We start from the raw sequence: 69681 nt of genomic DNA, 5'->3' as shown, positions 1-69681 counted from the left end.
GGAGCCAACAATCAGTTGCCCAAGGGATTGATCTTTTCCCTACATGTGATCAAAACCAGGCTCAGCCTAGGCCTTCAGATGAACTAGCTTTTCATGTTATCTTGTCTAGGTTTGCAAAATGGGAAAGGTAGGGGAACACTGAGTAAAGGAAGTGATTTCACTATTTCTTATTTCTGAATAAACCTTCTTATTGGTTTACACCCAAAGTAATTTTATGAACCTGCAGAAGGAGCTTACTACCATCAGCACAACAGATGGAAGACCAGTCCCAAGCATGCCTGAGAGTCAGAAGGAACTGGAGTACAGGATAAAGGTCTTGCAGGAAGCCAGCTAGGCCTGGCAAGAGGGTCACTGCTGCGGTTTGTGTTCTATTATTGCTACCAGCGTTACCAAGCAAACCAAGCCATCAAGTGGATCAGCTTTGGACTATAAACAGCAAGTCCCTTTTTTGGACCAGGGCAAGAACATCACCTGCTCAAACCACTTTCCCAAGTATTTAGAGCTTGTTTAGAGTCAAGCTTTCAGTAATGACTTTGCTTAGCTTGTTTCTGTACTCGCACAAAGTCCAAGCTCTATTATATTTCACTTATATAGTAGTAAGTTGTGTGATTCCACGTGCATTCTGATTTACTTGCTTGCACATGCACCGATCTATCTACACAGGAGCTGAGGGCTCTGAGCTGCTCCAACTATGACAGCAGCATAACACTGCCCCGATAAAGCCAGATGTAGTCAAGATTTCCTCCTGTAGACTTTGCATTCAGCCTTACTGTTCCAAAGCTAACAGGCACAATGACTCACCACTCCACCCCACTGTTGAGGAGGATGCTAGGGTTTGTGGTCTGTGCTTCATATCCGGCACAGGCAGAAGAAATCTGTTGCTGGACTGGGATGCCAACGCTTTACCTGCAGTGCCAGAGAGCAGTTTCCTAGAGAAGGAAGAACCCCCAAGAATTGTTTCAGAGCAGAGACTGGCTCTTGATTCTTTAAGTCAGTTGTGCCAACAGGAGACAGGACAACTGGATGGAAAGAGATTAAAATTCAGACTAGTTCCCCACCTGCTTCTGCTACTCATGTTGAAAAGCCAACAGGGCTTTTGGACGTGGTGATAGGGCAGACTTGCTTGTTGCATCTGAGTCACTCCCTCTAGCCAGCCAGATTATTTTTAGCTCCAAACTGTCAATCTTAAGTTTCCAGGCTGGAAAAAGTGAACAGCATTGCTCTGGAAAGAAATCAGTTTCATCTGTGCTCCTTCGCAGCAGAAGGAGGGTGACTCATGACTGGACCACACTAGTGCCTGGTTTATATATGTACTACTGGACATATGAGATTCTTAAAGTAGTTGTCACCTCCACATCACAGCTAGGGTGGAGCAGAAATGGCCAAACTTACTCAGACAGCTGACAGCAACCAATTTTTTGTTCCCAAAAATCTATGGACAAGATAATCCTGGAAGCAACAAAGGGCTAGGCAGAGCTCCACTCCACGTTTTCCATGTGTCTGGTAACTACTCTCAAAGCTTTATCTTCCCTACTCTTCCCTCTACTCTCATTACAACTTCAGAAACCGGTAGTGAAGAGCAATCCCTCCATCTTTATAAGGAAAAGACTGAAAACAACTCTGCTTTACACTTCTTTCTGGTAGTACACGGTTCTGTATAACTGACTGGCTGTAAGGGATGTGAAGGAAGGAAAAAAAAAAAAAGAATGCATTCAAAATATCCCAGTTTCCTGGGGAAAGTTATTTGAATTACATGTTTTCTGAAGTGGGCTGCATTCCAATGTGTAAAAGGAAACAGTGAACATAAGTATCAAATGAAGTCATTCAGAGCCACACAAAAACAGATGGGGATAGCAGTTGCCACTAAAAAATGGTATTCAAATTATCAGCCATGTGTCCACAGACACAACTATCCACACTGTTGATTACAGTACTGGATAGGGTGTCATATGCCAAGCTCCCCTTTATTGCTTGACTCACCCACAGCATAATTCACAGAACTATCTAAGGTTCTCCTAGAAATTTGTATGTAGAAACTTCTCCAGCAATGGCATTTTTTGGGAAGGCAGACCTCCATTATCCAGTTTCGCTCAGATCTGTTGGCATGCTGTTCTCGATAACACAATAGCTAAAGACTAAAAAGGAAAAAACATGGGTACGTTATTTTAGAACACCAGTGTCTGGGAAAGAGAGCACCGTATAACAGCCCTCAAACAACCAACATTGATATTGGCCTTATTTATATACAGATCAGAACACTATATGCCAAATTCATGCTCAGGCAAGAAGCCTGGAAGTCTTTCAAAGCTGCAGAGACAAGGTAAGTGACCAGCCATTCAGTATGTTACACGATACTTTCTAAATATAATTTCCTTTAGCAGGGATTTATGAGACCTCTCAAATACCTAAAAAATGTAATGCATGGAACTATTAGCATGGCAATGGTGTGGTAACTTGAGTTTACACTGCTCAGATAACTCAGGGGAAGAAAAACTCTTTTTGGGGTTGTAGAAGAAAACCACGAGCTTTCACAACCCTGAAAGGGGTCAGTATGGCAGGACTAAATAGCATCTGGGGGTGCTCAGCTCCCTAGCTGGATGATCTTCTGCATCACTTTCTGTGGTGAACAAGGTACAACCCTGGTAGGATGCTCTGACCTCCAGTACAGCTGGGACAAACTGGCAAGGAAAAGCTATCACCTAAGATTCAGTTTTAGCAGAGTTGCTGGGCAACTTGCAATTGCACTCCCGCTGCCCTTCAGAGACCATGTTTCCTTCAGCATCTGCTTTGATACAAAGTAAAGAGATGGGAAAAATAAATAAAATAAAAGAAACATCCTGCCTGGCTTCAGCCTGCAGGGACACAGGCATTGTCCTATGCTAAGCAGCACCGGGGGACACTTTGTATTTGTGGAAGTGGTATCAGAAGACAGCAGAGATGCAGCAGCTGGGGGTGCAGTTGTGTGGGAAGAAGTACTGGTAGTGAAGCAGCTACCTTTGGCCAGCAAAAACAGACTGAGATTTTTTTTTTTTTTTTACTGGATTCATATTTCTAGACTCTGCCCTTCATGCATCACAAGACAGGCTAGATTTCCCATATAGGTGCAGGAAAGGCTAGAGAGCTCTGCTTTCAGTGACTTACCACATCCCCTCTTCTTGACAGGTTATTTCATAGCTGCACGCTTGTGCACAGCCTTATAGCAAGGAGAGGTGAGCAGTTACTTGGAGAATATACAACTATAGCATAGGGAAAAAGAGCTAGTCAAGACGCATCCTTTGTGCAAGACAAGAAGCCTCCAGCAGCATGAGCCCAGAAATAGAACAGGCCATATAAAAAGCAAAAGCAAGCTAGCTCCATCCTTAAATCATCTCCATTTTAGATGACTGTCTCAGAGTGATTATTCAGCAGTTGCTGTCACATCTGTTTCTTTTGCATGTGACTAGGCAAGTCTGAACAAAGGCACCGAGTAGCAGACTTCCAGTCACCGAGAACAACACCTTTTTACTTTCGGCAACTCAGTTAGGCCATTACATCAAATAAGCATGAAAATTCCCTTTTAGAAGACCTTTTGCTCCATTGTGTTCCAAGCAGTGGGCAGGTTAGAGCACTTAAATACCTCCTTTCTCATTTGTACCAATTTAAACAACTTTACAGTTCTGCATCCTCTCTCCCCATACTTCTAGCTTCAATGAGGTCATATAACTGTAACTAGAGGGAGCACATAAAACTATATATGGCATGCTGTCCCAGGTGACAGCCCTCAGCATCCACAGATTTAGCAATGCTTCTTTACTTACCATTGATCACTTAGATTGCTTTGAGAACAGGAGGCAGATTCCTTTGGCAGAATTGCCAGACTTTTATGAAGTTATGTACTAATATTATTATGCAACATATGTTTTAAAGTGATGCGTTTTGCTCGCTCATTCTTAATCTTTCATTAGGCACTGGAGAAACTGAGCATTTTGCTGCTCTAGAGTCTTTGTTTTGGCAAGGGAATAGTTATAAGCACATCAGCTAAGGTAGGGATCTGGTAGAGAAAAAAAAAAAAGAAGAAAAAAGACACACACTCATTGATTGCTAGGGGTTGTGCAGAGGGACAGTAGGTGTTTTAGAGAAGAAGCGGCCAAGGAAAGAGACATCAAACCTCAGGCTGCAGAGAAGACATAATGCCAGAAGAGAATGAAGACTCTCTTAGATGCAGCACTCCGAAATCCAGTACACCTTTTAATACTGTCAGATTTAGAAACTAATTTTTAGCAAGTACATGGCAACAAGAGCCTAGAAGGAATTACATCAATTTAAGTAGTTAAGTTTGAACTGCAAGACAGAGAAGCTTTGTTGGAGAAGGTGAAAGCACAGACAAATTCCACTTATTAACCAGACTGATTGTTTGAGGGAGAGTTGCAAGCTGTTGTGGGAGGCACTAATTTTAATAAATATCTGTATAGCACTCACAATGACAGGGCCCTGGCTCAGGGTAAGAACAGGCAGTCCAGTTCCTACACAACTGGGAGAAAGGGCACAATCTGAGTTAGTAAAGATCTTGGTTTTTATCAGCAGTCTACTGCAACAGAATTGTAGGGGAAAAAAACCCCAAACCCAAACAGTACACAAGTCCAGATTAATTCTTAAATGAATTTGCAGGGCAGGGAGGGTAGAAGAGACAAGGCTGCTACCACCAGCCTGTATTAGTAGAGTGACACCAATTCAGTAGTTTTAGTTTCTTGTTCACGGATTTATTATTTTCTACCTAGTCCTGTAGGCTGAAAGCAAAATCTACGTTATTGCAAAGCACAGAAGATCATTTACATGCAACATTAGCTATCAGAGAAGGCAAATGGAGGGGTAAAGGCAGGGAAATGATGCAGTAGAGACCATTACAATTCCACTGTGCTCACGGTAAGGTTATTCCATAACTTGCAGAGAGATGGTAAAAGGCTGGAGAGGTCAACTTTGTTGTACGAGAGGCAGTAAACCGAAGCTGCGGCAGGTACTGTACTTCCAGTATGAAGAAAGCTCTAGGCTACAATTCCCATGTCAGCCCAGCACCACCACAGCTACCAAGTACTACAATAGCTGAAAATATCATCTCTGCATTATAAGTCTGTCTGTATAATTAGATGGTTTAAGAACAGGTAGAGTTGGTCATGGGCTAAGTTTAGTTTTGATCACAGGAAGACCACTACATTAGCAGTTCCAATAATCCTGCCCTCAGGCCTGTATACAGTCCTGGAGTTCCTAAAAAGCCATGATTCATCATTTATCACTCAGGGATTCCTGTCTATTACAGAATGAAGTGCAAGACAACAACTTAGTCATCAATTTTAATTTATCGGGAGAACTTTCTTTACCTTTCTCCCAAAGCCACAGTCTGGCCAAGTGAAAAAACCTCTTTAATAAAAGAAATGGATAGTTTTTCTCTACTGAAGTGTTATCCTGCTTTCTTTAGAGTTCTTATCCCATCCTCTTCAGTGTTAGAAGAATCAGATTAAGCATATACGAAAGGCTCTAAGACATGCAATAAAAAAATATTCAAGATCAAGATCCCACTGCAGGTGTTCCTCATCCTTAAGTTTTCAACTCAGAGGGTTACCACTCACTATTAAGATATTAGAATTGAAGTTCAGATATTAAACTCTATCTCCTGTCACTCTCTTCCTTCTCCACTTCTCACCCCAACAAAATAGTGGGAACTAAGCAGGAGATATATCACCCTTGATCTGAAGAAAAGAAATCAGAGTTGAAAAGGAGGAAGATATTTAGGAGACTGAGTAAAAGCTGCTGCCATCCCAGTTTTCCAACCAGAGATATCAAAACCATTTACATTTTTTTCCCCACCTTCTTGGGGTAAAGAGCTGTCCCCCTGCTTTCCAGGACCACTCTGATTTAGCTACTCATTGAGAGCTGGCTACAGCATCGCACTACTAAACAAGGGTAGATGAACACAGAAGTTTAGACCAAGGTGGTATAAGAACAGCAAGACCATGGAAATCTCATTTTATCAGTCTAGTAGTCTACTGAGCTCACTGCAACTTATTCCCACCAAAATTAAGAAGAAAGCCTACGCCACTATGCCATACCTTTAACCATCATATGCATCAAGAAGAAAAAACAGGTTTCTCAGCCTGTCATTTCACAGAGCACAGGCCAAAACTCCCTGCAACCCAGAGAATCCTCACCAACTCACATGCTGGGTCAACAGCTTCAGAAGCCCTAACAAGATGCAGATTGCTTAACACACACCAAAAAAAAAAAAAAAAAATTTAGGGGAAGAATTTTAAGCCTCTGCAACATACAAGATAAGATACGCTTCAGCCAAAACCACTCTGGCCTAGTGGCTGGGCAATTCTCCAATTTAAGCATTTGCGCATTGTTTGTTGTGAAGAGTGGAGTATTCCAGTTTCCATATTAAAAGCTTAATCATCAGCCTCTGCTGCATGTCTTGCTTAAGAGCTTTCTGACCAAAGACCCTAGAGCAATACTTGAAGAAGAGTCACATAAGCTTTGACTCAAAAGATGATTATAAGGTTGTTTTCCAGTTCTCTTCAGGAAAGGTGGGCCTGCCTCAAAGGTCTCAATCCTGCCCACCACAATTAAACGAATGGGTACCTTATTTATTTTATATCAAAGGTTTTTCAGTATGAGCTAGCTCAGAAATAAGAAAGGCTTGGTCTGTCCCCTGGACATAAGCTTAGAACTGTAACAGAGAACAGAATTCTTTTTTTTTCTTTTGTAATTCAAAGTGAAGCTTATCTCAGCTTGAGCAGTCACACTGGACAGATTTAGCGAGGAAGCGCAGATCACTGCGCAGGATGCAGCTCAGTTTTTCAGAAAGCAGCGACATCCGGCACACAAACCCATCGCTGCTTTCTGCCAGGCGCAGGGTGGGTGCCTGGAGCCCTCTCCCTTGGGCAAAAGGGCTTGATGGGCAGAAGAGGAAGATAAGAGGGAGTCCCCAGATCTGTCAGACCCCCCCCCAATAAATAAATCCTGAACCCTACTCAGCACTCCCAACCTAACAAGCCCCGCCTCCACAAGGGAGGCTGTAATCAGGCCTTAATTTTTTAAGAATTATCATCAGCGACACCGGGTAAATCAGAGGTTTAAGGAGAGGCAGCTTCCCTGCCCCTGCACCCCCGACCCCCCCCCCCGGCAGCGCAGCGCCCGGGGCCGGCCCGGACCCTTTCCCGCGGCACCGGGCCGAGGCGCAGCACCGCCCGCCCCGGGAACGGGGCCACCCCCGGGCCCGCCGCCCCCCCGGAGCCCGCCGCCCCCCCGGAGGGCGAGCGAGGCCCGCGCACTGACCCCACGATGGAGACGACGGCGGCGGCCACCATCAGGTAGTTGGTCTGGTAGTAGAGCAGGTTGCTGACCACCCGGTTGTTCCATTTCGAGATGTCCTTGAAGTCGGGCCGGGCGAAGCGATCCGAGCCGGGGAAGAAATCGTCCCAGGCCCGCAGCGGCGCCACCTGCACCTCCATGGCTGCCGCCGCCCCCGCCCCGCCGCCGCGCAGGCCTAAGAGCGCCGCGGCACCGCCCCGGGGCGGCTCCCGCCCGGCGGCCCCCGCACCGCCGCCGCCCGGCCCCGGCGCGCCGCGAGGCGGGGAGGAGAGGCGGCAGCGGCGGGGAAGGGAGCAGCGGCAGCGGCGGCAGGCGAGTGTGGCACCGCGCTGCCCGCCGCACGGCCGGGACGGGCAGCCGGCAGGGGCGGAGGGCTGCCGCCGCTGCTGCCAGCGGTCGCTGTGCGTGCATTGTTCCTTCAGCAGAAGATGATGCGCATTTAATATTAGAATCGTAGAATCATAGAATCGTTTCGGTTGGAAAAAGCCTTTAGAATCATCCAGTCTGACCGTTAACCCAGCACTGCCGAGTCCACCACTAAACCATGTTCCTAAGCACCACGTCTACCCATCTCTTAAATACCTCCAGGGATGGGGACTCAACCACTTCCCTGGGCAGCCTGGTCCAGGGCCTGACCGCCCTTTCGGTGAAGAAGTTTTTCCTAACATCCAACCTAAACCTCCCCTGGTGCAACTTGACGCCGTTTCCTCTCGTCCTATGGCTTGTTACTTGGGAGAAGAGACCGACCCCCACCTCCCTACAGCCTCCTGTCAGGCAGCTGTAGAGAGCAATAAGGTCTCCCCTCAGCCTCCTCTTCTCCAGGCTGAACAACCCCAGCTCCCTCAGCCGCTCCTCATAAGCCTTGTGCTCCAGACCCTTCACCAGCTTCGATGCCCTTCTCTGGCCACGCTCCAGCACCTCGATGTCCTTCTTGTAGTGAGGGGCCCAAAACTGAACACAGCACTCGAGGGGCGGCCTCACCAGCACAGGGGGATGATCACTTCCCTGGTCCTGCTGGCCACACTATTCCTGATACAGGCCAGGATGCCATTGGCCTTCCTGGCCACCTGGGCACACTACTGGCTCATGTTCAGCCGGCTGTCGGTGGCTGATGCACATGGTAAATCCAATTTGCATCCTCTGTGAAACAGGGAGTCAGGGTCCAAGTGTGGAGGGGGCCATGAAGTGGCTGCCCCAGCCAAGGGGGAGCCATCGCAGGGAGACCCTGCTAATGGGGTGATTGCACCCCAAACCCCCAGCTCCGGAGGGGAAGGCCGGCGCCAGCAGCCACAGTGGTCCGAACCCCAGCAGCCCGTGTGAGAACAGTTGCTCCTTCAGTGCTTTCACGCTTCATCCCCTGCGGCTGGAGCCCCAGGCTGCTGCGCCGCCATGCCGGGCAACGAAGCCCTACCCAAAATGGAGGCCAGCAGTCAGCCGAGCGCCGTCGCCACACTGCAGGCTGGCAGCTGCTTCTCACAGCTCCATCTGCGAAAGGCTTTAGAGCCCTGAGGTTTAGGAACCTGAGGCCTGAAGCGCAACCCTCGCTACGCCCTGCTCGTCTGCTTCCTGCCCCGCGTTTGGACGCCGTCCCCTGCGTTTTGGGGAGCGAAGGCTGCCCGGGTGCGAGCTGGGCTATGTCTGGCCCCAGGACAGCCCGGGGGTGTGGGGGGGGGGGGGGGGGGGGTGCCCCGCCTTGTTGCCATGGAGATTATCTACCCCCCCCCCCCCCCAACTCTACAGGCCGGCAACCGTGGCGGCGTTCTGGCAAAGCACCGCCCACCGAGGCGCCGCGGTGCATTGTGGGAAGCAGAGGGAAATATGGCGGATGGTGAGGAACCGTAAGTGCCCTGTATGTGTGTGCTCGGCCGCCCCTTCCCCCGCTTCCCGGGGACGGGTGGGCCCCGGGGTCCCCTCTCCCTCCTCCCCGGTCTCTGTAGCGCGATACTGACCCTTCTTTTATTCTCTCTCTTTTAGGGAGAAGAAAAGAAGGAGGCTAGAGGAGCTGCTGGCGGATGGGTTAGTGCGGGGCTGCGGGCGAGCGGGCTCCCGGCCCGGGGCAGGGGCAGGCAGCGCTTGCTGAGGGGCGGCTGGTAGGTCAGGGCGAGCCGCAGCCCCGCAGGAGAGGTGTGGGCTGGGAGGAGGCTGCGGGTTAGCTGAGGGCTGCGGGGCCCGCTGGAGAGGCGCTGGAAGGGGCGACCGTGCGTGAGCGGCCCGGGGCCCGGCGGGCCGAGAGCGGGGGAGGGCGCAGGCCAGGGCCGGGGCGGGAGGAGGGAGCCGGAGGAAAGGTGTTAGGTGGGTCAGTGTGAGGAGGGGGAAGGCGAAAGGGCGCTTGAACAGCAAGGACTGGGGAAGAGGAATCTCCTGGGGGAGAGGACCAAGGGGCTCACCCGGCGTGGGGATGGGAGTTGCGGGCTTGGAGCTTGGCATGAGTAAAGGCTGGTGTGCTGGAGAGCTTTGTGACCGGGTGGAAAAGCTGCATTGCCGGTCAGGGACCTGGGGAGGGCTGCTAGGCTAGAAGCAGGTGACTAAATTTTGGCTGAAAATTAAAAATTCAGGCTACAGAACAGTTGCCTCTGCTTATTAAAACCCTAAATTCTATGCATCTGTCTTAACGGCCTTGAAAACTAATGCTCAGAAATCTTGAACCTCATCTGCTTCCATCCCCTAACTATTCCCTTCCATCTGCTTGTGTTCCTCTTCCCAAAGATCACAGAGCAGACCTGCCTGCCCGAGCGGTGGACTCGCAGGCAGTGCATGTGTGTGTTGGGGTGAGGGTCACAAAAATCCTTGGGCATGTTGGATGGGGGGGAGATGCATGCCAAGTCCCTCAAAAGCATGGAGCTCTGGAGATGTAAAGGTGGTAGGGAAAAGTCCGGGCCTAAAGCAACATAAGGACTGTGGTGCTCTGATATTTTAAAAAAGATTTAAAATTGGAGTAATTCGATGAAATAAATAAGGATTTTGTTAAACTCTTAATAATGCAGATACCTAGTAATGCTGTGACAACACAAAAAAAAAAACCACTTAAAAAATGTCTCTGAAGTTAAACATAAACTCTCCGGTTGAGTTACTGATGTTTTTCAGATCTCCACAACGTCCAGCCCTGTAAAAACCAAACTGTAGTATAATCGCAAAAGTGAAACTACATCTTTCCATTTTATCAATTATAAAGGAAAATGCACATCTAAACAGAAAAGGAGTGCTGCTGCTTAATGGCTGTTTATATGGACCATATAAAAGGATAAAACCCGTTGTTCTTAATGTCACCAAGCATAGCTTCTGCACTTGTTTCCAGAAAAGTTAAAAATTATAATATAACCCATAGAAGCAATTATTGTGATGTATATTGACCCATTTTATTTGCTTAAGTCAGTGCTTAATGCACATCTGGAAAACTGGTATACAATAGATGAGCCCAGGGTTCAGTGGTGGGAGTGTTGTATTTATTTACACTACTTCACGTTGTGTGAGATATGTGTATTTTCACATTATTGTGAAAAGTGGGGGAGGTACAAAAGTGCAAGTCAGAGATCGGAAGACCTGTATGAATTAAAGTAATTTTTTTTAGATCTTATTTAACTGCTAATACAGTAAGTTAACTTACCTAAAGTCAACAGTTAACCAGGAATGAGTTCAGTCTGCAACCAAAATATAGCCAAATTATGATGTATTTATTCCTGCACTTTAGTAAAGTCTTTCCTTGTTATTGAAAATCTTTTGCGAAATTATTGCTTGTAAGTTAAAATTACTATGGACATACTGTGTTGTCCATCTTCTGAATTCTGTGAAGATAAAGGCATTCGCTGTCTAGATGTTTTCACTACATTTTCCTTTTATTTTGAGAGTAGTCAACAGGAAGTAATAATAAATTCTAAACATTACCCAACAACAGTTACTGATACGAGTGTTCTTCATATTACTTCATAGGAGGAAGCAAATAACACTCCTTATCAATGATGACACAATCTTTCATACTCAGGATTGGCACAGCTCTTTCATTAGAAGCTTAGTTTTGTATTAAGGTAGAACATAATCGTTCATATATATTGAGTGGAGCTCCTGTTTAAAAAGGGAAGTGCACTGTGTTAGGGAAGGGCTTGTTCTGTGTAGGCAGTGATCTTATGTTACAAAATTACTTCAGTGAGCCGATTTTGAACCATTACAGTAACTCTCTTAAGAGTTTAGATTTATAGTTATGTACTATTAAAAGTGACCTCCAGAGGGGGGAAAAAAAGGGTACTGGAGTACTTGATGTAAAATTCTGTTTCAAAAATTTAAAAGATGATAACTGCAAACATTCCTTTTTTCAAGTGACATTGCTACCACTGACAGGCTCAGGAGATGACTGAAAAATGAGGGTATTCTAAATTAAATAGCACCAATTGAGGGTGAAGAGCATTCCAGATTTGTATTTTTTAACACTTGTTTAAATAAACTAATATGCCGATTCAGAGGAGACAATGTTGGGGCATGCTACTGTTATTTATTCAGTGCCTCACAATTGCAGTTACGTGCTGATAATTTTAGATACGATTTATGAGCTTAAAAAGTCTGTCAAAAAAAGGATGCCAGACTTGACTCTGATGAAAAAAATGTCACCCTCAAAATCTAAAGGGACAACCTCTTTTTCTGTATCCTCTTTAAATATGAGGGAAATAAAAGCAAAAAGACCAGACCCTTTTTTCACTTCAGGTCAACTTTTACTAGTAACAGCTAAATCAGTGGGATTTATTGAAATACCTACGTTTTTTCCCATCTATGTGTATTTATGTTATCACTTTCTAGTTCCACAAATAAAACCCACTCATGCAAATGTTCATGCACATAACTTACATGCATAAAAAATATGCAAATGCATTTGTATGAATGGTCAATGATTTTAAGATATGTGAAGAAAAAATACATTTTAGAGGTGTGGCTTTTTCTCTATGATTTTGCAGCTGAATTTACTGTGTTCTGTGCAGAATGGCTGTTGATGGTGGGTGTGGGGACACTGGAGACTGGGAAGGTCGCTGGAACCATGTAAAGAAGTTCCTCGAGCGATCTGGACCATTCACACATCCCGATTTCGAGCCAGGCACTCAAGTGAGAAACACTTACTTTAAATAAAAAATCTGTAGCGTGTATTGCAAAGCAATGTAAACAGTTTCATTAATTGACTGCCAGCAGTGTATGAATACTAAAACTGCATGAAAAGCTTATATTTTAATCAGTTGAACATTATGTTGCTAGAAGAACATACTGTATTCTTTTTATAAGCTTGTATTTCTAAATTGTACACTGTCAACTACAAGCTTGCTGTCATCATATATAAAAATGTATAACAACACATGAATTATGCTCTGTCTTTGAGTTCCATGTGAAAAATAGCAGCATTTGTCTCTCTGTTCTTAAATAATTGGATACAGTAAGGAATTTCTTGTACTTATAGAAGGAATTAAGGTTAATATGAGTACTTAGAGAATTGGGAAAGATGTTTAGTAGGGAAAAGCAAAATTTAGACTTTTAATTATTTCCTCTGTTTTCCTTTTTTGGTACATTTTGTTTCAGAGCTTACAGTAGAATGTATTTTAGTGTTATCTTTTTAATGTATTGTTCCATTATTTACTAGTTTGAGGCTGAGGTCTAGTAGAACAGTTCACAGAAAGCAGTTATATAGTTAAAAAATTCAGTTCCTTTTGGTCAGCAATGTTTTCTGTCTGTTTAGATTTATTTTGTATTATGTAGCAGTAAAATTTTTGGAGGAAGAAAACATTATCTCCTTAAAGCAAATAACAACAAAGGTGGACCTTGCTTTTTTCATAGTCAAAATTAATATAAAGAGAATATTGATATCAACAAAGGTCTTGCTTTTCTGTGAGTTGGGATATAGGAACTGCATGAACTCAACAACTGATTAAAGTCCAGTATGTAATTACTCCTGCAAGCATAAACTGTTTTATTGATCTGAGTTGTTTTGTGTGAAACTTATTAGGCACTGAAAATTTATGATAACGCATTTTTAAGGATTATGAAGCAAAGGACAAATTATACTTTTTCCTATTTAGTGTATTAATTTTTTGTTTTATATTTTCCGCAGGCCCTTGAGTTTTTGTTAAGCACATGTAAAGTACTAGTTATTGGAGCAGGAGGATTAGGATGCGAACTCCTGAAAAACCTGGTAATTACTAAGTTTTCACCCGTTGCTTCTTAGAATCTTCTTTTTTTCCTTGAGGAAAATATCTTTTCTGCTTTGCTAATTTGGCATTTTTGATTGTATATAGCTACTAAATTTCTAAGTTCTAATCAAAATGTATAAAATACGTGACAATAAAGACAATAAACTTGAAGAAAGCACTTTGTTAATAAGCTTGAAAGGTGGTGGTCTATGTTGCATGTTATTTATTTAGCTATCTCAAAGCTTGTCATGAGGGACAACATGGTGCTGTTTATAAAGTGTAGACAAAAGTTCACCCGCAGCCTTAGATATGGTCTAATGTTGGTAATTTTCCCTAATTACCGGATTGAGGGAGATGAAGTAAACTAAGAACAAATCATGCCCATAATGATACCAGGAAGTGTTGTTTGGAATACAATGGCTGAAATGTGTCTTTTCAGATGAAAAGCGATACTTGAAACTGTCGTAAGTAGCTAGTACAAAGTTTAGTATTAATGGTCAAAGCTGAATTTAATTTCAGTTTATTTTACATCTTTGGATTAATTCAAAGTGAGGGTAGAATTGCTGGAATTATTTACGTTCTTTCATAGTGAAATTAGTAGAGCCAGACTTACTGTGTCTATGGTGACCTTCATGTCCGTGGAATCTGTTTGGCCTTCCCGAGTGGTGGCTCTCAGGTTTTCCAGTGCCTCAAGGTCAGTAAATGGGAGGTTGTCTGCAGAGCCTGAACACTCCCTCAGAGTTGCACCTCTGTTGCTGAATTCAGCCTATGTAATGGCAGCTTTAGTGAGTCAGACCAGCGTGCGCTATTCTGTATGGAAATGGCTAAGGAGGAATAGGTAATGGTATAAGAACAGGGAACCAATATGACGGTACTTCCCTGGTGTACAGATTACCAGAAGGTACCTGTAGTTTTCTTGATACGGTGTTAGTTTAATGGATTCTCTCACTACGTGTTCTGAAAAGCAAATTTTAAGTGTTTAAAATGCAGTCACGGGATCATGTGCTGTCAGACATTTACCTAATGAATGTGTATGAATTTAATTATCCTGGTAATGTGTTTTTTATCCTCACAGATGCTCATATTTATCATAGCGTATCATTCTTACCATCCTGTTTGAGTTTGGTAGTTTAGACTAATACCGTACTTTTCCATGCTTCTGTTTAATAATAAGAATTTCTGTCCTTACGGATTCCATGGAAAATGTGTAGATTGATATAATAACTTACTATGAAATAACTTTTTTCCTTAATTTATACCAGCACTTATGCATTAGTGTACTTTGCTATAGAATTTATGTACTTCTATTTCAGTATTTCCACAGACTACCTCCACGCTTGAGATGCTTGATAAATCAATAGCCTCATTTAAAGCCAGGCATTCCAGATCCCATTAACTTAGCGGTTTTAGAGTTCCAGCACTCGTCTATACTCTTGTTCTGGTTGCTGGTTTGTTACTGCAATGCTTAAGCAGGATTTTACTTGAAGAGACTATGACAGCTCCAAGGCAGTTTTTTTCTTTGGCAATTTAGTGCTGGTGAATTTAACCTCTGCCCAGAGCTACTGTTTTATGGGTTTTATGGGTTTATTGGGACATAACAAATGCAATCTGTTGATAGCTCATTGAGAGGGAGGATTTGTGTGGGATAAGGGACTTCATAAGTCTGCTGTGTGCAGTCAGTACCCGTCTCTTCAAAAAGGTTTTAAATTATCATGATTTATTTTTATCATTTTCAGAAAGATAAGCTCATAAGTAAACCTAGAGTCTGTTCACATGTATTCATGTCTTTGGGACAATGAATATAAATTTGATAAAGACTCCAATCTGTATGTTTGTGATGCCCAGGCTTGCTCTTCTCTTTAGCAGGTGCTCCCAGTCTACTTTGATAATGTTGAAAAAAAGCTGAACATTTATCAATGAAACAAAATGATTGTTCAGCACCAGGGGTATCCAGTATGACATACAGAAATTCGTGCTGCTTTTCTTACAGAAATTAATTTCTATTCTGAAAGACTTTATTCCTGTTCATTTATTTAATCAGTTTCCCAATACACCATTTTCAGTACTTATTATGCATGGGATGGCTCTGTCTGTTCAGAAAATGTAAAATGAAAAGTTTGGAAGTCTTTATATATAACAAGATTGAGTCTTAAAGGAAAAAAGGTAGAGGACAGGACTCAAATTTTTTGGGGGTCACTTCAGAACATCACAACACACTTCCTTTCTCCAAAACCAGTGTCCTACAGCGTTTATTTCCCTTTACCCACAATTCACATTGTTTTTTTTGTGTGACAGATGTTATTACTTTATCCGATCAGACCCACAATACAGTTTTAAGACAATTTTACTTTAAAGTTATTTGCCAAATCTAGTGATGGCCTGCATGCAAACAGAGATCAGGCAGAACTTTTGTCAGAGGTTCGGTGTGTTCTTAGATAGCGAGGTGACTTTTTATGTCTGCGTTCTGTTCCAGCATTGAGTGCAGTGAGGAATGCTGGCTCATTTTGAACTGTGATTTGAGAGTGGATATGCCAGACATTTATGCCAACTGTGAAAATGGTGAATGTTCAAAAACTTAAAATTTTAGAGGAATTAAGCTTTGTTTTTCTATTCCTGACAAGCAAGGAAGTGCTTATGGCATTTCTTCCAATTCTGCATTTTTTTTCCCCAATGGATGCTTTTGATTTACTCCAGTTGTGATGGAATCCTGCAAATTCCCCTTATAGATCAGCCTAGCATTGACTTCCCTGTGTTACGATTAGGTAGGCTAAAGCAATGCTGTGTTCAGTAGAACATTGTCTTTGACCATTGAAATGTTACTAATTCCATCTGTCTAAATATCAGCATTAGCAACCCAACAAAGGACGTTCTTTTAACGAAGAACGACCATATTCCTGTCGGCAGAGGGAATGAAGAGCAAATATGTTTCTTCCTCCAAAGGTTGCTTTTTTGGCATGTGGAAGGAATTCTGGAGCACTGTAAGCATTTCATTTCCTGTTAAATGAAGTTGACTATCTCTTTTCACAGGCACTGTCCGGCTTTAGGCAGATCCATGTTATTGATATGGATACTATAGATGTTTCTAATCTTAACCGACAGTTTCTGTTTCGGTAAGTGGTATTTTCACGATTCGACTTTAGTTTTTTAAGATGTACCTAAACAAAATATGTGAATATGATCATTATTTTGGTTGAACAAGATGTCACTAAAGATTACTGAACTCTCATATCATAATAGTACTCATAATTAACTAAATGTTGTGTGTGATTCCTTCTTGTTTTGAGATCTATGGTGTCATAGTTTGAGCATGAAGAAAATTAACGTATGTCCCTTACCATTCAAATACAGCTAATGACTAATGGAAAGGGCGACATGAAAGAGTAATGCGCACAGATTGAGATATCAGTTTTTCTGGTACCCTTTTCTTCCAAGCAAAATGAAAAATTGTTGGATTTTTTTTTTGGTGCTGATAACGGTAGTTACATGGACATATTTAGATAAGTCTGGGGCTCTCAAATCTGATGCTTTACAGGGGTGCTTTAATATTATCCATATCAATAAATTGTCCTACAGTAACAATTAGTCACTTAATTCAGTATTGCAATGCATAGAGTTTGGAAGGATTGAATCTACTAAAATAATGCATTTGAAATTGCTTGGGTTTTTTCCCAGACCGAAGGATGTTGGGCGACCAAAAGCAGAAGTTGCAGCAGAATTCCTGAACAGCCGCATTCCCAACTGTGCTGTCGTAGCGTATCCTTTTGTAGAGAAGTAGTAGCCCTGAAGGCTTCAAAAGACCTAGAAAACTCTGTAGGTGGTAAGACTATCTAAAGTATTCTGCTGCCATCCTCTCTTTTTCATACAATAAAGAACAGATTCATTCAGCTGGTGATTGAGAATTCTTTCTCAGTGACATTAGCATACAGGAAATATGCATGGGGAAAGCAAGCTAAGCTTTCAGAAACTGTTTTGTATATTTCCACTGAGTCTTTTTATTCAAATGCAATGTTCTAATTTTCACTGAGATGTTAGAATTACAGCTTTATTCACCAGAGTGTTTTGGATATGTACTTGTAGGAGATGTTAGTTTATAAATGTAGAGCAGCACTTACTGATACAGGACTTTGTGAGAGCATGTTTTGAGTGTCCTAAATAGTTTGCCTGCTGAGCTTTCTCCTGTGTGTGACTGTTACATTGTGTCCCTTATGTGTTTTGTCAGATGCTTCAGTTTCAGCTGTGGGAATTTTGAATCTTTCAATCACTTAGTTTTTTAAAAAAGTGTCATATAAAATTGTAGTAATAAATTAGATAATGTTTTGGCTTTAGGTTAGCAAATAGAAAACAGTAAACTTAACTACTTTATAAATATATTCCTTTACTGGGCTAACATTCAGCTATTTTAAAAAGATTCAAGACATGGATGAAAGCTTCTATCGACGTAAGTGGTATTTGTTTGCCTGCCAAACACACACTGGTGCTTTAGGGGAACACTGCAATTGTTGCTGCTTGCTGCTTTTCCTGGTAGTTAGATTGCTAATTATTTTAGTCTTCTGCAGTATACTGGAAGTAGAAGTAACAAACAGACAAAACTTAAGTGCATCTGTCATATAGGTTATCTAGGGGAGATAGTTAAACTATAGTCAGTTCCTCTGGACTGTTATGGACAGAATACTTTGCTTGTCTTAAGGAGTATGCATTAGTATAGACTTTAAATAATGTTTTCTTCTCCCTAGAGTTTCATATTATTGTTTGTGGGCTGGACTCTATAATTGCAAGAAGATGGATAAATGGCATGCTGGTAAAGTCTTCGGTCTTTTTAAAGCCTGGTTATTGCTTGAGTATAGATAACTGAAGTTGAACAGATTTGTGTAGAATGTGTCATTAAAATGAAATGAGGGATATTGAAACTCACAGCTTTCTGTATCTATTTCTGTTTTCTTTTTTCCTTTTGTGAACAGGATAAAATGCACGCTCTCTTACCTGCCTTTTTCTTGAGGAGAGTTAGCCAACATTTGTGCAGTGCCCTGCAGGGGAATTTCAAAGTTAGATTATGTTGTTTGTGGCCTTGTGCAGTCAGCTTTTGAAAATGATAAGAAGGGAAGTTCCACAGCCTCTCTGGATGGTCCCATTGTGAACGTTTTTTTTTTTTTTTTTTTTTTTCATTAGCCACACAGTACTTACCGTGCTGCAGCTTGTAAATGTCATCTTTTGGAGCCCCGCTGCTACAAAGTAGTAGAAAGCTGGTCATTGAACTAGGTAGTTTTATCATTGTGAATTTGTTTATAATATAGTGAGCTTGAGTATTTACCAGTATTAAAAAAAAAAAACAAAACCAAAACAGAACAACAAACCAAGAATCAAACCCCCAAATCCTTCAAACAAATCAACCATTTGTTCTGGTATATGATAAGGAAATAATAGCATTTACCAGGGGTGTCAGGGGAGGAGGTGGAGGGTGAAGATGGTAGATGAAGTCCTGCGCACTGACAAATAAGTAGTGTTTTATATACTATGTACCTTTAAAATAGACTGTATATTAAGCATTCAATCTTGCAGTGTACCGTTAAGAATAAAATTTTTAGGATTTTTTTTTTTCTCCCTGCAACTTATTAAAAACAAAACAAAACAAACCCAAGCAAAAACTAACAACCCCCCCCCCCCTTTATTCATTAGATGTCATTTTTACATTATGAAGATGGTGTACTGGATCCAAGTTCCATCATACCTTTAATAGATGGAGGGACAGAAGGTTTTAAAGGAAATGTTCGTGTGATTATTCCTGGTATGACAGCATGTGTTGAGTGCACACTTGAGCTTTATCCACCACAGGTAATTGCAACCAGCGATGTTTCCTTTTCTTTGTATTCTTCTGATTTGCTTGTTTCTTTTCCTAGTACTATACATAATGTATTACATGCTTTCTTCTGGCTTTCTTCCCCTGCCCGCACCAGGTCAATTTTCCTATGTGTACTATTGCATCTATGCCCAGACTACCAGAGCATTGTATTGAGTATGTCAGGATATTGCAGTGGCCAAAGGAGCAACCTTTTGGAGGTAATTAGTATATTGCACTGGTGCTAAACTGACATTTCTCCATTCAACTAATTTGTTTTGAGTTAGATATACACAGCTACTTTTAATAAAACAATCCTACCTTTTAATCTTATGTGGCTCATTGTTGTATTGAATCTAAGCCTCCTCTGAGCTGGTGATGGATTTTCTCTTCTCGGACTCGCTCTCCAGTTCCATATTTGTTCACGTGTTTCCCTCTCTCATACTGCACAATGTCTTTCCTGACTCAGAACGTAGCCTGTAACAGCTCTAGAAATCTGTGAAGTTAAGATAGTTTGTATATAGAATGTGTTAGAACTTACAATGTTTGTAGAAATGATATTTTGATTATTTAAAGTGTCAAGTTTCAATAGCTTAATGGGGTATGTGTTTTAACCCAAAGTAAAACAAAGGGATTCTTTTTTTAGACAAAAAGAATGCTGTATTTCTGAAGAACTCTTATAACTGTAACTTATCTGTAAATTCTTAACTTCACTGTAGAAGGTGTTGCACTGGATGGAGATGACCCTGAACATATACAGTGGATTTACCAGAAGTCTTTAGAAAGAGCATCACAATTTAGTATTAAAGGTGTTACATACAGACTTACCCAAGGTAAGGGTATGGCATTTCAGTAAGTTTGTGGCATCTGCAGTTAGGCTGGCTTGGCATTCTTTGTATTTGTTATGACTCAGCTGGCAGCTCTGCTGAGAAAGAAAGAGTTGTTTTCTCCCTTAACATCTTAAAACAGAAACAAGCAGCTTGTTTCCTGTGCCAGCACAAATATTTTTATGATGTATCAGATGTTTAGGCATTCACGATGAATCAGAGGAACTTACCTGGGACAAAACTGAACGTTCTTTTTGCCATTTTATTTGTAACCTGGAGCAGCTCCACAGTTTACATTACACTGTGACCACTTTTGCTCGGTCAAAGAGTAGGAACAAAAGAACGCGATTGCCTCTTTTAGCAACAGCAACACTTTATGCCAATTTGGGCTGGTTAAGACTATAGCATCTGTTCTTCACTGCTGTGTATGCCTCTATTCACATGCAAGTGCAGAATGCTGCTGCTCATTTAATGAGCATTTTAAACACTAACCAAATAGAAAAGAAGTGGAGAATCTCATACAGAATCTCCAGAATTTGTGGTAACTTCTGTCTATTTATTGACTTGTAGCGCTGAGAATGCATTTGAAATGCTGGGCTTGAAATGCCACGCTTGAACCTCAGTGTGTGCCTTCCTATCAAAAAAAGGGCGAACTGTTTCCTTGTGTATCTTCCTCAGATTCCACCTGGTGTATTGCAGATAGTCTTTTTCTTTGCAGCGGTTTATACTGGCTTCTCTAGTATTACTTTTTTTGGTACAGATAAATGTGAACTCCAGTTATGAAATATAATTATGTACATGCAAACAGCTGCACAGTTTTCAGCATTTTAAGATGGCTTCATTATAAAGTACATAGCAGAAAGAAGGCAAAGATAAAAGTTTTATGCATGTTTTCTCAGGTATGAAGGGATACAGGTCGATAATGAGAAGCCAGAGGAACTTCAGACTACTTAGGAATTTGCTGTCTTTTTGGCAAGCCTGAAAAAAGAGTGAACCTCCTTGTTCCCAATGTACAAACTTGTACGCATAGGAAATCTTGCTTTATATTGGTGTATGTACTATGCTGTTAGACTGGATGGGCTCAGTAAGATTGGATGAAGTTGCCAGTACAGTGTGGCAAGCCTGTTCTTGCAGAAGGAATACCAAAACCAAGTACCTTTCCTTTATGCATTTCTCCAGTTAAACAGGAATAGAACTGAGTTTTAAATTAATTTTCAGCGCTAAATACAGAATACTTGGTTTTAGAATTTGTTCACTAGTTCTCTTTGTGTGATACCTTCTTTTTCTCAACATGCTTGATCCATTCCTAAAATAAAAAAAAGCCAAAGTACTTGTGCAGCATGCCATTATATCTTATTGTTATAGATAATTATAGACTGGAAAATTTAAAGTATCTTCGGGTACACCCTTCTGTAATTATTCTGGCTAAAAGTCGTCTCTCAGTGTAGTTTCTTGGAAAAGACAAAACTGTATGTTTTGTTTTTACAGGGGTGGTGAAACGAATTATTCCAGCAGTAGCTTCTACAAATGCAGTAATTGCAGGTATGCTAAAAGAACTCATTTCACTTCTGCTTTACAGATTTTAGAGTTTTTTAAGGCAACGGTTTGGAATTCAGAACTCAGGGAGGATAATAGTAATTTTTAAATGGGTCTGTTTTATTCTTACAGTCTCATTTCTGTTTTCCATAGCGAAACTGCATGTGACTGTATAAATTATAAGCCCATGTATGACTGTGGGAGTGAGCAAAAGCATTTGAGACTGTGGAAAAAAAAATAATTGGAAACCATGGTATATAAGCTTAACATAGTCTTAGATTAGTGCCGAATCTATGGTGTTAATGCATAGAATTACCAGCTACCTTCAGATGTTTATTTTTCTCTTTACAAATTGTTATACTTGATTTTTTTTTTTTTTGGTCACTACTTCTTTGGTACAACTCTGTGCATTAATGTCTGCATGTTCTGAGATAGAGCTAGAAAGTGAAGAAATTGTTTTGGTTTTTTTTCTCATTCCAGCTGTTTGCGCTACTGAAGTTTTTAAGATAGCCACAAGGTATTTCATTTCTTATTAATAACATATATGATTTCCAACATAATGACATGTATTAACACTAGCATATTTGTCATTATAGTGCATACATTCCTCTTAACAACTACTTGGTGTTCAATGATGCAGATGGATTATACACATACACATTTGAAGCGGAAAGGAAGGTTAGTGCCATTAAAGGCTTGCAGGGTTGTTTCCTTGATTTTTATGGAACTTACGCAGTTTGTGTGTATTTCTGAAACCCAGTCTTGAATCTCTTGGCCCCTAGCACTGAATAATAATATTTCTGAAGTTTTAAAAGCAGAAACGACAATGTTACTAGTCTGTTACTTCTCCAGAGTTTTTAGCATGTAGGAATTTTTTTTTTTTTTGAACTTCTGTGGTTTTGGGTCTAATAGACAGACGGCCACTGTCATCACTATGTAGAGTAGCAGGACTGTTTACCTCCAGATCAATGCATGTTCTATTTGATGTGCTGGTAATGAAACCTTTGCTTCTACCCATCAGTTTATTTGTTTATTGCATAGTATATGTAATGGCATATTTCATTGTTGCCTGTTTAGCCAAAGTTTCTCAATATTTGGAAAAGTAGCTTCCGGTATAGGGATGTTCTTCAGACAGCTATTTCTGTGGTGCCTGCTGGTGCAACATTAGTATCTCAATTGTTTCTGCTATGCTACCTGCAGAGGAAAACAGTACTTGACTTTTTTGAAAGTGAATCCTGAAGATTTCCCCTGTAATACAGGAAATGTGGCTTACAAAATAAGATACGCAATCTTAAGAAGACTCAAAAGCAAATCTTCTCAAAAAGAGGTTTGACAACAATTAATTTGGAAGTTTGTAGTATTAAATTTTATGTCAGATGAAATTTGTAGTTCATAAATACTTAGCTGCTGTTGGGAGCTGGTCAAACTGACAGACTTCATGAGGAATTGGGTTTTGTCATTAGTATTTGCAACAGTATTAATATTTCTAGAGCTAAAACTTTTTAAAAAAACCCACAGAAATAGTTTTGAGACTTTATTAGCAGCATTTTTAAAATCAGATTTAACATAACGTGCATTCTTGTGCTACTTTGTTGTAGGAGAACTGTCCAGCCTGCAGCCAACTTCCCCAAAACATAGAGATTTCCCCATCAGCTAAATTACAGGAGATCTTGGATTACTTGACAAATAATGCTTCATTGTAAGTATGCAACTATTCTGACTTACTTGATAATTTTGGTAGTTTAATGTTTCAAAAAGGTAGTTTCTAAATGTATTTTTACCTCATTGTCTTTTTTTTTTTTTTAATGTTTTATATATAGGCAAATGAAATCTCCCGCAATCACAGCAACTATGTATGGGGGAAATAAAACACTTTATTTACAGGTAATTTGAACATCTGTAATTGTCTTTAATAATCTTAAATAAATTAAGTTTACTTTCCTGAATTTGAAAGGTAATATTTTGGCTTTTTTTTTTCTTTTTTTTTTTTTTTTTTCCAGACAGTAGCATCAATTGAAGAACGAACAAGGCCAAATCTTTCCAAGACACTAAAAGGTATCGTGCAGTTGTCACGTGTAGATTTTCAAGATACTCCTCTAAACAGAGAGTCAGTCGGTTTCACCCCTCTGTATGGCATGTTCGGCTTTATTTTGCACTATGCAGTAGAATGTGCTTCGTTATCCTTTTACGTGCAGTATACCTTTCTCAGGTTGCTCAAGGATGAGCTTTGAATTGCTTAAATGTGAAGTGTGGGCAGATGCAGAGAAAAAACATTGCTACAAAGCAAGGTGATAACTGATGTAAATGAAACATACTTCAGTAGTGTTTTATATATTTCTTGACAAGATCTGTTAGTTTCCTGGTTGAATTAGATGAATATTAGTTTAGCTAGTGAGCTGTTTGCAGCTTTATTTCATCGTATTTATGGTTTGTGGGAATGGCATTCATGACTTTTTTTTTTTAAATTAAAAAAAGACAAACCACATGGGTTTGCTGTACTTAAATTTTTCTTTCTGTTTCAGAATTGGGGCTTGTGGATGGCCAGGAACTTGCAGTTGCTGATGTTACTACACCACAGACTATGCTGTTCAAGCTTCACTTTACCACTTAATTTATTCATAAGTAAACTGCATAGACAGCAAGAGAAATCTGTACCCACCTTGTAAAGCAAACATACTCTGTGGGTGCTAAAGCAACCTGAAATGTTCATGTTAGTGCTAGCATTGTTGAAGGTTAGGTAATACAAATGAATCACCATATTTCAGAATTGTATGTAGAAGCCAATATTTGGTGGATTATATTTGTATAAATGCTTATTAATGTACAGAACTCTGATGTATAGGTATACACTTTTTTCCAGTTTTTGTTGTCAAAATGTTAATGCTAATATACTTTCAGACACATGGAAATTTTAAGGTGGCCAAAAGTTGTTTTCAACATGTGCGCACACGTATATGCAAAGACAAGACCCTTTAAAAGGAACCACAGCGATCTCGTTTTTAAATTGTAGCACTCCTATACACTCGCTGAGTCACCAAAAAAAACCCAAAAGAGAGCAGTAGATTAAATTGAAGATTTTCCTCTTATTTGATATTGATTTGATCAATTTTATGAAAGGTGTTAAGTATGGAAGAGATTACTTTGTTTACAAGCAAACGCAAAAGGACAGAATCATCAACTGTATGCGAAAATACAGACGTGTCTGCTCGCAGTCCCCAGGCAGCCGCCGTGCACAGTATTGCGGGATTATGTTCAAGTATCATTGGTGCTGTTAAAGTATTTATTAATAAAAAAACATAAAGACACCTTGTTTTGTGGCTTATCAGTGGACATTCAAGAGCACTTGTAACCTTGATTAAAAAATTGAGGGCATCGTTTGGCTGCTTTAGTCAGAGACCTTTCTGTAAGCGGTGCCAGATACCTTAATGCGAGTTCTCTGATTTTATTTGGTGGCTGTCAACTGTGTTTAAACTTTTCACCTTTTAAACTATGAACTGTGTTTAAACTTCCCATCTTCCAGCTTCACACTTGAACTCAGTAGTAAAGGGGGGGGGTACTTCCCTGTCATTTTTAACCAGATGATTTTTAACAACTGCACGTTTGGAAGTGTTAAAAGGCCCCGCGTACGCTGCGGGGCTCAGAGCAGCGCGCTGAGGCGCCGAGGTTTAGGAGAGCGTACGCGGTGGCTGCGGTTCCGGCCGCGGCCCGGGGGCCGCCCGCCATGACAGGGAGGGCGGCGGAGGCCGCGCTCCGCCCCTCGGCACGGGCCGGGGCCGGGGGCGGCTGCGCGCGGCCTTGTTTGCGACGTGGAGGCCGGCGGCGCGCAGGCGCGGGGCCGCCCCTCTCCGCCGAGCCGAGCCGAGCCTGAGGCCGAGGCCGCGGCCGCCGGCCCCGCCGCCGCCGGGGAGCGGGCTCTGAGGGCGGGTCGCTCCCCGCCCGCCTCTGCGCTTGTGGCTCGGTGCCGCCGCCGCCTCCGCGCGGGAGCGGGCGAGGCGGAGGATGAGCTGGTTCAACGCCTCACAGCTCTCCAGCTTCGCCAAGCAGGCGCTGTCGCAGGCCCAGAAGTCCATCGACCGGGTGCTGGACATCCAGGCCGAGGAGAGCCCCTGGCCCGACGCCGTCATCCCCGACTACGGTGACGGTAAGCGTGGGCGGCGGCGGGCGGCCCTCGCCGTGCCCCCGGCCCCCCTCGCCTCACGGCCTCCGGGGTGGGCCGGGGCGGCACCTTCCCCTCAGCCGCCTCCTCCGCGCCCCTCCCCTGCCCCCCGCCCTAACCCGGGGCGGGGGCTGCACTGCGGGGCTGCACCGGCCCTCCCTGCCCGGAGCCCCTCCCGCGGCGCCGGTGGCACTTCGCGTTCCCCCCGTACGGGCCAGGAGGGGTGACACTGACAGCAAGCGGAGGAAGCCTCGGCAGCACACGCAGTACCTGGTTGTTGTCACCAGCGTCGTGCTTTCGTTGCATGGGTAGCACTGGGCTTCATACCCGTGTTTCTGAAGGTGTTATTTTTTTGCCAAGGGACTAATAGGTGATAAAAATCACTCAGTTAGTAAAAAAAAGGGGAAATTATGTTCTTTCTGAGGCATGCATGGATTTGCTCTTTGCGAGAGGAAGAGCGGGGTAGAAGCTGGAAGCCTGGTCTGCCTGAACCAAGTGAAGTTTCCACTTTTTATGGTGTTAAGTTCCTAATTCTCCAATATCTGCTGAAAGGAATGTGTTGGTGGAAAAATTGTCACGGCTTGGTTATGAGGAAGCATCTCCTTTGTACATGTGCTCATGTAGAATCTGTAAGAACCATCAGACCTAAACTGCTGTTTGGAAGCGAAAGAGCAAAAAGGAGCTCTCACGTTAGAAACTTTTTTCCCCATGAATAATACCTGAAGAATGAATAAAGAAAAGGCTGAGATACTAAGTCATCTGGAATCAGTGTCCTTACTGTAGCTACATCTGGAAGAACTCTGTATGTTTGTAGTAGGAGGTTATTTCCAGATATACCCACAGCAGAGTTAGATTTCTGAAAATTGAAAGCTGTAAGAATTGAAAGTGTTTTCTCGGTTGGTTGCTCAGCAAAGCGTAGGGTCAGTTTTGCATGTCATCGTCCCTTTGTGGGAGCAGAGGCTCGGTAGTCACTTACTTAGTCCAGTGTTGTCTTAAATTACAGGAATTGTTTATAGAAGACTGTGTTGTGCTTAGTTTCTTAAAACTTTAAACTTGTCCAAACTGTTTTTTAATTTAATTTATATCTTAGTATTTATAGTAGTTCTGTAATTCATAAGGAAAGCAGCAAAGACCAGCCTGCATCTGTTTTTCAGGGAAAACATATTTGTTTTTAAAATAAGTTAAAATATTTTCTGAATGTTACAGTTCCTTCACAGGGCTTTTTCTGAAGCTATTGGATCATGGACAAGGTAGTAATAAATGAGGTGTTTGTAGTATTTTTGGCAATGACAGCAGTAACTATCTGAATTTCAGATCCTTAGGCCAATAGGTATCAACGGTTTCTGAAAGTCGTAGTCTACTTTAAATATTATAACTCTATGTTTTCTAATACATATTGCTGTATAAAATAAGCTTGTTTTTAAGTAGTCTGAAATAGTTATGTTATCCAGATTATGCTTGTAGGTACAAAATCAAATTGAATATTATTTTTGGATTTATATTTCTTACTTGGGACGCTGCTGAAATTTGGTGATGAAATTCTTACTGTTCTTGCTGTTGACAAGTTCTGGAAAACCTGCAAGAAATACAATAATAGTAACTAACTGTTACCTTTGTTTTAGGGCTGCTTCAGAACTAATCAATTCAGTATTTCTCCCTAGGAGAAGAAAATTATCATCTTAGCTGGGCTGCTGACAATGTGTATTGTCAGCTTCAGGCCATTGCTTGGTGTGTGAGGAAAAATATGAAACCTGTCACAAACTGAAAGGGCAAGAACCCTTCTTATAGTGTAAATTCTACAAATATTTAAAGCTCCCCGCCCCCGTTTTCTGTAATGGTGTGTGAAGTGTTTGTCTGTGTTCTACTGGCAGATAACTTTTAAGGTCTAGTAATTGTTTCCTTCTTTTGTAATCTATATAATTGTCTAAACTACAGTTTTTCAGATTGTTTTGCGTAGCCTCCTCTCACTGTAGGAAACAGGAGGCCCCATTGCCTTTCCCTTGTTCTCTTCCCAGAGGAAATGCTTGCTTTTTGTGCCTGAATAGGCTTCAGACTTGCCCTTACAGCTTCTGGAATGATGCACGGGCTCGTTTCCCCTTCCCAGACACTTCTCTCCCATCTTCTTTCTGAAATTCTCACTCTTGGATTTACTGATGTAATTTGTGTATGGTTCCTTTCTGCCTTTGCTTAAGCTACTGTTTAACAGGGAGGGAAGAAGTTGGTTCCATTCAGGTACTCCTACTTTCTAGGGGTGTCTGTGTCCACCTTAAGACTTAGAATTACTTCATGTCTCCCTTAAGCTGCTTTTGCTTTGTCTAAAAATCGGTTCCGAGCTTTGTAAGGAAGTAACAAAAATGATGCTGTTTGTGGTCATGTATAATATTCACTTTAAGTTATATGATATTGAAAACATTTTTTCTGGACTGTTGCATCTAAAAAGACAAGTATTGCAAAATAATACATTTTAAGTGTTTGTGGCCTATCTCTTTTTTTATTGTTTTTAGGAACAAATTCTCTCATAAGTGGAGGATGGGATACATCTTCTTGGGGCTTAAGTGCAAATACAGAACCACAGAATCAACCAGTATCACCAACAGCAATCACTAAGCCAGTGAGGAGGACAGTAGTAGATGAATCCGAGAACTTCTTCAGTGCCTTTCTCTCTCCGACAGACGTTCAGAGTATACAGAAAAATCCAGTGGTATCCAAACCTCCAGCCAAATCACAGCGACCCAAAGAGGAGGTGAAAACCACTTTAAGGGAGTCTCAACACCCCAGTCAGCTGGAAGTACCCGTGACAACAGAGGCAGAAGTGAAGGATTCCTCTGTAGCTGCCCTAGCGGACTTGAAAAACCTTGATATTCCCAAGGAGAAATTAGAAGAGAATTCTGTGCTGAAGTCTGATGTCAAGCCTGAAGAAAGCACAAATGAAGGTACTGACAAAAAGGTGTCTGCTCTAACTTTGGAAGTACCTGAGGATGCTCATAATGAAAAATCTGGTGTAGAAGGGGATGGAACGGGAGGTGCACAGCACAGGACTTCGCAGCCTCTTCATGCAGGTACAAAAGATGTGGGTTTGGAAACTAAGGAGCGAAAGACTGAGGACAGGCAAAGCAATACGCCATCGCCTCCAATTAGCACTTTCTCCTCGGGGACATCCACAACTAGTGATATTGAAGTTCTGGACCATGAAAGCGTAATAAGTGAGAGCTCAGTAAGTTCAAGACAAGAAGCTGCAGATTCAAAATCCAGTCTTCATCTAATGCAAACATCATTTCAGCTTTTATCTACATCTGCCTGTGCAGATTATAATCGTTTAGATGACTTTCAAAAAATGACCGAGAGCTGCTGCTCCTCTGATGCTTTTGAAAGAATCGATTCATTTAGCGTACAGTCTTTAGATAGTAGAAGTGTAAGCGAAATAAATTCAGATGATGAGTTATCAGGCAGGGCTTCTGCTTCAGCATCTGTCGCTGTCAGTCCTTCTGTGCCAAAGACAGAAACGGTTGATGCCCTGAAAAATAAATCTGAAAACTTGAATGACACCTCTGTTTTACATGCTGAGGAAGCTGAGATGGAAGAGAGTGGGAGAAGCGCGACCCCTGTTAATTCTGAGCAGCCAGATGTTTTGGTTGCTACTGTGCAAACTGTTGAAGAACAGACCGTGAAAGAGGAGGCTGAGCCACAGCAGGATGCTGTTGAAAAATTGTCAGAAGAGGACACTGAAAAGCAAGAGCTTAAAAAGGTAACTGTAAAACATTTTTTGCAAACACACCCTTTAATTACAAATGAAACTCCTGTCATCTCCTGATACAGGTGTTAGCTTCACCTTATTTGAATGAATTAATTGATGCTGAACTACCCTACCTTGTAGAAAACTGTCCTTGATATTCTGCAGTGGAAGAACACTGGTGAAATTTCTGGCCAAATAGTTTTGGGTTTCAGCTAATCCACCTAGTTATCATTATTGTGAATTGAGAGTAGTGCTAGCAAACAGGAAGCCTTGATAAGTCAAATGTGTTGGTGTAATTTTTTTTCTGTGAAAGGTGGACGGGATTCCTTGAAGAATTTTGATTTGAATTATGGAACCACAAACCTTTAGTATTTCAGCAATAATCAAGATAATATTTTGCAAGTGTTTTTTTCCAGACTTACAAACTGTCAAAATTTGTTTACATTCCAGGAGTGTTATTCATGTTCTTTGAGGATAGTAGTAGTTAGTGTAAATAAGTCCTTTTTACTAAATAAATTAATGTCTGCTTCTAGCGGAAATAATCTTTACTTTAAAAAGAAGTTTTTTTAATGAAGAAGATAAGTCTAGTTACAGATAATGAATGGATTAAAAGAAATTTGGATGGCTAGTTTAAATAGACGAAATGACTAGAAATGTGGCAAAGTAGGATACTCAAGCGTATGGAAGGCTAAACTGGAGTTTTGAAGCAGTGTGTTTTGTCCAGTTCTGCCAGCGTACTGTGTGCGCTATCTTTTTTCCATTTCCTTTGTCACCTTCCTGTCCCTCTGTTCTTGTTTTTAATTTCTGAGCTCCTTTGACATGTGTTTTGTTCTTCTTTCTTTGCATTTTGCTTTGCTCATAGTCTACATGCCTAATATGTGACATAGATGGGCCCTACTCATGGCTGTGCCCTGTAGGCATGTTTACAATACTGATGCTCTTTCTGATAGTAATAAGGGGAAAGCAATTGCTTATGGGAGTTCATAAAACCCCAATGTAGTCTGTGTTTTAAGGAAAGCATTTGTTTGTGTAAATTGTACAGAATGTTAGCGTAAATTCCTCAGGGAACTCCATAGCCATGTACTGTTATCCGTAAGTTTTCCTAACTTAAATGGTTATGCATTATGGGAAATAGTGATAATGGACCACAGCAAATTTTGTCTTTCATTGGCCATATTGAGTTACATTTATAGAATCTCTTTCATTTGTTTATATTTGCATATGTGCATGTATGTTTGTGTTTTTTCTCTATATTTAGCTTTCCAAAATCTGGTATTAAGAAATTACTTTGATGATGGGAGCTAAGAGCTCTTGATCCTGCCTGGAAGTTTGCTTCCCTCATCTGACATTGTTTTCCTGCTTTGTGCTAACGTTTTACGGAAGAGAGCTTCCAATGTAAATTGTTTTGTGATTCTGTAAAGAGTGGTATAAGGAGCATTGCGAGTCTTAATGGTTAATGTTAGCTATAGTTTTATAGGCTATATCAACTCTGTTTAAAAACTTCATTTTTAATTAAATATAACTGTTGATGATTTTGTTGAGGACCTTAGCTGAGCCACGTGTGCTTACTTGGCAGGATTTCTACACCTGTAGAAAACGGGTGTCTTGTGTTTAGATATTGCTTAGTTCTAAATTAATGTGGCAGAAACATGGTAATCTTCACTGACTTCTACCTCAAATTCCTAAAAACATTAAGTTCAGCTTTAAGTAGTGTTGGGGGGGGGGGGGGGGAAGGGGAAGCCTGCCCCTCTTGTGTTTTAATTGTCCCATTCATCTGATCTTTATCTGTAAAAACGTTGTCCAGATGATTGATTCATTAACTGAGAAACTGGAGAAGAGGGAAATACAGTTATTAAGCACTAGTAAAGAAAAGGCGCGTCTGGAAGAAGCTTATGATAACCTAAAAGAGTAAGTATGAAAATTACACAGTAGTGGGTGTAACTGTAACTTTAATGTAATACAATCAGTAGACAATATCGTAAAACAAATAGCTTTATAGCTAGAACAAAGGTTGCAAGGAATGTGCACTGTTTGGGAAAGGTGGAAATAGTGCTTGCATGTGCTGTGATGGTATTTTTTTTTTTTTAAAGACACATTATTTCTTGGGGACAAAATCTCTTTTGGGAAGAAGCTGGTGAAAGATTTTTCAGTAAGTAAGCAGTAGGAATGACAAGCAGATGTGTAGAGTCAGACTTGGTTATTAATAAAGGTCTTTGTTATAAGACTGGATTCAGCTATTAAGGGAGACTGACTTTCCTGATACAGATGGATGAACCTGATTTACTAAGTAATTTGCTGACTAAAATGTAGGCAGTGAAAGTGTGGTAGAAGGGCTGGTTGTAAGGAAAAACCTGAATTCGTTATTTAATTCAGTTAAAAGGAAAAAAAAAATGAAAGGTTGGATTTACCAGTTTACTGATCAAATATCAAGTTAAAAATTTACAGATAATATGTGAAGGTATTATTTAATGACTAAATTGCTCTTAACTTAAAAATACATTTAACCATTTGCCCTGTATATGATACTGACTGGTTAATCAGAAAGAACTTGATTAAGGGGCAAAACATTTAAGGTAAATCAAGAATTTCATTGTTTTCATGGGTAGATTACTGAATTAATAAAGACCTTTGATTAGTACTTCTAATATGGATGTACTTTTTTGACTTCTGGTTAGCATGTGTAAAGTAAAAAAAAACAAAACAAAACACATTTTAAAAGCATTTAAGACAACATGTTGCAAACTGCTTGGAATGTCACATAACCGTGCAACTATTCTGAAATGTTAATTTTAAATGTAGTGAAATGTTTAGAATGAAAGAAGAGAGCAGTAGCCTTTCATCTCTTAAAGAGGAGTTTGCTCAGCGAATTGCGGATGCTGAAAAGAAGCTCCAGCTAGCCTGCAAAGAAAGAGATGCAGCTAAAAAGGTAATTTGGCTTTTTAGTGAAATTAATGTTTATTATTTTAGTACACAATTAAATTTCTTGAGGTGAATTCATAAAAATTAAGCTAGGGAAAAGCATGAGACCAACAAGTGCTATCTCGTGGTATTAGTAACTAGCATAAGCTGATTCTAGCTTCCCAGGCTGCTTGTTATTTCCTTGTGTTGACACATGTTTTCTTGCAGCCGTGTTGTGAACCAAGTTAGGGAACTCATTTAAGTTAAAGTTAGTCTGGTTTGGGGAAAAAAAAAGGTTTAATGTCTGCCCTCATTTACCTTGTACCCATATGTTCATTTACATTGCTGTGAGGGAGAAGAACGGCCTGGGGATGTGGGGAAGTGGCAAAGAATGGGAATGGCTTCTGTAGAGAATTAACCGGTAGGCAAATTAAGGACTGATGACAGATTGGTTTGGAATGAGCAAAGAAGTCTGCAGCAACAAAGTTTATGGAGTTTAAATGTTCTTGACCTGGTATCACAGCATTACATTTCACTGGCTTACTGCTAGTCTGTAAAAAGTAAACTCAAATCTGTAACTGCAAAAAAGATATTTTTCACAGTCGTTTTGTCACTTTATGTGTCACTGTGATAGCACTGTAGTAAATTGAAATAGAAAAATTATCTGATGCCTGTGTGTGATTATAACAGTTTGTTTTTACTGTATTGCAAAAGTTTAAAGTATAGAAAGTGAAATGGAAGAGGAATTGGAACAAATTGTACAGAGAATTTATGGAGTCTCAATCCTTGGAGGTTTTTAAAACTTGATGGGTTAAGGCTCTGAGCAATCTGATGTGATCAGATACTCTCCAGAGTTCTCTTCCAACCTAAATTGTGTTCAAATAAAAGCATTTTGAGAGGAAGGGGAGAAGAAAAAGGTGATCAATGTAACTTACTGTGCGTTTTTCCCTAAATATATTTTAATAAATGGTCCTAAGTATTTTATCCTATTATTTAGGAAGTAAAGACTGTTAAAGAAGAATTGGCTACTAGACTTAATACCAATGAAACTGCCGAATTACTGAAGGAGAAAGAAGAGCAAATCAAAGGATTAATGGAGGAAGGTAAGAATTAACATTTTTTTAAATAGTAAAAATCTGGAGAATAATCTGAAATGTAATGCCTTCACATATGAGCCTTCTTTATGTGGGAAAATATACAACATTTGAAGCATGTTAGATGTTTCCGAATATTTGAACGATTTAGTTAATAGCAAAGAGCAACAGGAGGGATCAGTCAAGCACAGATGGCAGGAGGAGTACTTTCTGCAGTATGCATTAAAAGGTGCCGTGAGACAAAACCAGCAGGCAGTACAATGCTCCATCTTCCATTCAGCAGAAATCTAACTGGGACATTGTTCAAGGCATTTCTGCAGTGTCTCCCTTACTACTTTTTAATTTTGGAAGTAAAATGTAGTTACTAAATGAACAGGCTATTTTGGGTTTTTTCCTGGTATGATGAGCTCTTGCTTTACTTTCAAAGCCTCTCACTGCCTATCCTGTCTCACTATAGCTTAGTGTAGCAAGGTCATCTCAGGATAAGGTAGATTTAAAACTTAAGAACTTGCATGAAAAAATACAAAAGTATTTCCATACGTATTTGATTACTATTTTCACAGGACTGAAGAGTAGGGGGAGGTGTGAGTAGAGAGAGTTCATAAAATAACAGCAATATACACTAGCTTTATGTTCATTTTCTTCACAGGAGAAAAGCTTTCCAAACAGCAGCTGCACAATTCCAACATTATTAAGAAATTAAGAGCCAAAGAGAAAGAGAGGGAAAATACTAACACAAAACAGAACAAAAAGATTAAGGAAATGGAAGAGGAATTGCAACATTTAAAACAGGTGAGATACTTTGGGATTTTTTTTTTTAAAAAGCTTTTTATATTAGCTGCAGAGTAGCCTTTTAGGGAGGCTCTAGATAGACTGATATTTTTCTTTTCTGGGAGACTTCTCTATTTCATATTATTGGAATACTGAGATCTGATTTCTGTGTGTGTTCTCAGAGCAGTTTAAAACAGCGGTCAGGTATCTTTCCAGCTGCTTGTTTGCACTTGCACTGCTGGTTATCAGGTGGACTGACCAAACTCAGTACACTAAATTTTAGTTGGAAAACCTGTACCAGCAAAATTTGGGCAGTTTTTTTGCTCGGTTAGCGATTGAATCAAGACCTTACAAGCAGCAGACCCAGTAAGAGAAAGTAGGCGAAACTGTGGTGAAGAAGAGCCCCCTCCTCGGGGGAAGATGGGGGAGAAACACCTTTGTCTTGGTGAAGTGTTGGATTGGTTTAGTCATTTTGTGTAACTTCATCCTGAATTGGTTGCCGCAGTTGTCGTTGTCCTCAGGTGGCGTTGTCTACCCCATGTACTGGGATTAGTCTCGTGCTTCTTGTTTGCGCTCTAACAGGTGCTTGATGGCAAGGAAGACCTTGAGAAGCAACATCGAGACAGCATTAAACAACTGAACAGTGTTGTAGAGCGCCAAGAAAAGGATCTTGCTAAACTTCAGGCGGAAGTGGAAGACCTTGAAGAACGGAACAGAAGTGTCCAGGCAGCACTTGACGGCGCATACAAGTAAGCAGATATTTGTGTGCCTGTCTTCAACCATACATTCAGCTTCTGTGTCTGTTTCTTGTCCAAAGCATGTGAAATGTTAATATATAATGAAGTTATTTGCAAAGTCACTGTTGGCATTGTATAGACTGTAAAAAGCATTGCTTTTTGCGCACCCTACCCGCCCCCCTTCCTAGGGAACTTGCAGATCTTCATAAAGCTAATGCAACAAAGGACAGTGAGGCACAAGAAGCAGCCCTAAGTCGGGAAATGAAGGCAAAGGAAGAGCTTGGGTTAGCTCTGGAGAAGGCCCAGGATGAGGCACGACAACAACAAGAAGCTTTGGCAATTCAGGTGGGTCTTAAATGCAGTGAATAAAATGTTTGCATTGAAAAAGTGAATGTACTCCGATGGTGTGTGCATCTGACGTAATGAACCAGATGCAATATAGGGTGGAACTCGTATTTGTGTACTTAGCAAATACGCAATGGATTTCTTTCCTGTGAACTTGTTCAGTCTTTAGTGGTAGTTGTGCTAAGCTTTAAAATTTTAATTTTATTAACAAACATACTTTTAATTTTACTTGTCTAAATAAAGGGAGTTTGACAAGCTCTGTGTTAAGTTCGTAGTGCTCTTACTGTGATGCAAAGTTCAAGAAATTTAGTTGGACAAAATTTTTAGTGATAGATAAACGAGTGTAACTATTTGTGTGCGTGCAAAACTTAAGCTTTTAAGTTGTAAACAGATATACCCTGTTTAACAGTGTTTAAAAGTGGTACAGGACTGTAGCAATGAATAGGCGGTAATATAACTTCTGGCAAGAGATTAGTGACGATGTCTTGTTTGTTTAGGTGGCAGACCTGAGGCTAGCGCTGCAACGTGCAGAACAGCAGGCAGCAAGAAAAGAAGACTATTTACGCCAGGAAATCGGTGAATTACAACAGGTGCTGTAGCAAATAGATGATGCCGACTTGTATCTGCAAGGAGGGCTTCTAAAAACTGAAAATGAAATGCTAACTTGACATTAATAGCCTGAAAAAGAGGCTTTGTTTTCCTGGTTACCTGCAGTATTTGTCCTGTGTAGAACAACAATAAAAATATTAAAGCAAATGTTTTTTTTAATCACATATTGAAAACAAAATCATAATTTTTATGATACCTTTTAAATGTAATATTATCCTTTTAGTATAAGGCGAAGTACAGCCATTAAGTTTGTAATAGTCCTCTCAAATTGCTAGCCAATATGTTCTAAATTACTCTATGGCTGCTGCTTAAGAATATTTTTGTTGTTCTTAAGGTCCAGAAGATAGATAGATTGTTGCCAATATGTTTCAAGTGATGTCCGGGGGGCTCTTGAAATGTAAATTTCTGGGCTGTTGCTCTGTCATATATCTAAAAATGTTAGGCTTCTATCTTGAAATTTCACACTTCGAGTCTGGACATACTAATTTTAGAATGTAAAGCCACTGCTACGTGTTGAGCTGAATTCTGTATTAATCTTTTAATCCGTCATATGATTTTAAAGCTTAATTATATTTAATTTGTGATTTCAGAGACTCCAAGAAGCAGAGAGCCGGAACCAAGAACTAAGTCAAAGTGTTACATCTGCTACACGGCCACTTCTCCGGCAGATAGAAAATCTGCAAGCCACACTGGGAGCACAGACCTCTGCGTGGGAAAAATTGGAGAAGAACCTTTCTGACAGACTTGGTAAGATATTTTTAGCTTTTGCTGAACTTGTGAGGCTCTTGGTGAAGATGTGAGATGGCTGAAGGTGAATGAAATTGGACTTGACACTTGCGCAAACCATAGATGGTGGGTCAGGAGAGGTGAGCACAAAATGCTTTTCTATAAGGAAATGGTATGTGGGGTATTCTGGGAAGGTTGTTGGACAGGTGGTTTGGTGGTTCTCTTTAAAACACAGCATAACATGAGATTGTAAGATAGAGGTGTTAAGGTGTACATGTCCTTACAGCATCTAAAGGAAGGAAGGACATTGAGACACTGGAAGTACACCAGCATTTTCAGTTGTCAACCCTGGTGCTTCGATTCTGTATTGTAAAGGTTCAAATCATTTACTTACCTAACTGCATAGGTAATGAGACATATATTTGTTGATATAGTAGTAATCTATTATTTTAAATGAAAAAATGCATGAAATGCCCAAAGGTGGACACAGAGAAATTGCTTCTTTTCTGGAGGCAATCTGTAGTTGTATAGTACATGCTGAAAGAGTATGAAGTCTCCTTGTTTTGCATTGCTTTGTTTCTCTAACTGTATGGTGGAAAATATTTAATTTCCTTTAAAACAGAAAACAGTTCTGGTTTGTGTGGTGTTTTGGTTTTTTTCTTTTTGAAAAAGCAAAATTAGTTTCATCTAAAAAAATCCCAAATTCCATTTTGATGCTTAAATAATTGGCCCATATTATGGATGTTTGATCAAAAAAGTTAAATTCTATGGCTTTCTTTACTTAATATTAGGTGAGTCTCAAACTCTTCTAGCAGCAGCTGCTGAGAGAGAACGGGCTGCTACAGAAGAACTTCTTTCTAATAAAATTCAGATGTCTTCTACTGAATCTCAGAATAGTCTTTTAAGGCAAGAAAATACACGCCTTCAGGCTCAGCTAGAAGTGGAGAGAAACCGATTGAAGAAAATGGAAAATGAAAACAGTAGGTGAGTTGCATTTTTGGTTAGCAGTGTCTCTTTAAAATTGTAGCGAAATGGAGTAAGCTCTCTTGCATAACCACCTGCAGCAGATCTCTTTGCAAGTTGGAAGACTTGATTCTTGTTGCCAGTTGGTTAAAGATAAAGTTGCCCAGCTGGTTAAAGATATTTTGTTTCATGCTAAAGATTGTCTGAAGTATGGTACTGTCATAATGTTTTAAAGCCTTGAAGCTATGTTTTTTTAAAAGTATATGAATCTAAAGTAAACACAGAATGTTTATTTACTGGCTTTCTCTACCTCTTTCTTTCCTCAATGTAGGTATGAAATTGAACTGGAAGGGCTCAAAGATGAGTATGCAAAAACCTTGGAAGACGCAAAGAAAGAAAAGGTATTGCCTACTACAATTTTAAGCTATGTTATCATTGAAGTCTCAGCTGGCAGGAGTTTAACAACCTGTATTTATTTTTGTAGACGCTGCTAGCTACTCAGCTAGAAATGGAGAAAATGAAAGTTGAACAGGAAAGAAAGAAGGCAATTTTTGTGCAAGAAGCAGCAAAGGAGAAGGTACCAAAACCTAACATTTCTGTTCAATCTTATACTATCATTATTTTAGTGGATATGTAGAACCTGAAACTGTCTCAGGCAACAAAGTGGACTTAGAGCAGTGCAGTATATACTGTCAGCCTAGGCATTAGGGACTTGGCTTTTTCTTTATTGTGACTGCCTTTTATTTCCAGTGAAATAACTGCTTGTGTGATACTCACTGAAATGAGTCTTGAGTAATAGTCTGTTTAACCTGAGAAGAGGTAAAATATGGATAATGATTGGTTTAATCTTCTGGTTTTTTTTTTTTTGAATGCTCTTGGATTCTGTTTCTTCTGAAGCTACTTGTTTTCTTTGCTTAGGCTACTAGCATTGCTTCCACTGAATTCCTGTTCGGCATTTCACGTGACTGTGCAATGTACTGCCTGCTTTCCAGCTTAAGTCAAAAGTCACAGAACAGTCCTCAATAGTCACTAGCTTTGTTACTGCTAATTAGGAGTTGATATTCAAGTAAAACTGTTTGTATTGCTGGTTTCTTACCATCTTTAGTTCTAAAATTTAAGTGCTTTATCCTTCAGAGGCTAGCATATTTTCAGATGCTGGCTGTAAAAAGAGGTTAGTCTGTTTGGAAGGCATGTCAGTAAGGTATTGGCATGTAAGAAATCTCAGAATTGAATTAATACACTTTATTTAAAAAAAAAAAAAAAGTATTAACATGCATTCTGAAAAGAGACATACTTCTGGGTTTAGGATATTCTTCCTGTGATACCTTTGGGCATACAAAATTGCCTCTCAATCTCCCTTGGCTACTTGAAAGAGAAATTCTTTTGGTGTAATTTGCAACTTCTGTCTTCATTTCCTGAAAAGTCTGAGGATTTGAACGTAGGCTGGAAGTGTTAGTAGCACAGCAATTCTTCATTGGAAGAAACGTTATCTGTCACATTGTATTTGTAGGTGGTGGTGGAAAAGGGCAATCTGTTCTTTACAGAACCTGCTTCAACCATCTTGAAAACTTTTTTCATTATCTAACTGGTGATGTTGTGTGGTGTGGGTTTCTTTTTTTTTTTTTGAGGATCAGAAGTCATTTACAGTTGAAACTGTTTCAAGTACTCCAACTATGTCACGCTCTAGTTCCATAAGTGGAGTTGACATGGCAGGTCTTCAGACATCTTTCCTCTCACAGGTATTGTAAATCAGTTACATTGGCTTTTTTTTGACAGACTGCTTTTTCTCCTCTTCAAGAACTTTTATTAATTTAGAAAATGACTCTTCAAGAACTTTTATTAATTTAGAAAATGACTCTTCAAGAGTATATTGGCCTTAGACAAGGTAATTCCTATGCAGAAATGTCTAAAATGTGCCTACAAGATGTCTATGGTTGTAAAACATCCGTGAAAGCTAGTGTGAAACTGCAACTTTTATTGCAAAGTAATATATACATGTATTGGTGCTGAGTTCACATGTCTAATTTCATCTAGAAGAATTGAATAACACTAGTGGGAGTCAAATCAATTGATTTAATTTTATTAGCAATCCTGGTTTAGGGCACAACACTGCTCCCTAGGCAGTATCATTGACTGTTGTGGTCTGTGTGAAGTCTGCCGCTTTCCTATGGATACGGTTATTGATGTGCAATTTAAATGGCAGTTGTACAGATGACACGAGAACTTGCCAGTAAGGAGCTATCTCAAATTGTACCTATTCACCTTAAACTTTTGTTTTGAAAACAAGCTTTAAGCATTGAAATGCTTGCCTAGTTACAGTGTAATTTAAAATCTTAAATACAATAATACTTTGGGAGAGGGAAGATTCCAAAGGGTGCACATTTTTGTCTAATTTTAAGCTTCTCTAACCTTTTCTTTGTAGGATGATCCTCATGATCACTCATTTGGGCCAATAGCTGCTAGTGGGAGCAATCTTTATGATGCTATAAGGATGGGAGCAGGTTCAAGTATAATTGAAAACCTTCAATCACAGCTAAAACTAAGAGAAGGAGAGATTTCTCATCTACAGGTACTGTAGTTAATCTTATATAACCAAACACAGCATTTATAAGTGTAAATACTAATGCAATCAATATTATATTCAAATTTTATATTCAATATAAAATATATGCAATCAATTTTTTATTCAGAAAGCTTGGTCCTTCTCCTCACAGCAGAGTGCATTCACTCTTCATGACAATTCTGTTAAGCAGGATAGCCACTGGAGGTATGTGTAGAAGAGCAAGAGAAGGATTTGTTGCTTCCTTTTTTGTTTTGGCAAGGAGCTATGCAGAAAACTGAACTTGTCTATCTGAAAAAGAAAAAACCCAAACCACTGCTCAGATTTGAGAAGAAAGTGAGAGTGCTTCCAGGGTGTGCTGTTTCATAGCCTGGCTTAAGAAAAAGCCTTGATTACTGTATCAAAATATTTTGATACAGTGTTTTATAAATATGGTACATTCTTTCCTCCTCCTAATTGTTAAAAGTGTTTACCTTAGCTGGAAATTGGAAACCTTGAGAAAACTCGATCAATAATGGCAGAAGAACTGGTTAAATTAACAAATCAAAATGATGAACTTGAAGAAAAAGTGAAGGAAATACCAAAATTACGTGCACAGTTAAAGGTAAGTGTATTTCTGTTGCAAATCTGATGTAAAATTGACATATTTGGGTTTTTTTTTTTAGGAATACCCCTATCAATTTAGGATTATCTCCAAATCTGTCCCTAATCATAAATGACTGAAGAGCCTGGTTTTGGTTTTCTTTTTTTTTTTTTTTTTTTTTTTTTACAGTAGAATCTGAAAATACCTACTCCACGACTGGGTGGTCACTTCAAAATGCAGTTGTTAGAAATGTGTGCTGTGCATAAGATTGCATGCTAAATCAGGGAGAGAACGTTTTTATTTTCTCTCATTTAAGACACCTGTCTGGAAGTAGTCTTTGTAGAGGAGGGGGTGTTTTGATAAATAGCATGGATTTATGAGAGCGATGCAGAAGCTGAATGAGTGTGCAGTACTGATACAGGTGATAGGACAAATATTTTAATCCTCTGAATGTTTAAGAACTTAAATTGAAATATTGGTAATAGTTCTGCAATAATTTTGGAAATGGTCATTGTTCTTTAAATGCAGAATGTTAAATTTCCTGATGAAACATTTCACAAACTGTGGTCATTCCTGTAGTAAAACTTAGTGCAGTTTGCTAACTTTTTTAATGCTTATAGCGGTTGAACTTCAAGGTGCTTCAGTGCATCCTCCGAAGCCAGCACTAATTCTTTGTAGTCGAGGAACTTTGTCTTTGGAATATCTTTGTTTTATATCTAGAGTATAAACGTAGCCATATTGAGGGAGTCAAAGCATAAAGTATTTTTGAAGAGTTTACTACGTGCTTCGTTGTAAAACAGTTATACTTTGATAAAATAATGCTACGCTTATTTTCCCTAGTAGTGTAAAACACTATCCTAGCAGCAACTTTTTTTAAGTTGAAAAACAGATAATAAACTACGTGTCCTCGCAGGATTTGGATCAAAGATACAATACAATTCTTCAGATGTATGGAGAGAAAGCAGAAGAAGCTGAAGAACTCCGACTAGATCTCGAAGATGTGAAAAACATGTACAAGACTCAGATAGATGAACTTTTAAAACAAAGACAAAACTAATTCCTGCTGGAACTCTTGACATTATATGATAACAGATTGTAAAGAAAATTGTTCATGTAAATGCTGAATTTAAATGTCTTGTAAAAAAAAAAAACAAAACTGTATTATAGAAAGTGTGACTATATAATAGAGTTCATATGTTGACAAAAAAAATCAATGCTTTAAGTGTCTTGTACTGTCTGCAGTTAAATTATTTGTGCAATATTTAAATTTTTTTCTCCGTCATCCCTTTATTTAATTTCTTGATAAATGGTGGACCATTTTGCTTGTAAACAGTAGCAGAAATGATGATTGTTACCTTGTGAGACCAGCACTGAAAGGCATGAGTTTTACTAAAACAGCCCTGGATTCAGAAGAAAATTACATTAGAAGTCTTTTTTAAGTGTTCTTAATATGCGTTTTTCTAAAATCTCATCTGTAAATTTTTACTAACAAAATAGCAGTGGCTTGCTATCTGAAGCATAATTGGTGGATATTTTTATGACAAGAAAGTCTCATATTTGTACTCACAACATCTGAACATGTTAGGATGATAATTCTCTATTCTTAGACAAATCAGATTAGTCTGACTATTTTATCCTAAGTCCTCTAAGAACTCGAGTGTGAAACTTGGCTGAGACTTTATAAATTGCAGCTTCATCTTGTATATTGCTTGTGTTGTCTCATGAGCTGTCTAGAGACAGCAGCTCTGCTTGTAATTCTAAATGTGTTTAACTTTTAATGCCAGAAATCCAAACTATTCAATATTTGTTTTAGACTTGGATGCTGATTTTTAACAGTAGCTAAAACAGTTCAGAGGGATGCAGAAAAATGATTTTTTTTTTTTTTTAAAATGCTGCTGCTCTCATGGTTCCTTCTATATTAGTAGCAAGGTTTAGACTTTTTGCAAAATGGTACCGTGACTTAATATAGCTTTCAAGCAAGTCTCCAGTGGCTGCAAAGTATTTCTCATGCCATTCCTTAAGCAAGGTATTGGTCAAATAGCATCGACGTGGCTTGAAGTTTAGCTGCATTTTCGGTGATGTCAGAGGAAACATTTGAATTGGACCCTTGGGAATGCTGAGAATCGGGGGAAGAAGCTTGTGTCTTCCTCTCTGCATTCCAGACAGCAAATATTTTGCTACATCTCAGAACTGTAGCTGTGATGGGTACTCGTGTGAAATACTCGGTAGTTGAAATTCTTTGCTTATGATACCATTGCCTCTATTGTGAGAGGTTTTTTTCCACATCTGTGCGCATTGTAATTTGTGTTAGAGAACTCTGCTCCTGCTTGTGTATTCAGTGGCCTGAGAGAGACGAAGGATGTGAACGATGAGAAATTGCTTCTGGAGAAAAGCCTCTCAGTAATATGACTTTTCTATGGCTGTTAGGGATTTATTCCTCATTGGGAGAACAGTTAGTCACTGAAGTTACACAGGCAAGGGTATGTTTGTGGAAAAGCCTAGTTCAGTTTGAGATTCAGGCAGTTATTCTGAGGATTTCAATAAAGCCAGAGAGCAAGAACACTAAAATTTGTCTTAACTCCCCATCTGTCACAGAAACTTTAACTACTTTAATAAAATAAAAGACTTTTTTTCTTTCCCCCCCTTTTTTTTTTATTTCTTTTGGTGGGGAGGTGGGAAGGAACTTTTGTGATGGTCAAAGATCAGAAATTCTATTCAGCTTGTATCTCCTGCAGTGAATCAATAAATTGCTGATTTTAAACTTTTGGTTTTTTACAGTCTTGGTAGACAAATGCAGCACTCCTTAAAAAAAAAAAAAAAATCCTTTGAACTTTTATTTGGACCTCTTGCTGCCAGTGCTTTTGAAGGTAACAGTTCCTGTGTAATGTGAGAGGAGATACTCCTCGGGGGCTGACACAGGTGCAGTTGTGAGTATGTCTCAGACTATCTTGGTTTTTCAGGAAGAGCTTAGGTAAATGGGAAATGGGAAACTTTAACATGCAGTCAGCATTAACTGTTTTAGATAATAAAAATATTAGATTTTTAAATTTTACAAAAGTAAATGTAAATATTTGTATTGACTGTTTTTGGATTCTTTATTCCCATTTAGTGCAACCTTTACTATCACATGAGAATCAGATGGCCTACTGTGTCTTAATCATCAAAGCCTTAGAAAACAAAGTGGCCGTTGGAAGGTAACAGACTTTAAAGTATTCTGTTTTGGTCATCTTTGATATAGATCTTGTATGCTTGTTTGGAAGAAACATTAAGATCAATGCCTGCTCGGACACCTTAAGTTCGTTGTTATTACTGAGATTGCCTGGAAAAGTAACATGCAAAATGAAAAGGACTTGGGTCAGAATACTAATGTCCACTTCTGTTTATTACTTCCTTCTGAAAGCAACTAATTTATACCTCACTTTCACTGCATACGCAGGTATGAAGAAATGCTATTTAAAGGCTTACTCAAAGTATACTGAGGGGGTTTATTTCGTAATTTTAACTTCCATAACATAGGTGGGTTTGGGTGAGGTATAGGCTATGCTGGTATTTGCTTCTCTGGGTGTTGTGTTGCGTCCTTTTATCAACACAGGAGATGATGTTTGAAATTCTAGGTATCCATACATGAGAGAGAGGGTTAGTTCTATTAATTTTTTTGTCCTGCTGTAAGTTTGTTGCAATTTATGTACATATGTTTTACTAAGGGCTATAACGATCCTGAATTTGAAATGAAATGGGTTATCGCACGGTGAAATTGGAACCCTGGGTTTCTAGTTGTAAAATGTGTATAAATGTAAAAAGCATAGGTCAGGGTAAAATAAAATTTTGTGCTAAGAGTGTGCTCTGGTTCTCTTTGAGAAAAGACTTAAAAATAGTTTTGTGGTGGGTGGGTGTGCATGAACCTAGTGGTATGAAAGGAAAATATTGCTAAAGTTAGAACATAGCAAATGTAGTTCGGAGTTACAAGTGCCAGTTACATCTTGTGGTGTCGTGGGTATTTAGGGCGGTTTATTTATAAATTCACTGCAGTAATGGGGTTAAAGATAACGTGAAATCCAGACCCGTTTGCCACCCACGTTTCCCACCTGTAAGCGAGGGGAGAGGAGGCCTTCCCTGCCGTGGAGGGGTCGGTGCCTACGGCCCCCGCGGCGCTGCTCGGAGCAGGGAGCGAGGAAAGCCGTCAGCCGCGTTGCGGGTTGCCGGTAAAGGCAGGGCAGGAGCGGTGCCCCGTGCCTGACGGGCACCTCAAGCGAGGCCGGGGATTAATTAACCTCTCCGCTTGCGAATACGGCAGTTTCGGAAGGCGGCGGGGGCGGGGGTGCCGCTCCCGCTCGCCGCGCGAAGGCCGGGCCGGCCGGGGGGGCGGCGAGCGGGGGACGCCCCGAACAATGGGGTGCCGGGAGGCTGCGCTTCCTGCTGAGCGGCGGCAGGAAAAGGCCCTTTTCCTCCGCACCCCGAGCGCGCCCGTCCCGCCGCGGCAGGCGCAGCGCTTTATTTCCGGCAGCGGGGGGAAGGCTCCCCGCCAGCCCCCGCTGCCGCGCCGCTCTCCCTTCGCGGGCCTGCGGGCCCCGCCGGGGCGGGGGTGCCGCCGCCGGGCAGGTGCCGCACGGCGCGGCCGCGGCTCCACCTGACGGCGGCCGGGCCGGGGCGCTGAGAGGCGGCGGCGGAGGCCGACCCGCGCCCCCCGCCCCCCGCCCGGTTTCCGGCCAGCGGCGCCGCCGGCCCGGCCCGGCCGGGCTCCTCCCTCCTTCCCCGGCGGCTCGGCGCTCCCGCCGCCTCCAGGTGGGGCGGGCCCTGGCGGCGGCGGCAGCAGCCCTCAGGCCGCGGTTGCTTCCCGCTGTGGGGGACGGGACGGGGTGTGGCGGTGCCGCCCGCCGCGCTCCGCTCCCCGCGGGTGTGAAGGAGGGGCGCGGCGGCGGGCGCAGCCCTCTCACGGCGGCCGCCTCTCCCCCGCGGAGCCTGGAGGGGCCGGGCCGTGCGCGCTCCCCCCGGAGAGCCGCCAGCTGCCGCGGCGGCATGAGGATTAAGGCCGTCGGCGAGCGCGTAACGGGAGGAGCGGCCGGTCCCATGGGCCGCGGGGCTCCCCGGGGCCGACGGGGCTGAGCCGAGCCGAGCCGAGCCGAGGTGCGGTGAGGTGAGGTGCCCGCCGCGGCCTCAGGGCGTGGGTGAGCGGCGGCGGGGGGCGGCTCGGGCGGGGCGGGGCAGCGGCGCCGCAGGGGGCTCGGTGCCGGCCTGGCAGCGGGTCTGCGCCGGGTCCAGCACAGGCTGAGGGCTGGGGCCAGCGCGGGCCAGAGGCTGGGTCCGGTCCGGACTTGGCAGTAGCGTGGGCCCGGCACCGGGTGTCGGGCGCCTTCCCGAAGTGACTGATCCTCAGCCGGGGCCCCGGGGACGGGTCAGGGGCGACGCCGTTTTGGGGAGCCGGACACCGCAGCGCCGTGCTGGGCTTGAGCTGGGGGGGGGGGGGTGTGAGCCTCCCGAGATCCCCCCACGCCCCGGCTGCGCGCCCTAGGGAAAGGGAAGCGCTTTCTTGCAGGGATCCGAGTGCCGGGACGGGTCAGAAACGCTCCAACAGCCCCTTGGAAGGTTGCTCTCCTTGCTGTGAATGTTTCTCAAGAAGCAGGACTGTGTTCTGAGGAAGCCTCCTTTTGCAGGACGTATTTAACTCAGCTTTCCTCCCCCCGCCCCAGGCAGGCTCCTGTACTTGGGAAATCTGAAGCAGTTCTCCTCAAACCAAACAGGTAAGACTACTTGTGTTGTAGGAATATTGCTAAAGGCTTCAGTTGCAAGAAAGCATGCAAATTATAATGCCAAAAAAGGTTCTTTTAGATACAGGCCATCCATTTTTTTTCTCAGGAAGTTTAATGGTTCAAAGCAGGGATGTTTGATGAGGAGGTTGTGTTACCAGAAAGGTATCCAGTCTGCTTTAGAGTATACAGATACACGTGGGCCTGTAGTTAATTTTAAGTGTATAATTCAGTATTAAAAGTTCCTTTAACATGATGTTAACTGCTAAAAACAAGCATCCTGAAACAGACTTAAGCGTGACCATTTATTTGTGACTGCATAGTTTTCCTTCAGCTAATGATTAGTTTCTTCCGAAGTAGAGAATGTATTATTTTTATACTTATTTTTAAACTAAAATTCCTCCTCTTCTCACCCTTCCCCCCCCAATACTTCTACATTTTCTTCCTGCTGACTGGATATTATATGCTTTATACTTAGTTTCCACATTTGAACTCTCAGGATCCCTTGGGATTTAGCTAAAGTAAACACACCCATTTTGGTTTGACTGGGAGCTGGTAGTGTGTAATAACCCTCAATGACTAATGATTCAAAGATAATCCTGAGGTTGTACAGCCTAGTCTCTTAGTGAAAGTTTACTTTTCATGGGGAAAAGAACCCACCTCAGAAATACAAGTAGAAATTCTTTGAGGATATGAGTGACTTTGGCTGTATATTGTCTTGTGTACTTGAAATGTGCTATGCTGCGGATATGTTAAGTGCCTTTTTTTTTTTTTTAACAAGTACAGAACTCATAGGTTGCCATGTTCATGTTGCTTGCATTTGGATTGCTACTGCAAGAAATTCTGGCTAATTCTCAAGCTGAAAATCTTACTGAATTAAAAAACATTCCAGAAGAGCCATTATATAGCTACAAAGCTATCAACTTGCCAGATGAGCATATTCCATACTTTCTGCACAATAATCAGCATATTGCTGGCATCTGTAAGCAGGACTCCCATTGCCCATATAAAGTAGGTTTGCTTTTTTGTTTGTTTGTTTGTTTGTTCAAATGTAATGTGTAATGGGGTGGTTTGTTCTTGGAGTCATAGCAGTTAAAGATGGTGATGAATTGTTCTCCTTGCCAATTAGTCGGTTCCACTGGGAATTGGAATTGTTGCTTTTGAAATAGTTGTACAGGGCTCTTCCTCAATCTGATGCTGTCACAAGACTAGATTTTTAACATACTGTCTTGCAAGATTTTTATTCCCCCTCCTTTAATTGTTACAGAGCTAAAACAATGATCTTAATCTGAATGACTCTTGCGCATGTGAAAGGTGTTTGAACTAAGTACAGCTAGTAATTTCTAGGCCTGTGATTTTTAGCATGCTGTAGTACTTCTGCGGAAGTGCCGAGAGTATAGGCAAATTGATGAAATGCTGATTTAATCTTACCCTGTGGTTGCATATAATTCATTCACCTGAAGCGGGGACAGTGAACCTGAGGATCCGGGCCGCATGTGGCTTGGGAGCAATTCCAGTGTCTCTGAGGCTGGAGCTGCTTCGTAGAGCTGGGGGTGGGAGCTGTGCTCCCCCTTCTCTGACTTTCTGCAGCACTGCAGAAGCCGATGTTTCTAGATTTGCTTGGAGAGCAGTGGTACACAGCCTGGAGCTTGGAGCACTGCGCTTTATGTGAGCTTAGCTTTGTTACCTATATCTGTCAGTGATGTTAAAATTTTGGAATCCTACTCACTGGGTCAGGAAAAGTGGTTTTCCTGGAACAGACGTATTAAAGACAAGGATAATGTTGCTGTGCATGTGTGTCCTCTTTGGAGCCTGTGTTGTGCATAAAGAATCTGAGTGTTCTTTCTGAAACTCTGAAAACAGATCAAATCAAAAGCCTTTAACACAAGATTTATTAGCAAGAGGACGTTTATAAGCTAACAACTGACTTAAATGATTTCATATTTTGCTGTTGCGTAACCTGATTCAGTTATTCTGTGTTACAGAAATACTTGAAGAAACTGAGATCTTGCTGGGGTTATGAGAAGTCTTGCAAGTCAGATTACAGGTTCAGTTACCCAGTGTGTGATTATGTTGAAACTGGATGGTAAGTTTAATTTTAAATGTATAAAGTACAGTGTGTTGAGAGTATAGTACTCACTTTCATATTAGCTGTGAAGTTAACATTATTGTGATATTTAGAGTTTAAAGGATGCTTCTTTGTGAAGATATGTGTGTATTTATAGATAACAGACATCTTTCAACATTATTTTAAAAATTTAACTTTTTAAGGAAGAAAATACTGCTTGAAATGCTTCCTGACACAATGTTTTCATTATTCTGATTTAGCCTTGAATTCAGATTCCTAAAATAACTCTGGATTTCCTTTCTTAGCTTTAAAAACACAGGGAAAATGTAAAAAAAAAAAATTATACCCTTTTACGGGAGAATAGCTTTAAATTGTCACTGATGTTTTCACTTATATGCAGTTGATAAGTTGCTTCCTGTTTTGCATCTTAAATGTCAATAAAGTAACTGACTGGCTCTTCTGTTGCACTTTCAGTGGAAAAAATGTTATCTGTTAAAGTTTTTACTAGAACTGAGCAACGGACCTTGATTTTTTCCTCTCTCCTTCCTACATCAGGGCAAGTGACATTGAGACAGCCCAACAGATATTCTGGAAACAAGCTGACTTTGGTTACATTCGAGAGAGGCTCAATGAAATGAAAACCCATTGTAAGCCTGCAGCAACAGTAGGTATTTCTGATAGATACTGTACTTTTCACTTATTTTTAAAGATAATTTTTGTTATTGATAAAATCCTACTACTTCTTTTCTTAACAGGGAGATTCATCTCTGACCTGTTCTCAGTACCTTCAGCATTGCAGAGCAACAAACTTGTACATTGATTTACGAACAGTAAAGAGGAACCACGACAGGTCTATGACTTGCTTATGTTACAGTAAAACCAAGGGATGGCAGGGAAAAGGACTTCAGAATTTGTTTAACAACACTAGTGTGCTTGTTGTTATGGGCTTTACCGCTGACCAGAGACTTGTTGCTGAAGTCCTGTTGAGATCTACACCTCTTGATTGCTGTCTGCTGCTGCTGCAGTCAGCAGTACAGGTTATTTAAAAACCTAAGCTCTCAGTTTTATGGAATGATGATGGGTGATTGAAATTGTCCCTTCTGATGGAAGAGAGGGAGACTTTTCTGTGTCTTCAGTCACATCCTTTCTGTGTCTTCAGTCACATCCTTTCTTGATCAGGTGATGTGCAAAGTAGAATTGTTTTTGTATGAGGCACCAAGAAGACCTTTCCTATGCTAGATGCCTTTATACCAGAACCAGGAATTGCATTTTTAGATACAGAGACTGAAGAGAGATCTGAACCTGGATCTCTCACATTCCAAATTAAAATGCTACATATTGGGAAAACTGGGTAAAAAAAAACCCATACCACTGATCTAGCATTACTCGTTTTTCCTTCTGCCTTATCTTTGAAGTCAGTGTCTTGGGCACCTGACTTGGAAAGAGCTGGTTCATGACTGTGACACTGATACCCTTCAGAATGGGTTTTGTCATCTTCTCAGCCTATCCTAAAAGCTAACTTAGACAGTGCTTTTAGTTGGCAGTTTGTTTTCATGTAACCTGTTCTTGCACCTCACTCTTCATATGTTGTATAAAATTCTTGGGTTACTAACTGGGTTGTGAAATCTGAGGCGAATTTCAGTGAGAAATTGTTGTTAAAAACAAACAAACAAACAAAAAACCCAACTAATGATGCTCCTGTAAGTAATCATGTAACAAAATCTAATTAAATTACTCATTTGGGTATGTGAAAATGATTCCTAATAACATTCTGGGTGGATTAGTGGTGTTTTCTAAATTGATGTGTAGAACTCCAAGGACAGCACTATCTTTATTTGGGAATTGTGGGAAATGCTTGACTTATGCCGAAGAAAATACTCAAGTTTTAAATATGTATGAAGTACCTTGCTGAATTGAGATTCACTAGCACTGGCTTGAGTATGCGATCGAGAGTGCAGAGCACTTGTAGCACTGTTGTACAAAAGCTGATAGACTTTTACTAATTTGCATTAGATTCAAAGAAGACTTTTTGCAGAAGGGAGAAATTGGAGGTCATTGCACCCTCGACGTTCAAGCATTTTTGGCTGAAGGTCAGCGCAAGAGCCCTCTGCAGTCTTGGTAAGAATCACTTGTCAAGACTGCTTCCAAGTTCACTTGCTAATTCTTTTTTATTTTTTTCATTGGCACTAGCAGCTCTGTGTAGGGGATTTCATACTGAGGAAATAGTTGCTCATTTCTAAGGTCAGTTTGAGAGTTCATATAAGATACTTCTGGTAATTACATCTATGCAGAATGTTCTGAACTATGCTATGTATAATTGTGTCCTACCTAATTTACAGCAGCAAAGGATCTGATAATGTCTTGTAATTTAAAGTTCTAACCGTCAGGTGTTTCCTGGGCAAGACGCTGGTTGTGTGCCTGATCTGCCTATAGAAGGAGACAATTGTTTTGTTGTGAAATGCCTGGAAGTTTGCACTTGTGTCTCAGTTCACACAATCCTTGGTGATATTGGGGCTAATGCAACGACTGATCTGGATATACGTTCATATGGTGTTCCCAGGGAGCCTGTGTGTGGAATGTGAAATGGGCAACAGTGCACAGGCTGAGCAGGAAGTTCAGAGGGTGCTTTGTGGTAGCTGGTTAAGTATCACGGGTTGCATGTTAGCACTTCAAAGCTGCATTGCCAGTTAATTGATGAAACACGAAGGAATTGGAGCCATTAAGGTCCATGTAAGAGTTCATTTCTATGCTTTTCTCATGTTTTCATTTTTTTTTCTCATTTTGCATTGATGGTCAATTTCAGTTAAGAAGAGCTACAGAGGGGGAAAAGACTTTTCTTCTCTACCTGCTGTTGTCATTTCAACTGCTCATCCTTGTTTAGATCCAGGAATAATAAATATTGCATCTACATTCATTATTCTGACCAGGCATGAAGATGTTGCTGAAGTGTCTTTGGCAATGCAGATCAAGTTGGATAGACCCACAGATCTAGGCTCTAAGGCTCTTTGTTATATCTCTACTGCCTTGATTTGTAGATCAAAGATGCTGTTCACTCCTGAGATCAAAGGCGGTGTTTAACCTCTTGAAGCTCATAACCTGAAGAACCTTCCATTACAATTTCAAATCATTTTAATTGTCAGACTCTATCAGTTTTCAGCAGTCCTGTTAAATCAAACAGACTGGATGAACAGTTACTAAATCTTAGATGTATGAAGTACATTTGTTTGAGCGTGTTAATGACAAAGCACGTTCTGTGTGATTGAATCTTTGTAGGTTTGCAGAACTCCAGACATTTACTGCATTGAACTTCAGGCCCCTAGAAGATGAGAAGTGTGATGTTGTTATTGAAAAGCCAACATACTTCATGAAGTTAGATGCAGGTAATTGGTATCTTCATTTTTTTTTACACTACAGTACTGCAGTAAAAAGACCCCATATCCAACTTGCCCATTTATACTATGACTTTCTGATTGTCAAGTTCACTTGTAATATATTTTTATTTTTGAAAAATGATGGGACTTTTAAATTCCTTTTTTCTGTAGTTCCATTTACGAACTTGGAAACTTAGATTTAAGTCCGTATGTTTTGCCGCAGATAATAAATAAATAAATAAATCTGAAGAAATTTCCTGCCACTTATTTTGCACAGTCATTGACTCTCGACTGTGTTTTGACAGAGTCTTTGACTTTGTGCCAAAGACTCTTCTGTACAGAGTCTTTGATTTTGGCTGTGTTTCTGGATGTCAGTTTTCATACCATGAAACACAGGGTATGGGTATATATGTCTTGTAGTATGTGCTCAGTAATTGAGGATTCTACGTGTATTGAGTGACATGGAAGAGGAAATGGTATTCAAAGACAAAGTTCAAGGGAATAAGTTTTGTTAGTTGATTAAGATAATTCCCCTCACCCGCCCCAGAAAAGCCAAAACACACGAAACTAAACACAACCCTGTTTTAATCTTAAAGTTTCAAATTTAGGTGAAAAGCCACTACAGGAAGAAATTAGCTATCTCATTAGAGAGAGCTGTAGTGAATGCTGTGCAACACTATACCAAAATTCATGAGGAGGCAGCACCCAAGCATCTTTAGGAGTCGGCCCAGTGGTATCTGACGTTTTTTGAAGTTCACCAGCCTTTTTGTTCATGCAGCATATTTTGCAGGCAAATGTTAACGAAAGGGGGTGTTCAGGTTGTAGATGTACAAACAAGCTGATGTGGGCTAAGCTATGGTTTAAACTGGATAGTTGTCTGCTGTGTTCTGACCCTGTGACAGGCTGCAACTGTAAACTGGATTGCCCCTCTTCCCCTGCAGGCCAGTATTGTGTATTTTAAGCAAAGTTGTTGCAGGCCCCTGAAGAGTTACTGTGGAAGAGTTGCTGTGCTGTCAGTTTGTACCTTTGAGCGGGGTGGTCTAGCTGTGGCTCAGGAGGTGATTTTGTCCAGCTCCTTTGTTTTAGGGGAGGCGGGGAAAAATTGCTGTTAGAGCAGTACAGGAAGCCCGGCAGCTAGTTCCTCCCATGGCAGCTCTTTTTGGTCAGAAGCTTAGAAACAGGGGCTGTGTGCACATGGTTCCAAAACTGGGGTCTGGTCTTCACTAGCAAGTAAACTGGACTATGGTACCTCTTTAATTTCATGGTGGTTTTTTATGCGCCGTGGTCTTAAGGTATTAGCTTCAGAAACCAAGAATGAACAAGAATGCTCTGAGAAAAAACCTGAGGAATTCCTGGCGCTTTGGTTCATGTGCAAGTGCAAGTTCTGTCTTGTAGTCCTGCAGACAGAGCTTCCCTTAACTCTAATAAAGCAGAACTAAGATCAGTGCCAAAGGCCTGTTTTTAATGTTTCCTTTATGTCTAGCTAGCTCTTGTTAAAGCAGTAGTTCCTTTCGTGTACTTCAGAAAGCAGCTGCAGGCCGTAATGAGAAATAGCACGTGAAACTTACCTTTGTCTTATGCTGTCTTTTGGCTGCTTTTCTAATTTCTCTGGAACTTTTTAAAAACACATTTTATTAAGGAAAAAATGCATGAACCAATAAAAAGTGGGTGAGTAATGCAGCATTTTGCTAACAATTCTTTCTTTCTCAGGTGTTAATATGTACCATCACTTCTGTGATTTCGTCAATCTTTATATTACACAGCATATTAATAATTCCTTCAGTACTGATGTCAACATAGTCATGTGGGACACTGTAAGTCTGCTGTGCTTTTAATCTATTTGTAATGGGTTGTATTTCTGCTTTATAGAGACTCTGAAGCTTTCAGTAGCCAATCCTTAGCTTTCTTGGGGGCTTAGCCATGTAGAATTGATGATAAGTTTTTGAATCTTAAAACAGGTGCATGAACAATAGTTAGGTAATATTTTCTACAATAAACCATGTGCTGTTTGAATGCTACTCTATAGCTCATCTTTTGCTAGTACATAATTATGCCTTTTTTTGGTGTGACCTCAAAAATAACATGATCTGTATTTCTAATATGTGGCGTTTGAACATTTTGTGCTGTTTTCTGTAGACTTTTTTTCTCTGAGAATATTGAAGTAGATTTACTCAAAACTGTCTCTTCTGTATTTAAAAAGAAATGCAGCCTTGCATCTTTCTAAATCAGTAATGTGCAGCCTGTAAGAAAGAAAGCAACTAAATTAAATCCTTATATTTATCAAAACAGGGTTCTAATACTTAGTTCCTTTAAATAGCCTTCTTGCTGTTACTTCTCTTGATCACCTTTTAGAATGCCACAACGACATATAAACCAAGTTTTTAAGTGGGGCTCTTTCCGCTGTACTGCTGAGTTGAAACCATGACTGTGTTTAAGAGTAATATTAGTTTTACTGGCCAGTATTTAAGTTGTGCAGGAGGGTGTTAAACTAAACAACAAAAAACTAGGCAATTTGTAACATGCCAGATAACATGTACAATCAGGTCTAGAAATAACACAGTTCTTGACTATGGTATTGTCCCACGCATGTCTTGTTCTCATAAAATACTGGGTTTTCTTTCTGAGTATTTACTGCTAGGACAACTAATATTCAATACAGACCTGCAAATATCCCCTGATGGCTATTTAATGATAAACCTCTTTGGCTAGAAGAGACCCTTTTTTGTAGTTCTCTTACATTTTGAAAGATAAAATGAATGCACCTGCCAGATGAGCAAGCTCTCTAGATGTTATACAGGGACCTGTTAATCCAGCTCTGATGACTTTCTGAAAAGATGACTAAGACAGCACTGTAAATTACTTTGAAAAGCAACTCTTTTTCTTAGATCACATTATTGAATCAAATAACTCCTTCAAATGTACCATTCAAAGTGAGTACTGTCACAGTACTATCATTTTAAATGAGTCTTAACTGCTCAGTCTGTGCAAGTTCATTACCATGTACAACCAGATGATGGCACCAACTAACTGCTGATGAACTGGCTATGCTGATTGAAAGATGGACTTGAGCTTATTATTCAGTCTCCTTTTTTTGGCTTTTCTTGATGTAATTAGATTTGGCCATGTTTTCTAGCTACTGTAGAATCAGTGCACTGTTCTTATTAAACAGTAATGCCCTTAGATGTAGGTTAAAGCAGAAAATGAGTAGGAAATCCACTGGGTGTTGATTTGCAGACTGTCTCTGCAAATGCAGGAAAGCAATGTTTATAAAGCCCTTTTCAGGAGAGTAGATAGGGTTAGAAAGTAGTACTTGCAGCTTTGAAGATCAGTTCTCTACTTCTAATCTGGAAGAGCAGTTCTGGTAATACAGATGGCCAGAAAGTAGTATGGATTGTAAAATTCATTAAAACTTAATGGCAGAAGAAGGGGAAGGAAGCACCTCTTCAGCTGAAGGAAATCTGGTGCCCTTTAGATTCTTTTACATTTCACTAGATGTCAGCTCTCTTCTGTGTCATTTGTAGTCTTATTCTCAAATTTCTTCTTGAGAATATTTCCACGTAGCTTTCCAAGCAGCCTGAACCAGCTCCAGAGTTGAAAGGAATCTTTAAGCAAGAATCTGTACCAGGGCTACTGAGGTCGTATTTAATTGCATTCAAAGAGCAAGAGATGGTGACTCTTAGCCCTCAGATGTGTAGGAAATGCTACAAATTTGAAGGCACAAGCCCCTGCTGCTAGGCCAATGTTGTAGGGAGTAGATGGTTCTTAAAAGGTTCCACAGAGCATTGCTGCAAAGGGGGAATTTTTATACTGCCCTGTACAGAAACTTCTTGGTATCTTGTCAAAGTAGTGCAAAACATTGTTTCCTGGCTGTTTCTTCCATCAAATCAGATTGTTGCCTTCAATTTGTGATACGAGTGACTATCCCAAAACAGAGTCAAATGTGAAACAGGCTTGTTCTGACTTTTTACTTCAAACATTACTGCTGCACTTGAATTCCCAGGTGTTTTTTGAGTCTCAGGAGTAGAGGTTCATGCCTTCTACCCATCCCTATGTTTCTGTTACTTCAAATTTAACTCGTGTTCTGTTCTCTCCGGGGAAAATAGTGGGTAATCCTTGCTCTGAACTCAGAAATTCTAATCTGCTGCTGAAGAACTTGTCTAGATTGCTAATTTATAGAACTGTTTTATTAAAAATTAACTACCTGACAGGTAATTTGAGTTAACTACCATGGTAAACACAGGGTTCGGTGTTCTGTAATGTCTGTGTTCTGTGCTAGGCTGTCTTAGGTCCCATGGTGGTGATGCACATATTAACCGTATGTTAAAACTCATATATAGAACTTGTAAATCAAGAAGAGAGTTTTTACATGCATTTATGTAATCATTATGCCCTTGTGTTTTTTCCTTTCCTCCTAGAGCTCATATGGCTATGGTGACCTGTTCAGTGAGACATGGAAGGCATTTACTGACTATGAAATAATACACTTGAAAACATTTGACTCTAAAAGGGTATGGAATTTTATATTTTGTTTTAATTCATAGTCACTAGGTAGCAAATACAGCTAACTAAGCTTCTCGAGCTGCTTTTGGATATGGGTGTTTCAGAGGAAAGCATTAATACTTTCTATGCATGTTTAATTTGTGTAATATGAGTATCCTGCCTTACAAACAAGAGACAGAGCGGTAACCTAATTCTGTGTCATGTCTATGCTTTATGGAGACGGACCTAACTTTTGTGTCTTCTGAGAGGTGATATTTATGTATTGGTTTCACTTCTGCAGTACCCACTACTGAAGTTAAGGGTTATCAAATGGTACTTTCTTTCTAAGTCTTCTGATTCCTACTGAGGTGTTTATCTTCCCCTGCAACTGTTAGTATACCTGCTGCTTATCATTAAAACAAATTTTACTCCCACCAAAAAAATGTAGCCATTCATTCAGAGCTCAGTTTAGTCTCTTAAATCTCTTAAAGCCTGTCTTAAACTCTCTACTCTCTAACTGTTTTTTTTTCCTATTTAGCTCATGTTTGTTCTGTTTTGGGGATTATTTTTTTTTTTTTTACCTCTTCCCACACTTGCATCTGCAGCATCCTAAGTGAGAGCTCTTTTGGGATCAGGATTGTCTTTGTTCTATTCATTTGCACAGTCAAGGAAGTGCGGATGTTCTTGACAGGAGCATGTAATTGCTATCTCATTATAAGCACTGATCCCACTGAATGAGCACGTAATGTGCCAGAGGAAGGTAGCAGTGCAGTGTAACTTCTTGTGATCTTCCTTTGCAGGTATGCTTTAAAGAAGCAGTCTTCTCATTACTGCCTCGAATGCGATATGGCTTGTTTTATAACACACCATTGGTGAGTTCTTTTTATCCATCCACTGTGTTAACTAGGTGTGTGTGTGACAGTATAAAATCTGAGCTAATGAATCTCTCAAATATCTAGCCGAGCTATCATGAAATGGACTGCATTGAAAGTCTATGCAACTCCAAATGAAATGATCTTCCCTAAAGATTAGGATTTTGAAGTTACTTTAGCTGGTTGATAGTAACTGGTTGTGTGCAATCTCCTCTGTCACACTTCATGAGATGCATGTTATTCCTCTTTAATGGGTGGGCACTGTGAACTTAATGGTATTTTTGCAGAACAGGAGACCTTGTACACTGACAGACTTTCCCGGTGGTATTAGCTCATGCATTCAGGCTGTAACACTGTAGAGAGACTTATATTTCTTTCTAAATGAAAGTGCCACTTGTGTTGCAGTGAATAGTGACACGTTTAGCGCAGTGCATGATGCTAGGCTTTTGTTCCACAAGAATGGCAAAAGACTGATCACAAAGAGAGGTTTTCTGAGCAAAATAACTTTTTGTATTAACAATTGCTTTTTTAATTTCAGATCTCTGGCTGTCACAGTACAGGGCTATTTAGAGCATTTTCTCAGCATGTGTTACACAGATTAAATATCACACAAGAAGGACCCAAGGTATGATAAATGAATAATAAAATTGTAATGTGAAGCTGATGGCTCTTACCAGAGAAACAGCATTAGCAAGCTGGACCCAGTGGGGAATAGGCATATAGTGTACTTTTTGTCCTTTCCTGTGATGCTTGGGATTTTTTTCCAATAAGTCAGCCTGTTCTATAAAGGCCTTCAGCAAACATTTGTGTATGTTTATGAAAGTTGCCCTCATGCCTTATTTCCATAGGACAGACTTTAGAACATTCTCCTTCCAACCCTGGGATCTCTTCCTCACTTCCATTCTCTGTGCTCCAGGCCTCTGTGTCCTTCCTAGTTAAGGAAGATACATGGTCTCCTCTGGAGCATGCTGACAAGGTACTGTTCTTGGATCCAGCAGAGGGGATCCCACAAAGCAATGCAGTGAGCTTGCTCTTTATCAATCCTCATAGTTACTGCTGAGCTCAGATCAGAGGAGCAAATGATTGAACCTGGTCCTTCTGATTCCTGTCCAGTACTATCTGCCTGGCCCTGGGCTTCTCTGTTGTACACCCTGGTAGTTTTTGCAAATTGTTGCAGTGCCTGCATTGATGGATACGGCAGTCCTGGACTTCTTGAAGTATTTGCTAGAGAGTAGTCTACATATTATCGCTGAGGGGCACACATTCAGAGCACTGCACAGGCATTTAGTTATGCTTCTCCTGCTGACACTAATGGGAGTCATGCAGTTAAATCTCTTTATTTCACTTGGAACACTTACCCCTGTGAGTCCAATTAATTTAAAGAGGTAAAGGGAGGAACTGTTATAGAAGTAAAATATTTTTTTTCCAAGGATCTTGTGCACAAGCCATCCTGAAAGCTGCTTTCCGCTTTCAAAAACTGCTGTATAATGTGTAATACAAAGGCTCTTTTGTACTGAATAAAATAAATCTTTCAGAAAATGTTTTGTTCTTTGTTAATAGTCAGACTTTCACAAAGTTTTTGACACTTTTAATCTGTTGGAAAATACGATGTGAATTTTAAGGTGGTTACATCATCTATTACATGGGGAGGGAATATATTTAGTTGCTCAAATAATTGCCAAAAGTAAATATGGAAATGTTTGGGCGGTTTTTGTGAGGTCTGCCTCATAGCTAATACACTGGTGCTTCTTTCTTTTTAGGATGGGAAAATTCGAGTCACAATACTTGCACGCAGTACAGATTACCGGAAAATATTAAACCAGAATGAGGTGTGGTCCTTTTTATTTTTAAAACAAATTTATCAGAAGTTAAATTTTGCTTGTTGAATTGTTTTTTTTTTCAGGTATGGCCAAGACATCTATCTGCTGACAAATCTTGGACAAATACGTTCAGTACTAATATTAATTTCTTCTAATATGATTTCTAGCCAGTCTCTATTTCTGTGCACCAGACACTGAACCTTGCTGCCCTTTTTAAATATCCAGTGGAAGACTACAGATGTGATACTAAAAGTATTTCCTCTTAACAAACAGACACTGCAGAGCTTCTGATAACATTAAATTATTTCACTTTCAGATTATCTCTTTTATTTCTAGCATTCCCAGTGTTGAAGGCTTTAACAAAATCCTTTGTTATGCTTGCAGATTAAAATGCATAAGCTATTGTATCTGAGTATGTGCATTCAGAACTTAATGAATTTTCATATTGATTCATGTTTTTGAATCACAACTCAGTGGACTTATGGTGTAGCTTCTCTTGTGGTAAAATGATAATATCTAATGTTTTCATACCTGTCTTCATTCTTAGCTGTTAGTGCCTGACAGAAATGAATTGGCATTATCATTCCCACCTTATGTAGGGAGAAACTGAGGCTTGTTTGATGCAATAGCTCCGTGGTAGAATAGACAGAGCGCAGATGGCTAGATTTGTGCCTTGTCTGCTAGGCTGTCCACAGTGCATGCCTACACTGCTACAGGTAGCATGTTTTCTGGTAACAAGCACATGACAGAAAGGGAGAAGTTAATCTTATTTTTACTACACTTTTGTAAAAGAAAATACTTGGCTCTTTCTCCCTCTTCTGCTGGCTATGGATTGGAGACTTAGAAAAAAAGCCCGTTTAGGTTAGAAGCCCAGCTCTGACCTGGTTTCACTTCTCATGTGAGTAGGAGTCTGACCTAGTAAGGTATTTTTGAAAATCCTTGTAGCTACCAGCTTGCTTCTTTAGGTATTGGAGTAACTTTTGGAAATGCAACCACATCTTCCCACTATTCCTGGCAAAACTCCTACTAGTTTGAGTGGTTTAGGATTGGGTCCTGGAGCATGTAAACATCAACAGTAGCCTCCGTGAGAGTGCAGGAGATTGAGTCTCCTCTCCAGGGGTTGCTCTGCCAGGAGTAACGTATGTATCTTAAGTGGGAAGGCACAAAAGGAGGGGAACTGCTCCTTTATACGGTGGTGACAGTATGTTCTGTCTCACTCACAATTTTCTGGTGGGGAGGAGGAGTGTGTAAAATGATCAGGAGTGCAGGGGGGGAATTAAGTGAAGGTGAACACCAAATCATTGTCGTTTCATTTTCCTCCTTAGCTTGTGAATGCTTTGAAAACAGTATCGACGCTGGAGGTCAAAGTGGTAGACTACAAATACAAGTACGTAAGTTGGTAGAGAAAACTAGTGTGATCTCATGCTGCCTCTGGGTGGTGAAAGCTGTTTGCAGGCAAAGCTACATATGCCCCAATGTCTAACCTTTGCAAAATCCAAGAAATGGTAAGGAAGGAAGAATGTTTCTGAGGGAGTGGTGGGTGAGCTGGTTAAGCACTCCCATCCTATGATGCACTGCTTAGGAATGAATCTCTAGAGTTAGTAGGCTCAGGTTAAAGCTACTACATGATGAGCAAGTTTTGAAATCACTTTTCTTTCTGTTTCCTCTCCTATCCCCAAAACAGCTGTGTTCCCATCACCCTTTTGGATTTGCTAGTGCTCTGCAGTAACTGTGGGTCAACAGGGATTTCTCTTGTATGATGCTAGTGTCTTATTTTATGTGACCCTTAGTTTAGTAATGAGTAATAACTCAGCTTATTTGCTGCTCTGGTGGCCCCTGAAGACGCCACTTGAGGTCAGTTTGTGGTGCCCAGATGTAATAGGCACTGTGCCAGTAAGAAATGGCTTGAAGAAAAAGTTCCCCAGTGGTGTATGCCCGTGCCAAATGGCAGCAGCTCCCATTTACTCAATGGTGCTGTCACGGATCCTGCAGGAAGAGTGAGAAACTGAAGCAGCAGTGAGAGATCAGCGTTTTGACCAAAGCAGAGACAGTGTGAGGAAGTCGAGTTGCTTTTGGTTCCCCTGTCAATGAAAGCACTTGAGCAGTCTAATAATAGAAAAGAGGGTGGATACCCTTGAGAGGGCATCTAGACCATCCCACTTGAAAGCGTGACCAAGTGGTACTTCCACAATTCCTGTGCTTGTCAAAACTGTTTGTGGTACCATTCAGCATTACAGATTCCACAGATATCCTGCAGCATCACAGTCGTCATAGTTTGAAGGGTTTCCCTGACGTCTGCCCTTACAGCAGTTTAAACTTTCTTGTTGCAGTTTAAGCCAGTTTCTTTCTGCTCTCTTCCAAATTGTCAGAGAGGCTGTTACTCTGTTCCTTTTTAATGTAGGAATTGTTCGCACACAAATGAAGCCTGTTGTAATTTCCCTTTCCAGTTGTCTGTCTTCTCTTACAATTAAATTTATCTTTAGTCCATTCTTTTCTTGTGTGCTCAGGGAGCACCTGGTTATTTAAAGAGAATACTTTATTTGGAGGTTACAGTCGAAGGATAGGACAGAGTGGCAGTTCCAGGAGCTGAAAAAAGACTGGTCTCCTTATTTCCACTTGATGCCCTATGCATAAGTTCAGGTTGGATATTTGGCACCTTTAGGCAGGAATTGTATACTTCTACACTACATTAAAAACACTTTAGGTCCTTTATGTTGTGTTTGTTTTTTTTTTTTTTTTTTTTTTTAAAGGCGGTGATGCAATTTTTTTTTAAGGCAAGTAAAAAAACCCCAAAACTTACAAAAACTTGTGTTTAAAAAAAAAAAAAAAAATCAAACTTTTGGAACAGACTCTTGTGATATTTTGAAACCTGTCTGCATTTCTTTTAATTCCATGCTGAGTTATCGCTGGCTTCAGCATTTGTGATTTTTAGTATTGTTCCTTAAAAAAAATCAATTCTCTCTTTCAGTATTCCCTTAAGTTAATTTTGCGCTTTCTACATGTAACTAATTCCTGCTGAGATGCTTAGGCATGCCAGATCACCATTTTTGTTGTGTTGTCTGCAGGGAACTTGAATTTTCAGAGCAATTGAGAATAACCCACAACTCTGATATATTCATTGGGATGCATGGAGCCGGACTTACCCATTTGCTCTTTCTACCAGACTGGGCTGTTGTTTTTGAACTGTAAGTCTGTTTCTGTCCCCTCTTATACCACAACTGCTAATGTCTGTTCATAAGTCTTAATGAAGCACTTGCCCTTGCTCGTATTTGACTATGAATGTTTGTAGTGCATCCTTGTCTAGACTTCATTTTTGGCAGTCTCTTCTGGGAATCAAAAGTGAGGAAGCTTTCATTATAAAATATAGTGCAACTGTATCATACAGGTTTAGCCTGTGATTTCTTAAGATGCCATGGTATAAAGCAGCCTGGTCAACAATTGCTTGGGGAAAATGGCAAAAAAAGAGAAAGCCTCACTGGTCAGATTCTGGCTGGTGAGTCTGAGGTTTAGTGGTATTTTGGTGATCCAGGGGAATTGATTACATAAGATGCATGTCCAGGGTGTTAAAGATCCCCCTGAACGTTATGTATATACTCTTTTCTATGCTCAGGACATGAGCATCAGCTTGCTGGTCAAGCTTAGCTGAGTGTCATTCTGTTTTACCTAAATTTCTCTAGTAGCTTCCTTTTAAACATATTTTCATAGAATCACAGAATAGTTTGGGTTGGAGGGGATCATTAAAGGCCATCTAGTCCAGCCCCCCTGCAGTGACCAGGGACATCTTCAGCCAGATCAGGTTGCTCAGAGCCCCATCCAGCCTGGCCTTGAATGTTTCCAGGGATGGCACATCTACCACCTCTCTGGGCAATCCGTTCCAGTGTTTCACCACCCTCATCATAAAAAATGTCTTCCTTATTTCTAGTCTGAATCAACCCTCTTAATTTAAAACCATTACCCCTTGTCCTGTCGCAACAGGCCTTACTAAAGTCTGTCCCCATCTTTCTTATAAACCCCCTTTAAATACTGAAAGGCTGCAGTAAGGTCTTCCCAGAGCCTTCTCTGCTCCAGGCTGAACAACCCTAACTCTCTCAACCTTTCTTCATAGGAGAGGTGTTCCACCCCTCTGATCATTTTTGTGGCCAAATGTTGTTGCAAAGTATGGTTGTTGATAGACACTCCAGTTCTGTAGAACTAAACAAAAATGCTGCACAATTCTCAGAAGAGCACTGAATTCTCCGTCTTAGGAAATTCTGCTTAAAGCCTCTACTATGGGAAGGCTGTGGAGCTGGTGCTTTGCAGCATAATCGTGGCTTGAGAGTGTTTTGTCCAGTCTCCAGATAAGTTCAGAAACCCATGCCCAGGAGCTGCTGCAGCTGGAGAGGGGCATGCCTGACACACGGACGTGCCTCAGACTGCCTTCTAGGCAGCATCTTAAGCACAGGTGGTAGCCCTCGTTGTTGTTTTCAGTGGAGTAGAATTTGCCCATGGTTTTGGAGCCTTAGAACTGGACAGCAAACATTTTGGCTTGAATTTTTTTTTTTCCTGTTTCATGCTGGTAAAAAGGAAAAAAAATACTGGTAAAAAAATTTACTTTTGTCAATTATTTGAGCACAATCTCTGTAGGTAAATATGTTTTTTCTGCCTGCCCTTAGATACAACTGTGAAGATGAACGTTGTTACCTGGATTTGGCAAGGCTGAGAGGCATTCACTACATCACTTGGCGAAAAAGGAATAAAGTATTCCCTCAAGATCAGGTAATGATGGCCGCTGCTGGAAGGGTGGGTGCTATAATTTGAAGCATTTAAAGGTTAGCTTGTTCTACCTATCTGTTCTGATACTTGAAATATGGTTTTCATTCTTTAGACCAAATTAACTTCCCTGTTGTGAGTAAGAGATCATTTGATATTAACGGCTAAGGGAAGAAGATAAATGAAATTAATTGGCCGTTAGTCCAAGCCATCCATAGCATAGCTGTTATGCCGTTTCTTTGCTGACTCTTTTGCCTCAGAGCAGATCAGTGGATCAGAAATGATAAATTAAAATGGCAGATGCTCAATTTTTTTTCTTGCTCTTTGAATGGAAGATGTACTGAATTTTTTTTCTGTCTAAAAGATCTTATTTCATTTTTCTAGGGACACCACCCAACGCTGGGAGAACATCCAAAATTTACAAACTACTCCTTCGATGTGGAAGAATTTATGTACTTGGTGCTTCTGGCTGCAAATCATGTTTCACAGCATTCCAAGTGGCCATTTAGGGTAAAACATGATGAATTCTAATTTAGACTTCTGACTGAGATGATATTTTTAAATAATGCTCCATAAAAATATTGTAACAACATAAAGCAAAATGCTGGTGTGAAACACGTAAACCTCTATGATGGAAATAACCCATTATTAACTTGTCAAACTACTTCTTAGCACCATACCTTATCTTTATAATCCCTCTCTTTACTTCTGGGAGTTTTTGATATGTAAAAATGATTTTTCAGAACTCTTCTTGTTTTTTGTGCTATACTTTTGCATTCCAAATTCTGAAATACTTGTCTTTGTACAAAGATATGTCCATCCATTTCATGTAAGATTTTCTGGGGTAGATACTAATCCAGTCATAATTTATACCTACTATTATGTGAGGAAATGCTAGAGGATGGAGAGCATTACAGCTTGGTTTCTCAGTGTAGTCTCTCTGGGAATTAAATAGGCCTGTCAGAGCTCCTCAGTTCCTCTTTTTAAGAAGCTGGATGCTTTTATCCTATAGTCCTGTACCTGTAAGTAAAAATCTGAATAGGAATTGCCTTCCTATTGTAAGACACTGCCCAGTATGTCGTTTGCACTCAGGTTACGTGACGCAGCGGTTCCAGGATGGCTGGTTAGTTCTTTTCCGTCACCATCCATGTTGTTGCTGTGCTTTTCCCTCTATTGTTTCCAGGTTTGAAGATCTTCCTTTGTAAAATAGTGGTTGTAAGAGTGGTTAAGCAAACTTGTAACTTTTGCTGTTTGATTCAACAGACACTGCAGACTTTTATTTCGAGTTTAGAAACATTTTCAAGTTAGAGAGCAGTGTCTTACATTTTTGCATTTAAATATAAACTTTGACTCTTCTCCCTGTAGTTTTAAATGCTAAAATCTAATGGGTCTGCTCAGGAGGTTTAGTCAGTTTTCTATCTCAAAGCAGGTAAATCTCTTCCTAAGTGAACACTTAAAACTTCAGGTAATCTGGGTGTTTCCTACTTTTTCACATAAAACAGCACTCTGCAATGGAAAACCTGAGCAAATTGGAATAAAACTTGAGACTTTTTGAGGATGCTAAAGGGAACGGACTTCTAGTTTTTTATGACAGATGATAAGATGTATAGTGTGTCTTTCAGCTCCAGCTGAAAGGAAAGGAAGTTGTGAGGAACCTTGTTCTTGGAGTCATTAAAAGCCTAATCTAGTAATTCTTGTTTTCTTAAAATGTTGAAGAGTCAATCTAGAAAACTTTTGAAAATCCTTCCAAAGCCAATAGCATAGTTCACTGTTTTCAGTGAAGGAAATGTTAAGCCAAAGCCGAGTTCTTTCTTTATAAAATTCCCTCCGGAGCCGACTTGGTGCTGGGGGTGGGGGGGAGGGAGTAGCTCTTTTGTATTAAGTGGGGCCAGAAGGATGTGTGGAAGACTCGAGTTCAGTGAGATAAAAACAGAATTCTATGTTAAATTATGGATTTTTTTGAGAATGTATTCCCATGATAGACTTGCATTATAATCATACGGTCTCAGTGGCTTGAAGCAGAGCATACATGGGGATGCAAAAGTAAGACAGTTACAGTAAATGTAAACATTTCTCTGGTATAATTGTAGATATTATTGACTTCCATTCTCCAACAGTCATAGGCAATTTCACAGAGTGTAGGTACCTTTACTGACCTGCCTATACTGGTAAAGATGAGTTACCGTGAGCATAATTTTCCTATAGATCTCTCACGACCTTAAGCAGTGCGTAGGAAAAGCTAGATATAGCTAGTACACAAGATATATTAAGGTATCTGGTGCAATTCTTAGCGTAATGTATTGTTTTACTCTTGGATAAAACTGTTTCACTTTAAAGAACCATAGAAGCAAAATTGCACTTCTTGACATGGAAAAAAAAAAAAAGGCCTTGAGAAATACAATTTTGTGTATTTGTGTGTGTGTGTGTCTGTGTGTGTGGTTTTTTACCTTGTGGGATTTTTAAAGAAAAAAATGTATAAAACTTAAGTCAGTAAAATGTCTGAGTTCGAATGAAACCAACTCAAAATAAAGAAGACATCTAACAATGAACTGTGCACAGATGTTTGATAACTTTTTAATGAAAAGCTTTTTAATTAAAAAGTGTACAATTTTTGGTCATAGTTTGCCAGGTTTTAGAGGCAAATGTTTTAAATACCATTCATTGTATAGTCATGTGCCTCTGCTTTTTCCTGCCACAGCAACCTGATGTTCTGAGGTCCAAACCGATACTCAGATTTATTTATCTGGGAATCATTCAGAGCTAACGCTGTCACCTTGCACTAATGGCTTTGTTGCCAGGCATTTTAAGATTGGTTTGTGAAAAACATTTGTATACGTTTTAACTTTCTGCGCTGCAGATGATGCTGTTGAAGCCAGTGTGTGAATGCAGGCATGTGCTTGAATCTGTACAGAGGCAGCTAATGAGGAGCTTCTCTTTCAAGCTGTGTTAGGACTCACTAAAACAAGTCGTTGAACATATGCCTGAACGCGTGGAGGAGAGGCTGTGGGGACTTAATCCAAGGGCAAAATATCCTGCCAACATTCACCAGTTTCAGCAAATGCGAGTGCAGCGTTGACAGTTGATAGCCAACATATTCTTCAGCCTTTATGGCTTAATATTACTGGGCTGAAAATACTATTTTGGCTGATTAGCTTTACAAAAAGTCACAAAATTATTGTGGCAGCGGAAGGAGGTTCGGTTGGATTAATGGGATTTTGCCAGTAAATCCTGAGAGAGAATTTGGACAACAGCAAAGATCTGGCTCGTGACTTCCTTAAAGAGGGTCTGCGCCGTCTCGGTCTGCCTCGAAATTGGAATTTGAGGAAATCCATGAGACTTTTGGGCCACTTGTTCTTTAGGCAGGGTATAGCTCTGGATCATATTTTCCTAACAGACTATAGGAATTTTGTTCCTTGCTACTTCTGATTTATTTTTTGGTCTCTCCAGTCTACTTAAGTTTAAAATCTGTGTTTACCTGGCACATTGGCATCAGCGTGATGAATTTGGGACTTAATGGACATTGCCAATCCTGAATGTTTACAGGATTGCCTGTGTTTCATGTACAATGTAAACTGAGAGCTGGATTTGAAATAAAAAATAATTTATGGATGCACATGGTGTCTTTCCGTTTTGCTTCAGAAGTCTTCAAGATGTATTTTCAATTTTTTCTTTGTGAAGTTCTGTGGAAGTTGGGTAAGTGTGATAAATGGTTTGTGATTGGGGAGGTGGCAAATCAGGATTATTAATCTTAAGAGTAAAATTATAAATATTAAGGCAATACATTTTTAAAATCATTTAAAAAATAATGAAATTGTTTAATTTTTGCTGTTAATCTTGCCAGTTGTACCATTAATTGAGATAATTCAGGGTTTAGAATGTCTCTTAATCTTTTGGTTTTTTTTCTTTAAATGGGAGAGAAACAGAAGGAAATGTTCTTCTTGAGCTTTTTATCTGCTCAGAAGCGTAAAATGTGGGGGGATAATTTTCTTTGATTTCAACATTGAATAATTGTTTTAATTGTTTGCCTTGAAGTTGAGCTCTTGCTTCTACTCCTCTGAACACGTTTCTTATAGATTCGGCTTTTTGTCTGAAATAAAATAACTGCTACTAGACATTCTTCTGCCTTTGGCCCTGAAACAGCCAAAGTAGCTTGGCTCTTCATTATTCATTTATGAATTCTCATCATCCTTCTTGCATTTCAGTTCCTTGTCTCGCAGCATGGGTGTGAGGGTGCTAAGCCTGCAGCTGCTGAAGCTCCTGACCTACTCCGAGTGGGAGCTGCTCCTCCCGGCTACCGGCTGCGTCGGTCAGCTTCTGTGCGGGCTCTCTACCTCGTTTCAGCCAAAGTCAGCTGGCTTAGCCAGAGCCGGCAGTTTGAACTGTTCGCCACAGACTCGTTTTTCCTGCAGATAAGGGCTGCGGTGTGAGGGATGGCTGTGTGAGCTGCTGCTCTGGTGTGGCCGTACCTTGAAGCTGGTAGACAGGTCCTGGCTGTGGTTGGGGTAAGCTTTCTAGAAGAAACTAGAGCTGGAATAAAATGACTGAGCCAGTCTTGGTGAGCCCAGGTCTGAAGTTTGAGTAGCTTCTGTGGTGGTGGAATTGAGCAATTTGTGGTATGGGTGTCTCAAATGGTGCAGCTGATAAAAGCATTTTGTGGAGGTGGAGAGGGAGATGCGCAGAGGGAATGAGAGGGGTAAGGAGGAAGGAGTAAGTGTAAAGGCTGCAGACGGGTAGAACGGGCACAGTCATTCCCAAGCCTGAGGCTCAGCAGACCTCCGTGAACACAGCTATAGATCAAGGCAGGTGTGTGGAAACCCCATTGAGACAGAGCCAAAAATGAGGGTGGTGAAAATGTTACTGTCATAAACTGCAAGGAGGTGCAGGAGGGAGAAACGAAAGGCCCTGAATTCCCTGGGTCTGAGCCAGGCGAGGAGGGGAGCAGCACCCGCGGCCAGGTGGGGCGCGGGGAGAAGGGCCAGGGCTGGAAAACTGGGAGGTGGCCTGGAAGCTGCGCTGGAGGGAGAAGCTGGAAAGGGCAGCGGAGGTTGGCCGGGGGGGGGTTCACCACAGTTTGAGAGAGCTGACAGCACGTTCTGAAACATGTTTTTTATAGGCTGCTGGCCTCTCTTAGAACAGTGAAATATTTTTATAATATAAAAAATATAAATAAAATATTTGTAGATAAATAAATAGAACACTACTTATACAAAAATATATTACATATAAACATAATGTAACCATAACTATTCCTGTTATTACCATTGTCTTTTGGATAAGGGAATAAAACTCCAAAATAAAGAGCAGGCTATCTTTTCCTTTTTTTAATATTTTCTTCCGTTTTTTCCTTTCCCCTTCCTATCTTTCCATGGCAAATCAAAACAGAGGAGAAGTAGTAAAAAAGAAAAATGACACTATTATTGAGAACAAAAATACTTTAATTTGTTTTGAATACGCATAACCTCTAACATGGCGCTGTTTTTTTTTTTTTACTTGGTTTTTTTTAAAATCGGGTCTGATTTTGGCCATTAGAAAAGTATTTGAAACAACGTAGTACACAAAATGCCTGAAGCCTTTGAGTAGAGGGTGAGAAATCAACTGCCCAGAGCTCGGCTACCCCGTCGCTTGGAGTTCGGGTTTATTTTATTGGTTGCAGAACACCATCAGCTCAGAACTTGACACCTGCTCTGCCTGGTCCCGCGTCGGCG

At 40.6% G+C, this 69681-nt stretch overlaps 4 protein-coding genes across 14 annotated transcripts in view; 3 read left to right on the top strand and 1 right to left on the bottom strand.

The window, feature by feature from the left end:
• ARL6IP5 (ARF like GTPase 6 interacting protein 5) overlaps positions 1 to 7525 on the bottom strand; it is a 10248-nt gene extending 2723 nt beyond the window's left edge. The window contains exon 1 of the mRNA XM_082321829.1: positions 7309 to 7525. Within this exon, the coding sequence (XP_082177955.1) occupies positions 7309 to 7484 (176 nt within the window). The 5' untranslated portion in view covers positions 7485 to 7525. The remainder of the gene's footprint in view (positions 1 to 7308) is intronic.
• Positions 7526 to 9139: 1614 nt separating this feature from the next.
• UBA3 (ubiquitin like modifier activating enzyme 3) lies at positions 9140 to 24988 on the top strand. 5 transcript variants are annotated; one of them, XM_082322188.1, is made up of 18 exons: positions 9140 to 9193; positions 9319 to 9360; positions 12309 to 12429; positions 13424 to 13504; positions 16530 to 16612; positions 17175 to 17255; positions 17897 to 17940; positions 18236 to 18300; positions 19176 to 19331; positions 19454 to 19556; positions 20055 to 20168; positions 21651 to 21704; positions 22179 to 22215; positions 22295 to 22376; positions 23297 to 23397; positions 23519 to 23582; positions 23699 to 23753; positions 24221 to 24988. In XM_082322188.1, the coding sequence occupies exons 3-18, from the start codon at positions 12310 to 12312 to the stop codon at positions 24307 to 24309; spliced, it is 1329 nt and encodes a 442-aa protein (XP_082178314.1). In that variant the 5' UTR covers positions 9140 to 9193; positions 9319 to 9360; position 12309; the 3' UTR covers positions 24310 to 24988. The 5 variants fall into 5 exon arrangements, with proteins under 5 accessions (XP_082178314.1, XP_082178312.1, XP_082178311.1 ...); XM_082322186.1 differs by having other exon boundaries at positions 9143 to 9182; positions 20058 to 20168; XM_082322185.1 differs by having other exon boundaries at positions 9143 to 9182.
• A 593-nt stretch (positions 24989 to 25581) lies between these two features.
• TMF1 (TATA element modulatory factor 1) lies at positions 25582 to 44712 on the top strand. Of its 2 annotated transcripts, none has more exons than XM_082321597.1 (17): positions 25582 to 25839; positions 28359 to 29599; positions 31392 to 31495; positions 32387 to 32513; positions 33483 to 33588; positions 34229 to 34371; positions 34933 to 35099; positions 35276 to 35432; positions 35930 to 36022; positions 36632 to 36788; positions 37559 to 37751; positions 38062 to 38131; positions 38215 to 38307; positions 39365 to 39469; positions 40153 to 40299; positions 40769 to 40894; positions 41787 to 44712. In XM_082321597.1, the coding sequence occupies exons 1-17, from the start codon at positions 25698 to 25700 to the stop codon at positions 41928 to 41930; spliced, it is 3315 nt and encodes a 1104-aa protein (XP_082177723.1). In that variant the 5' UTR covers positions 25582 to 25697; the 3' UTR covers positions 41931 to 44712. The 2 variants fall into 2 exon arrangements, with proteins under 2 accessions (XP_082177723.1, XP_082177722.1); XM_082321596.1 differs by having other exon boundaries at positions 39359 to 39469.
• A 1075-nt stretch (positions 44713 to 45787) lies between these two features.
• EOGT (EGF domain specific O-linked N-acetylglucosamine transferase) lies at positions 45788 to 65848 on the top strand. 6 transcript variants are annotated; one of them, XM_082322275.1, is made up of 17 exons: positions 45788 to 45997; positions 46561 to 46611; positions 47404 to 47628; positions 48603 to 48703; positions 49241 to 49349; positions 49441 to 49535; positions 50699 to 50803; positions 51959 to 52065; positions 53767 to 53870; positions 56472 to 56564; positions 57336 to 57407; positions 57946 to 58032; positions 59168 to 59236; positions 60553 to 60614; positions 62293 to 62412; positions 63880 to 63982; positions 64361 to 65848. In XM_082322275.1, the coding sequence occupies exons 3-17, from the start codon at positions 47419 to 47421 to the stop codon at positions 64505 to 64507; spliced, it is 1584 nt and encodes a 527-aa protein (XP_082178401.1). In that variant the 5' UTR covers positions 45788 to 45997; positions 46561 to 46611; positions 47404 to 47418; the 3' UTR covers positions 64508 to 65848. The 6 variants fall into 6 exon arrangements, with proteins under 6 accessions (XP_082178401.1, XP_082178402.1, XP_082178406.1 ...); XM_082322276.1 differs by having other exon boundaries at positions 47399 to 47628; XM_082322280.1 differs by having other exon boundaries at positions 45939 to 46007; positions 47399 to 47628.
• Positions 65849 to 69681: the final 3833 nt, after the last annotated feature.

The sequence above is a fragment of the Platalea leucorodia genome (genome assembly GCF_965183815.1).
Source record: "Platalea leucorodia genome assembly, chromosome: 9".
Taxonomy (NCBI): Eukaryota; Metazoa; Chordata; class Aves; order Pelecaniformes; family Threskiornithidae; genus Platalea; species Platalea leucorodia.
This window is presented reverse-complemented; position numbering and strand designations above follow the sequence as displayed.

Excerpts from the sequence above, each read along its gene's own strand:
- UBA3 (XM_082322185.1), top strand. The coding sequence starts at position 9,163 with ATGGCGGATGGTGAGGAACC. Across the intron at positions 16,613-17,174 it reads AACCGACAGTTTCTGTTTCG|ACCGAAGGATGTTGGGCGAC; the intron begins GTAAGTGGTATT and ends GTTTTTTCCCAG. Across the intron at positions 23,754-24,220 it reads TCTTTCCAAGACACTAAAAG|AATTGGGGCTTGTGGATGGC; the intron begins GTATCGTGCAGT and ends TTTCTGTTTCAG.
- TMF1 (XM_082321596.1), top strand. The coding sequence starts at position 25,698 with ATGAGCTGGTTCAACGCCTCACAGCTCTCCAGCTTCGCCAAGCAGGCG. Across the intron at positions 34,372-34,932 it reads AATTGCAACATTTAAAACAG|GTGCTTGATGGCAAGGAAGA; the intron begins GTGAGATACTTT and ends GCGCTCTAACAG. Across the intron at positions 36,023-36,631 it reads AAATCGGTGAATTACAACAG|AGACTCCAAGAAGCAGAGAG; the intron begins GTGCTGTAGCAA and ends TTGTGATTTCAG.
- EOGT (XM_082322275.1), top strand. The coding sequence starts at position 47,419 with ATGTTCATGTTGCTTGCATTTGGATTGCTACTGCAAGAAATTCTGGCT. Across the intron at positions 48,704-49,240 it reads GATTATGTTGAAACTGGATG|GGCAAGTGACATTGAGACAG; the intron begins GTAAGTTTAATT and ends TTCCTACATCAG. Across the intron at positions 52,066-53,766 it reads CTTCATGAAGTTAGATGCAG|GTGTTAATATGTACCATCAC; the intron begins GTAATTGGTATC and ends TTTCTTTCTCAG.